The sequence below is a fragment of the Anastrepha ludens genome, chromosome 5 (genome assembly GCF_028408465.1).
Source record: "Anastrepha ludens isolate Willacy chromosome 5, idAnaLude1.1, whole genome shotgun sequence".
In the NCBI taxonomy this organism is placed as follows: Eukaryota; Metazoa; Arthropoda; class Insecta; order Diptera; family Tephritidae; genus Anastrepha; species Anastrepha ludens.
This window is the reverse complement of record NC_071501.1, coordinates 65,132,395-65,204,483: the sequence shown is the minus strand read 5'-3', so window position 1 is coordinate 65,204,483 and position 72,089 is coordinate 65,132,395. Positions and strand designations below refer to the sequence as shown.

The window sequence follows — 72,089 nt, the reverse complement described above, 5'->3', positions numbered from 1 at the left end:
TTGGTGTTCTTCTGCTTTCGGCAGTCAAATCTCTCTCTCTACTGCAGTGTTGCCTAGCTTTGGATATAAAAACGCACTAAAATGCCCATTTAAGGAAAATAAACACCAAATCTTTATTGAATTACTTAAAGAACTTTGTGTGCGTGACAAATTATTTTTAAAATGTGCGTTTTTTTTAAATAAATGTATTATGGTTATGTATAATTTAATTTATTAGTTTTTTTTTTTGTTAAGTGAAACTCTTTTGTTAAGGAAACGACTTTTTTGCTATCTTTGAGGTTATGTAACTAGATAAGGTAATATACTATTTTTATTATGGTTTTTTTAGCATTTTCTAGTATTTTTTTGCTTAATGCCCTATGTCCAACTAAGAATTGATGACCGGAAGAAACGATTACACCTCTATGGTTTTTAATTCGTTTTAAAATGTGTAAAAGGGTTTTCAATCTTAAGAAGAGTTGAGGGAAGAAGATTTAATATTCTTGCATAACCTTAAAAGGATCAAAAATTTAAATTCACAATTTCAAAATATCAAATTTTATAAGAACCAACAAATTTTCATTAGCACTAAAATCTTCTCGGAGTGGCCTTTTTTAACCTTCTTTTGTATAAAAATACATTTTTTTTAACCTAAAGTTTCGGTAGCTTTAAATAAAAAAGTCTTTAATTTCACTTACACGTGACCGACGTGTTCTCGAAAAGTGATAAGAGGAGTCAATAACAGTGGCAAGCTTGGAAAAAGTAATTTTGAAGCACTTTTTTATGTTGAGCGATAGACGATTATTGATGAACCAGTGGCTGAAATTATCTAAATTTATTTATATCAATTCTGAGTCGAGGGAGCTAGTAACCGTCCAATAAATCTTAACGTCTGCTGCATAAAGCAGGAATCTTGCTGACGAAAGGCAAGAGTAAATATCGTTGATAAACAGAACAAAGATAAGTGGGCTCAGAATACTACCTTGCGGAGCCCCAGAGTAAGGAAGAGACCTAACGTTGTCGACGACGACCAAACAATGGCGATTCTGCAAGTAAGATGAGATTCAACTTAAGAAGGCTGAGTGGAAGCCAATGCAGGATAATTTTTTGATTAGTATTATATGGGAATCCCGATCAAAGGCCTTAGAGAAGTCGGTATAAACGGTGTCAACCTGGTGCCCTGATTAGAAGGCAGCAATGCAACCATCCGAAAATACCTACAGCTAAATTAGACAATGAGCGGCCCGGAAAGAAGTCATGCTGCTCCGGGCGCACCATGTTCTTGTAAAAATTTGTCCAAACAGATGAATTTCTTATCATACTCTTTATACAAAGCAAAGAAATTTAAATTTTTACATTTTTTGAATTTACGGAGAATATTGTTTCTCTTATTTTGAAGTTCAATCAACGCAGCATTGTGCCAGGGTACTTTATAATTTTTTTTTTGTTACAGGAGGAATTACTTTTACAAACGTCAACCACTGTGGTTCCAAAAATCTCGAAACACTTAGAAACGTCAATATGTTGAAACAAGGAATCCCAGTTAATGTTCAGCTAAAGATTGTTCAGTTTCAAAAAATCGCATAGCTTAAAATTAAAGGAAAAATTAGAATTAAAATTTCTAGTTTTAACATAATCATAAAATTCAAGTGTAAGAACTAGTGGTACATGATGCATATCTGATTTAGTAATAGGTAGAGCACACTCAAGTATGGGAAAATGTACGCTTTTACTTAAAAATATCAAGTCTAAAGAACGACCAAGTTTGTTGGGAAAACGATTAACTTGCATTATATCAATACTTAAAAAACTACCAACTAAGCATTTTTCACCAGGACTACTAACATCGCAGGCAATAAGAGCAGATTTTGATAAAGTTTTTGACCAGTCGACACTGCAAAGATTAAAGTCGCCCAGCACACAAATATCATCGCCTACTTTATTCAAAGCCAAAGAAAGAATGTTGTCAACATGGGCTTTGTAGAGGTTGTGGCTACTGTTAGCCGGAATATACGAAGCACAAACAAAAATGGATTCAGAAATACCACGAATGTGTACACAAGTTTGGGGGAGCTGCGCATCTTTATTTTGAAAAATTAAGAAAAATTATCCCAGACCTATTTCCAAATGTTTTTAAAACATCCGGTTCTTTTGAAAATCGACGAATCCTCCCTCCAGCGAGATTGTGAATAATCTACCCAGATCGCTGAGCTAGTGCGCAAACGTGCAAAATCACGAGATACTTCTGTTCAGCTGTTCAGTGGTAGGTCGGGGGCAATTGAGAGAACTTCGGTAAGTATCCTTATCCGACATTGTCCGTTGGTTGTTCATGCGGTCAGACTTGGGAAGTCTTTTCTGCAGAAACTGTCTGTAGGATGAATTGGAATCGTCCTAGCTTCTTATTCTCAGCTGGCCTGCTCTCTTCGGGCAAAGATTTAGATATCTGGGCTCTCACTTTTTTTTTGCTACACCAGCGGAGATTACGAGCTTAAATACTACACACCTGGTGAATTTCATCAGTAGCTTGAAGCTGTTAATACGAACGTAATTAGCCGTAACTGCTGGTCGTCATCCTCTAACCCAAATCCCCTTCTTCCTTTTTCCATCTATTTGGTTTTATTCCCTTCTGTTTTTCTCCTGTAGGGTATCACAACGGTCGAATTTGTCCAAGCGGGCCCCTCGCATAGGCATTCATCCTATCCTATACCGTTACACAGTTCTGTTGAGCTCGATTTGAGATAGTAGTTGTCGACCGGTTCTCGTTATAGGTTCCAGAGGAAGTCGTTGGATTTAAACAGATCCAAGATGCGGAGGCATATACACAATTCAGCGTATTTGGACCAAGCGAATTTACTCAGGCGTTCTTTTCTTAAATATTTCCGAAGCGCTACTAGCTGGTAGTAGCTGAGGAATTTAAGGATCTCCCTTGAGCCGAGAATACAAAGAGGAAACGTACTTGACCTAGTAAAAAACTGGGCGGCTTTTTAATAACGATCACCACGCTGAGAAGGAGAAGTGATGCGAGTTTAAATTTATTTGTACACGCAATATTATTTCCTAATAAATACCGAAAATACTACTAGGGGCATCAATTCGAGGAGTCAATATGACCCTAATCAAACGTACAACTCAGTATTTTACAAATATTCGGCTCAATGTGCGTTGTAGTGGCACACACGCACTCACATACAACCTTGCCACTTCAACGGATGGCCAAAGTAATGAAAACAAATGCCGACGGAGCAACGTCTGCCTTCAGCTGCAGATAACAATCTGTGCAACTATAATTTTATGCCAAGAGCAGCAAATAAATTGGCGTGAATGTGTAAGCAGAAAACAAAAAAAGAAGAAGAAAATTGAATCAATGGCAACCAAACAATGGCCACTACTACACTAAGATTTCGGCAGTGATGGATATTTACAAAAATAATAAAAATAAATAGCAGAAACAAACAATTCCCTCATTCGTATGTTAGTTTGGCATAAGTCATTTACATTTCAGCGCTGCTAACTTCGATTTTTATTGCTGCTCGTTTGTCTGCTGATTCGAAAAAAACTCAAATGCAGTGAATTGATGTTTGGCGATGCTACGCACAGGCAGACATGTACCAACCACCGATCACTTGACCATTGAAATGGTGACGCCGTTTAAGTTGATGCTTCAAGCAGCAATAGCTAAGCGCACACATATGTACATACAAATATGCCTACATGGCGTATGAATAACATTTTTTTCGTTTTTGCGTCACTTCCCTTTGGGCAAAATTTCACGGCACGCACCGTATCTTTGTGTGCTTTTGTAAGTATGAGTGTTATGTAATATTTTTATTGTAATGTAGAAAAATATTTAAGTAAGCAATTTTGTGATAGGAGAGTTTCTTTCGAGTATCCTACGGGTATGCGTCGAACAGCCACTTATATCGGACGACCGGCTTCAGCGCTCAACTGGCATTTTTACCACATTTTATTTTATGTTCGTTTCTTTGTTTTGTTTTTTTTTCAATGACACTGAACAAATTGACAAATTTCTCGCTCGCTTTGGTGCGATTTCTAGTGGCTTCAAATGAAAACTTGATTTATGGAAAACATATTCGCATTCGGAAAAATGTATGGCATTGCACTTGTTTCGTCCAATAATTCCTTCCTTTGCCGCAAATGTGAAACCTTTTTTGAATTCTTTCTTTACATTTTTAATCTAACTGTTTAACGATTTTTCAAACACTTTTTTATTAATTTCTCTTAATTACTGGATATCCACATAATAATGCCAACTTCTGAAAAGGTATATGTATGTAGGTATACACTATAATTGAAGCATCTGAACAATAAAATAGCTTTCAGTGAAGACTCTTCAGTCTTCTAAGGAGTGAAATTTGCCATAACAATCTTGAGGTCTCGCAGCCATCGTGTTTGGATCGTAGTTCTTTTTCTATGGTAATTATTTAATTATAAATTTTCCTTTGGTCGAAAATGCTGATTGCATAAATGTAACAGCTTCGCTGTTAATATTTGCGTGTTCGGCCATATTTCCCTTCTACCAATGAAGGAAATTGAGGAGGCTTAGATTACTTTAGATCTTACTGATTTCAGTACAGCTTTTTTATTGAGGAGGCTCCAGATTACTTTAGATCTTACTGATTTCAGTACAGCTTTTTTATGTACGGAGTACAGTGCGATATTTAGACAATTTAGTTGGACAAAATTAGGTTTTTGGTCATTAAGTGGATTAATTATAAATAAAATACATAAAATTTGCTTTTTTTAATACATTAAAAAAAAATATTGTCATTCAGACAATTCAGATTAATTTTCGTAAGCTCAGGTTTTTCTGGATGTCGGTTTTAAAATACCCAGCTTACTTGGACCATGTACGTCCGTTGTGGTACCACTGTGTAACTCGGGAGCTTCAGTATTCATTCATTATGGTATCATTTAGACGCTTTTATGAAGCCTAGCATAGTTTTTATTCCAATAACGGATAGTTCCATAAGAGATTCGAAAGAGTATTTTCCTAACAACGTTGCTCTACTCCTAGCTAAGGCTGGACAAATACAGAGGAAGTGTTCTACTATTTCTTCCTCTTCCTCATCTCAACGGCTCCTGCAGTATTCATGAGCAAAAATACTCCTAGCCTAAAGGAGTGCGTACCTAACAGCCAATGACCGGTGACATAAGCATCGACCTTCGAGATTTTCTCTCCTGAAAAATTGAGTTCTCCTGATCTTTTCTCATCTATTTGCGGCCAAATTAGCATTTATTTTCTTCTCTTCATGACCTATTGGCCTCTTGAAGAATATTATTTTTATCCTTAATTTGCAATGCGTCAGTTTTCGAGAAGTGGAAAATTAGTATTCTTTCTGGCTAGCTCATCCGGCGTGCAATTACCCTCAATACCTCTATGACCTGGAACCCATATAAGACTGACCTTAAAGACAGTGCTAATATCATATGGGGCTGTCAGGCATTACCAAGGAAGATTTGATCTTATTATGATTTGATGGCCGCCTGGCTATCCGAGAAGACATTTATTGCACTTTTGTTACGGCGTGTGTGTTAAGGCACACATATACCTCCTTTATGGCTAAGACTTCTGTCTGGTAGACGCTACAGTAGTCCGGTAGTCAGACAGATAGTTATAATTATAATTCGTTTGAAAAGCTAGCTTGGATCCATCCATGGAAAAATTTATTTCCACTCTTCTCCATGGTCTTTGAGTGTGCTACTGTCTTCGAGCGCGAATAATTTCAAAGCGCGCAAACATGCTCCAGGTTATTCCATCGAACTGCATTTCAGACGAACAAAGTGGTTTGCCAAATTTACGTTTGAAGTTGAATGACGTTGAATACCTATACAGAATAAGCCTTTTCACAAAAAAAAAAAAATATTGTATGGAATGTCAAATACTGATTTATCAGAAGTTATTGATAATAAACATCGCTTCTTAAGGAACATTGTCAAGTGATTTGTTGATATTTGGTCAATAATTACAAGAATACAATTTGAATTTATCTAATTTAGCTAATTTATCAGCCATTCCATTTATGATTTTGTTTAGGGTTCATTTTCACGACAGTGGGTTTTTTTTCATATATGTACAAAAACAACACGAAGTCTAGACTAGGTTTAAACGGCAACTTCCATTAAAAGAGGCAAGCGACAAGAGGAGACTTAAGCGCAAACGACCAACTTTATTGGTCGAATCGTCGCATTTACTACCACTAATCTACCGGGTCACCTTCGTTGCTGTGCTTCCTATTGAACTGGAAATACTCATACTTGCGAGCCCTGGCCGAGCTCTTCCTCCTATTTGTGGTGTGGACCTTGATATTTTCTCACAAATTGAGGGATCTACAGTTTTAAGCCGACACCGAGCGGTATACGGTTTTTTATAAGGACCGTTTTCATGGCAGAAATACACTTGGAGGTTAACGCCCTATTAGAAAATACTTTTTCTATCATTCGATGTGTCATGCCTGGATACTTGAACCTGGGCACTTCCGAATGGTAGCACCCGCGCCTAATTGGTTTATAGATGCAATTTGAAATTTGAATAATTTTGCTTTATTTATAACAGAGGGATTAGCATTTGTTATTTTTATTTTTTTGTTGTTAAATTACTATTATGAAGCAGGTTTGCGTGGTTATTGACCGGCTTCGTTCATTTTTCATACCAAACTAGTTTGGACAAAGGGTGTACCGAGTTTCATTGAAATATATTCATTTGTGCTCGAATTATCATGCAGATATGGCTAAATCAACTCCTATCATCGTTCTCCTGCACATCGGTGTATACTCGTATATGCCTATATCAATATCGATTCCATTAAATAACATTAAAATATTCTAGAGCATAAGCACGCAGGTTTAAAAAAAGTGTTTTCTTAACTAGAAGCGCCATCTCTTCCACTGAATGTAAGTAAATAATATACTATACCACACATAAATGCATGAAAAATCGTACTGTAAGCAAAATCTACTAGATAAAATCATTGAAAAATTGTTGATTGATTATGTTACATAAAGAAAAAGCAAAAGACATTAAAGATAAGCAACAAAAATCAACAAAATAATGTAGGGTCAACATCAAAATATCGAATATAATAACTTTACACTTCACGCTGCCTCGCCTCTTATTCACTTTTCCTCCACTCACACACTTCTAAATTCGCTCTTATCAATTCTACGTATTATTTCGGGTATCTATTCGCATTATTCGCAATTTCTATACTACGCCTCTATACAACTTCGACATATCCAACTCTTGAGTGAACTTGACTTTTAACACTTTAGACTTCTGTTTGTTCACGTCTGTCCCCACTACCAAGTGCTATTCATAAAAATTAATCACTATAAAATGTTTTATCAGCTTATGCGTTTGTTTTGCGCTTTGCCTTTCGATTGCGTCATCACATGCGCGAATGGCAAATTACCCACAAAAGTATTCACACGTACTTGAGAGCCGCAGTGTAGGAACATACACACTTATACTCACATACATACGTAATCTTACTTAAACAGATATAAATTACCACTATAAGATTTTATTTATAAGGCAACTCCTATTAATTGATAAATTTGTGAAAAAAACCATTTATTCAAAAAAGTAATGAGTTCATATTGTAGATAATGGGAAATTTTTTAACACCTCTGCAGTCAAACATAAATATAAATTGATGAGTTCATGCTATGGCTAACTTAATCTTATGGAACCTATATGACCGTATTAAAATCAGAGTCACACTCCACACATAGGACATGCCATCCGTACCAAATAAATTTAATTTCGATTCACTTGCGAAAATAACTGAATTCCCGTACTTTGAAGCCTTCAAAACATGTCCGATGGAGCTAAATAAGAAAAAGTTGAGGCCGACGAAACATAGGAGTGACAGCGTCATTCTCTGGGTTTTTAAGTCAAATGCTGGTATCGGGAAGTTGGCATTTATTAAAACAACAATAAAAAAATTTAATTACTTACAGATTCTGAAGGATTATTCGTTGCAGAGTGCCCAGAATCCGGGCGTACAGTCGAATTTCCAATTTCATCAGACGCAATCCAAAACAAAAAAGGGGAATTTACCAAAAGTTTGAAAGAGATTACTCGTATTATACAATTTTTTCCTATTTGCCGGAAAAGTTTTTCTAGTAGTAGCTAATTTTTTTAAAAAAGAAATTGAAAGAATAATCACGTGAAAGGGAAACAAATCGAATACAATTTTGACCAAACATTACTTTTTATTCGTTTTCCAGAATTATAGTCGTCCCGTCTAATTTATTTTCTAATAAAAATAGGAAGATAAGTCACCAAAATTTTTACTAAATTTTCTTTCAATATTTTTTTACCAAAACTTGGAAAAGAAACCGTTAACTATTTTTTCCGGAACTGTCGGAATAGTTTTTCTAGCAGTAGTAAATTTTTTTAACAAATAAATGTTGAAAGTTCGAAAAAGATTTTACTTTTTTCAACATGTTTTACAAAAACTTGAAAACTTGAAGAAAAGGAAAAAAAACGGATCAAACTTTTTTTACAAAAACTGAGACAACAAATCATTATCTGCCTTGTTGTTGTAACAATAAAAAAACAGATGATTTAGATTTGAGGAACGCTTAGCTTTAAGCTAGAACTCTTTAGGCATGAGTTCACTGCACTATCAGTGTCTCAATATTGCGCATACGAAACTGACACGAAGTTGCAGCTAAAACTTGAGCTCAGTAGTCTGAGTTGAGTTCTCCCGCTTCAATTTCATATGCTTCAATATCTCATTAAACAGATTCTATGACATTATTAATTTCACAAAGTCATCAATTCAGATGATTTCAGGAGTAATGGCATTATGCCTGAATATATCTGATACTAAATAAGTCTGAACGTATGTATAACGCTGTCGTCGTATTCACTACTATTAGGATGCTTCCAAAAATTTTACCTCGGAACAGCGCTGAGTCATAACTGAATTAATTGTAAGAAATACATAAAAGCCTTCAGGATATTGAAAGATAGAAACAAAAGATTTTGCAGATCGCAATATGCATCCGTTCTTTGTACAACAGCTCTATACTCGTATTATCTTAGAAATTTATTGTATCACATTAATTAAATTAAAATAAATGAAATTCTAATGAACACTATACAAGTATATAAAATAATAAATTTAACTTTACCCGAATGTATATAAAGGGTGATTTTTTAGCTATTATCTTTTTATACAGTTTGTTTAAACAGCTGACGCACGTTTCGTGTGTTGTTTGACTGTCAAACATCTTCAGTTTAGTCTATAACTTAATCATGAATCGTCTTACAAACGAACAACGCTTGCAAATCATTGAATTTTATTACAAAAATGCGTGTTCTGTTAAGGAAGTTTATCGCGCGCTTCTTCCATTTTATGGTCAGTTTAATCGACCCACTGAAGCGGCTAATCGAGCTATTGTGACTAAATTTAGAACCAAATTTACATTATTGGACATCAAACCACCAACACGCTTACGTAGAATGCGAACTGAAGAAAATATAGCATCAATCAATATCAATTATCGATTCGTCGCCGTTCGCAGCAATTGGGCCTCTGTTACTCAAGAACGTGGAAAATTTTCCGAAAGGATTTAGGTGTGATTTAGGCCTTTCAAAATACAGCTGGTGCAAGAATTAAAGCCGAACGACCTACCGCAACGCAGAATTTTTGGTGAATGTTCTCTTGGAAAGTTGACCGAAGATCCACTTTTTTATCGAAAAATTGTGTTCAGCGATGAAGCTCATTTTTGGATCAATGGGTACGTAAATAAGCAGAATTGTCGATTTTCGAGTGAAGATCAGCCAGGAGAATTGCAAGAGCTACCAATGTGCCCAGAAAAGGTCAGAGTTTGATGCGGTTTATGGGCTGGAGGTATCATTGGACCGTACTTCTTCAAAGAAGCTGCGAATCGTAATGTAACTGTGAATGGTGAGCGCTACCGTGAAATGATATCCAACTTTTTTTGAACAAAATGCAAGAGCTTGACTTGGATGACATGTGGTTTCAGCAAGACGGTGCCACATGCCACACAGCACGCGTAACAATGGGCTTGTTGAGAGGCGAGTTCGGTCAACATTTTATTTCTCTTTCGGTACCCGTCAATTGGCCACGCAGATAGTGCGATATAACGCCTTTAGATTATTTTGGGTGGGGCTATGTTAAAGCTCATGTCTATTCAGACAAGCCTGCTTCAATTAACGCATTGGATGACAACATTAAAGCATTTATATGTGAGATACCGGCCGAAATATTGGAAAGAGTATGCCAAAATTTTGCTAAGCGGATGGACCATTTGAAGCGCAGCCGCGATCAACATTTGCATGAAATAATCTTCAAACATTAAATTATATGGGCTGTACTATCGATTCAAATAAAACTTGCATGTATTTTTCGGAATTTTACGTGTGTTTTTTTGAAAAACTTTCCTATAGCCCTTAAAAAATCACCCTTTACATTTAATCTATATATATATATATATATATGGGTGTTTGGCCGAGCTCCTCCTCGTATTTGTGGTGTGCGTCTTGATGTTGTTCCACAAATGGAGGGACCTACAGTTTCAAGCCGACTCCGAACGGCAATATTTTTATGAGGAGCTTTTCCATGGCAGAAATACACTCGGAGGTTTGCCATTGCCTGCCGAGGGGCGACCGCTATAGAAAAATGTTTTTCTTAATTTTGGTGTTTTCACCGAGATTCGAGCCGACGTTCTCTCTGTGAATTCCGAATGGTAGTCGCGCACCAACCCATTCGGCTAAGAAACGAATATCCTATTCTATAAATTTTTTTCAGGTTTCCCCGAAGAATGTCAACACAAATTCAAGATACGTAAAACTGACTTTGTATTTAGCTGTAATAAAAATCTGAGGGCTTATTAAGTACTAAAAATTCACACATCCTCTAACATTGATCCAAAGTACTCAGATCATAACAAGCGCCACTCTCTTGACACCACACCAAAAGTTTATAAGCAAAATCAAACGTAAGAGGGCACTAACAAAAGTACTTTGAGTTTATAGAATTTGTGAGGAATTTAAAAAAAAGTAATATGATTAGTACTTCATTGTGAAATTTCATTTTAACTTTCACTGCAAAGAGTCAAAGTAGCTGCAAACTCTTAAAGCAATGCTACTAAGTCGGTGTAAACTCCACTGACGTCACAGCAAGGTATTCGAATGGGCTTTTTTACGCATTTCGACGTTATCTGAAGCTTGCGCATATATTCAATGAATGTCAAATAAAAAGGTTTGTGCGGTTTTCTTTTTTTGCTTTATTTCAATGACGACATTAACATATTTAGATTTAGATAAATTTATTTCTTTCCTAATTTACCGTCTAATGGAATAAGCGCCCACTAGGAGTATTTGTCACCAATCCGGGTATTTTTAATTTCTTACAAAGCATAAGAAATGGAAGCAGAAAAATCGCCTTTCATAGCAAAAAAGGAACATTGAAACCCACTTTGTGGTAGGAATCAGCCGGGTTTTAGAGGTTTAGCTTCAATTCTTTAAATGAAATATTAACATAGTACGAGTATTTGTGTTGTATCAAATAATTTTAAAGCAATATGAGTGACGAACTATCTACTTGATAACATCACAGCTTTCTACTTAATCTAATATAGAAAAAAATGCACCATTGTTTGCGCTATCTAATTGGTTTTGAAGATTTCAGACCCGAATTTTTTTCTGGGGAGATTGATGACGTTTTCTCTGTAGCTCTGGTAAACTCGAAAATTCACTAAAATCAAAAATTTAACCACTAAATTGTTCATAATAACTGGGCTTGAATGTCATGATAAAAATTTACAAACATTGTTCCTGGGGAAGTATCTTTGAAAGTCTTATATTTATTGAAGTCTAATATTTATAAATTAATTGCAATTATGTGATATGATAAAAAAATTATAAACGATTTCAAGTTATGATATTAATCTTATTTTTGCTAATATCCTTGTAATCAGCTAAACGAACATTTGTTGGTCCTCTCGTGTGTATGCACTCGTTCATATGCAAATACATACATATGTACATACATAGATATATCACAAGATATTTCTCGTCTATTTCAATCTTTCCATATTTCTACATTTTATTACAACTTCAGCTGTCAACTTCGCACAAATGTCACATCGCAACTTAATTATGCCTTTACAGCATTTATTGTTATTGTTTTAGCAACACAGTTGCCGAGCAATTTCGCAGTTCAGTAACCTTTTCGCGCTCTACGCTGTGAGCGATTTAAAACTTAACAAGTTTCTAGCCACATGCCGAGTATAGTAGAGCAACGAGTAACGACCAAAGGGCAACTTGAGATCAGTGCGAAGAAAATACGCGAGGAGTAGAGAGTAGAACGGAACGGCGGGCAAAATCTCTACGAAATGCCGGTTCAGCTACATACATACATACATACATATGTCCGTATGCATGTCTAGTGTTGCTACGGCAGCAAAAGGCAATCATCTAGTTTGTTTTTTCTTCATTTTGTCTTCTTGCTGAGAATTGTGAAATTTGTCTTACTATTTCTGACGCTTTATGCAAATTGTGAATTTACCTCTGAACACAAGAAAGTGTGTTTCAGTCCAGTCCACCAACGCAGCGTTTTCATTTGCTGTGTAATTTCAAAATTATGTACATAAGTACATTTTGTTTGCATAACAAATTTTTTAACGCTGGCAACAGAAATTTTCACTGCATTCTAAACACTCAAAAATTCAGAAATTTTTTCTCTCAAATGAATTATGTACATACCTACATATGTGCGAATGTGTATTCGTGTGGCGGTTATTTTGGTTTCGTATTTTATATACAGTTAAACAAATTATCTCCAAGTAGCCACTCCCAGGAAAACAAATTTCGGCATCCGTTAATGTATATTTTTTTATTATTATTTGCTTGCTATGAAATTTTCGTTCCACGCTTTGTTCCAACTGATTGGTTACCAGCCCGGCCGGTTTATTGGTTGTTTGGTTTGGCTGATTGTTTTTCGGTTATGGTTTGATTCTTATTGGAAGTTATGCGACGTCAATGCCGTCAACATGCAATGCAGCCAACAGCAGGGGCTGGTAAAGATGCAAGCAGCGCACAGTGTTCCAGGAATTTTAAAATTTGTTGAGTTCGAAAATCAGAGTACTTAAATTTACTTCTTAAACAATAAAGCCCCGAAATAGATATGCACGCTAATAACCATGCCTAGAGTGCTCTGATTGATTCGATTTGTAGAAGAACATCAAGACGCACGTCACAAATAGGAGAAAAAGCTCGGCTAAACACCCAAAAACGGGTGTACGCGGCAATTATATTTATATATATAAAGGTTTTTTCAATTGGCGCGGGTCGATTTTGGCGCCCTGTGGCAGCCATTTTGTTTTGGTGACATCTGTCAAATCTTTTGTTTATTATTCAGTTGTTTATGCCAAATCATCATGGCAAGTTGCACGATTGAACAGCACGTTCAAATGATGAAACTTTATTATCAAAATGAGTGTTCATCAACGCAAACGTTGCGCGCATTGGGCGCATTTTTCGGTAGACGTGGTGGTCGACTCTTCAATGTTTGGTGGCCAAATTTGAGACGACCGGGTCAATAAACAATCAGCCAACACCCGTACGTTCAAGGAACGCAAGATCAGCCGAGAACATTGCCGCGGTCCCTGAAAGTCTACAGTAGAACCCGAGGCAGTCTATTCCTCGCCGAGCAAAAGAACTTGGCCTTTCGCAGACTTCAACTTGGCGAATTTTGCGTCGGGATTGGGCGTACACCCGTACAAGATCCAACTGACCCAGGAGCTCAAAGTTGATGACCATAGACAACGCCGTTTGTTCGCTGACTGGGCTTCGAATCGTTTGGAAGAGAACCCCAGTTTTGGCCGAAAAATCATCTTTAGTGACGAGGCGCATTTTTGGATGAATGGCTGTGTTAACAAACAAAATTTCCGTATATGGGACGACACCAATCCACACCAGGTTCACCAGGTTATAATGCATCCTCAAAAAGTTACCGTTTGGTGTGGATTTTGGGCCGGCGGCGCCATTGGTCCGTACTTTTTTGAAAACGACGTTGGTGAGGCGGTCACCGTCAATAGCGAGCGCTACACAACGATGATAATTTCTTATGGCCCATATTGAACCATATGGACCTAGACGACATGTGGTTCCAGCAGGACGGCGCTACGTGCCATTTATTTTATTCCATTTCAACATCTACCCGCCCCTATTGAAAAACCCTTTATATATTAGAAATTTGAAAACAAAAGGAACTTTTGTTGAAAAAATTGCTGTGCGATATTAACGCATACAAAAAATAGTCATAAAAAGAGGGACTTTTATACTAACTATTAAACAGTTTTGTCATATAATATTTTTAATACTCCTTTCAGTAACTCCTTTCATATAGAGTGGCGCAAAATTACCTAAAATCACTATATCGGAAGATTTATAATTCTTGCAAATGGCGTCGTACGTCCGTCATACTTGATACTTGTGCACTAGACAGCTCCAGTATAGAAACAGTGGAGCGGGTAGAGGCCAAAATAAAGATTTTCAACAATATTTTTTTTACTTAATAAAAAAGTTTCAAAAAAAAAAAAAGTTGGATGATTAGTTTTGGTCCACCTTGTATTTAGATCAGGCTTTTTGTACACATTTATGGTAAGCATTTATTGCAATACAACAAAAAAAATTTCCCATAAGTTCTTGTGCAATGTTGCTGAAAAAATTATATTTCAGCTTGAACTGGCCTCTCATCCGGTGTAATGCAGCTTCTCTTGCCAATTGGCAAAACGTCACACTGTACAAATGCCAGCCGATCGACCGTTCCATAGTTTATGGCTTTATTTTTCTATTCTTTTCCGCACTCATATCCGTAGTTTATTATTCTGCTCCATTTGTTTGCGGTACAATGCATGTTTTACCTACATAAATACATGCAATCATGCATACCTACCTACATACAAAACAAGTGCAAATACAAGGCATGCAAAATGTATGTAAAAAACAAACAAGCCCATGAAAACGATAGACCCATTTGAATGTTTGTATGTTTGTATGCATGTATGTATATACGTATGAAAATGTAACAAAAGGAACAAGTGGAAGAAGAGCTAGAAGAAAAAGAAGACAGCGTACACTAATTGCTATTTACCGTTTCAATTTTGCTTTTTCTTACTTTTACTCTTCACTATTTGTATAAATATATTCGTATGAGACGGCTTGAATGCCACACAGACCGACCGACAGAAGAGCGTTGAGTGGTCAGCGCGGAATATCGATAAAATGGTACGATAATATGGCAGGCGCTCTTGAGGGTGGGACGAAGTGAAAGATGCCACTGGCTAAGGCTGACGTTCGCAAAGTAGAGCAAACACATTTTATCAATCTGTTTTATCAGTTGCGATAATTGCTTTATCTACGTTTTTTTCCTCTTATTTACTGGTTCATTACTCATCCGTTTGGCTAAAATTAATCATCAGTTCTGCGTCGCGTATAGCAGCGCGTATAGCAGCGCGTAATTGAACAAATTCAAAACAATTCACTTTTAAAGTGATTGCCAACTGTTAAAATTTGCTGAAAAAATGCCAAGCGCTATTCTACATACATACACACACTCAACTTGTGGATATACAGTGAAACCTCTCCTAACGGGCATTTCTATTAGACGGACATCTCCCTTGGGTAGACATTTTTTCCTATACCAAGTTTTAAGTATAAATTTCGGATCAAATTACTCCTTCTTAAGCGGACACTCGCGTGGCCGAACGCAGACAGTTATTTTTCATAAAATTCAAACAAAAACCTCAATATAGCGGACCCCTTGACATTTCTTTTCGGACGCAGTTACTTACATACATATATACATTGAGTCTCTGTATGAAATTTTAAAAGAAATAAAAGAATAAAACGGAAAATTGTATTGGGTTCATCGTAAAAAATAAAGATATTATTCGGTCAAAAGGGATGTGTAGGGACGATGACTTTACTGTTTTCGAATTGTTAGAAAAAATGCGAAAACCATCTTTAAAATAGTTTCCTCTTGACAAAAACAAAAAATAAGTCAATCGATAATTACAAACTTTTCTAAGTAATGAATCTAATTATCTAGTTTTATGTAGTTTATTGACTGAAATGTAATATTCATTTTGGTTATTATCATACTTTAGATGCACTTCACATTAATGAAAAAAATATATACACATTTTGCTTTGAGCGATATAATATTAATATCTTTTATTCAAATAAGAAATAGTATTCAATTATTCCAAAAGTTCTGAAATAAACTACCCTCTCCTTGAGCGGGCAAAAGTTTACTGACGGTGAGGCTCCGACCAAAGGAGGTTTCACTTCGTGCGTAGGGCTATGTACATATGCTAGTATTTGAACTTGTGTAGACATTCATGTAAAGGGGTTTTCAAAAGGGGTACAACAATTTTGTATTCAAGTGAAATATTAAGAAAATATCACGCTGAAATTTATTCCAGGAGTAGTTGGTTGATTGGTAGTGCCGTCACCTTTCTACTAAAGGAAACTTTGCCATTTTGATGTTATATCTGCTTCTAGTTTACGCTCAACCTCAACTTCCTTAAATAAATCAAAAATTGGTATGTCCCTAATGAAACCCCCGCCATACACCATGGCTATACCACAGACATGCCGTACTAATTTGCGATTTTTTTTATTTTTTCTCACGATTTTTGCTATTTTTAGACTGTTTTAAGTACTTTTAATTTATTTATTTCTTTAGCGTAATTGGTTCTTATGCTAAAGGGCGCTTGTTAGAGATGTTCATATACAAAACACATGTATAGTATATGTATAGGGTGGGCCATGTAAAATTTGCTTTTTGAATCGGCTATAAAAAAAAAACTAATCAATATTTTTTCAACTTTTTTTTTTCTTTTTGCAGATTCAACATTGTCATTTATGAATGAAAAATAATATCGTTCAAATGACTGACACGACTGGCTTTACAGTAGGCCATTCGATCAACCCAATTTTTAAGCACATTTTCGATTGTTTGGGCTCCAATTTCATGAATGGCAACTTTGATTTCGTGTTTCAAAGCATCAATCGTCTCTGGATGGTTCGCATAGCATTTGTCCTTAACGGCTCCCCACAAAAAATAGTCCAACGGGCTTAAATCACAGCTCCGAGGCGGCCAATTAATATCGGAATTTCGGTTGATTATTCGGTTTTCAAAAACGGTAGCCAAAAGTTCGAGTGTAACTTTCGCAGTGAGACAAGTTGTCGTCCATGTCATCCTCTTCAATTTTTGGAAACAAAAACTCGTTTAGCATGTCACGGTAACGCTCGCCATTTACTGTAACCGCGGAAGAAGAAGAAGACTCACCACTTTGGAAATAGGTTTTCAATATTTCCCAATTTTGTTCAAGCGTATAGCCTCCCATTTCGTAAATGTCAAACCTTTAAGTAAATTATGAACACATTTGACACGTCATTTGTGTTACCATTCTCAAAAAAATAGGTGGTTTAAAAAGCAAACGCTATATGGCCCACCCTGTATTAAGATCCGTATTTTGAATAAAAATAGGAAAACCCGAAAGAATCTAATGATTAAATCTATATTTTTACATCTTTTATTTTAAATCCGCATCTAGGCGCGTCTTTTGAAAGACCCTTTACTTTAAATTATCGGATTTGCTCAGTGGAAGTTCTTAGCTCAACATGAAGAATTTGGATTAACATTACGTCCAAAAATCAAAAGTCCAAAAAATAATACCCAAACAATTTAGTTTTAAAAAATTGTTTGATGTTTAGAGTGTTTTCTATTGCTATTGCTTATTAATTTATAAATTTTTTTATTTTTTCTTATAAAGTAATGGTACATTTTTTTTAATATTTGTGAATGAAAGTTAAAAGAGGAGACTAAATAATATTGTACTAAAAACTTACGGAAAAATGCATTTTTCTCATGGGAATTCAATAATTTTTAAATATAGAAAAACAAAATAATGAAAAATGGGTGACACATTGTTTTGGTCATGGAAAAAATTTGTGGGGCAGCATAAGAAAACAAAAATAGTTTTTTGAGACAAGCTTTTGCAGTGTTATCCGTTTTTCTTCTTCTAACTTTAACAATAAAAAGTGCATACTTCCAGCAAGGAACCAAGATTTTTATTTTTTATTAATTTGCTTTTTTTATTTGAGTGATAGTACGTAATCGCAATTTGCGACAATTTATCTAATGAGTCGGTGCGTGATTCAGCTCACAAAATGCGGCGATAAACGACTTCCATACTCATTTTGCTATATAGTAAACTTCACAGTATATGTAATTTGTATATATGTATGCATGTATGTGTCTATTTATAATGTGCACTTTATTCATTTACATTTTCAAGATCAAGTTCATTAGGCTAATTTATTTGTGTATGTGAATGTGTTGTGTGCGCTGACTTTGCCAAAGCTTTAACAACAATTTTAAGGTGATTTGTTTTTAATTGTACCAGCCACCTAAAGTCCGGCTACCCTCCATAAGCTACTTGTTATTAGATAACTCATTCGCATTATATTTGTTGCTACTTGTTGAATTGAAAAAAGTAAAACTAATGCCACAAGGTTTATCACATAATGCGAAGGAGATGTAGAATAATAGGCGAAAAATGTAGAAAATCAAATAAAGCAATCAATCCAGGCACACAAACATTATTAGCTAGACATTAGACAAGTGGCAAAAATCAATCGACACACAGATCCCACAAACATGGCTCATTCGTTATTCGTTCGTGGAGTCAGTCAGTTAGGCAATCAGTAATCAATGGCGCACGTGTTGTATCGTAAACAACACCGAAAGGCCCTGCAAACTAACACCAGTCAATGCAATCAGTCGAAGGCACACATATGCATATACCCGTATGTATGTATCAATAGGTAAGCACCTAAGGTTGGTACAGAAAATAAAGAAATTATAATAATGGAAAAATTGCTAGCAAGCCAAACAGCATTTCAGCTGGTCTTTAAGGTCTCTAAAGTGGTCATTTATAATTAAAAATGAAAATAATTGTTCATGAAAACATTAAATAACAAGATAAATATGGCATTTTATCTGCAGATACACAGGGTCTCCCAACGAATATTCGACCTTTTTTTATATGCAAGGAAACACGCAACACTGACAGCAAGAATTGTTTTAAAAATCAACGCGATTTTTGAGATACTTGAAACTACTTTCATTTACTTATACGCAAAATCAGTGGGCTTTAAGCTGCATATACGAAAGTTTTCTAAAAATTCAGATAAAAAATTTGGAATTTTAGTGAAAATTTTGTTGAATTTTTCTTTTAAATTTGCACAAAGTTTGCTACTTGGAATTATATGGTTTTTGTAGGAGAATGAACAATATTTTCATAAAAAAATTGTGAAATTAAATAAGAAATAAATAATTTATTAAAATTGTCCCAGTGCCATAATTATTAGCCGCACTATATGTGCTGAGTTTGAGTGACTTGAATTTAAAACAGAAACTCGAGCTCGAAAGACCCTGTCAGTAAAAACTTATTAATGTTACAAATCCATGCCAGAGAGGTTGGTGTCGAAACCACAACCTTCAGTCTAACAACTAATATCAACTGGACGTAAGTCTGACATCAACTACTTATAGATATTCATTTTAGAGCAAATATTACTATTCAAAAGGATTAACAAGCACCCTATTTTTTCTATTTGGAAGCTGCTTTCAACAACATAAAGCTTCTGCACAAAAGGTACAGAATGGAGAGTTTTGGACAACATCAGATCGGTAGGTGACTCTCAGCGATTTTGAAAGAATCAGCTGATGTGCTAACGTAATTAAGGCGAATTGAAGACAGAAGATGGCGTCTTCATAGAACCGTTACTTTCTTTTTCGCTAAGTGTGGAAGCCCAGATTTGAATATTATTGAACATGTCTGGGAAATTTTAGATCGAAATATTAGAAAAAATCCGATTTCAAGTTTATAAAGATTAGAAAAGGCTTTCAAATAAAACTGTGTAAACACGTTTTTCAGTAAAGTTTTTGAACTTTCAATCCAGTGGAAATGGGGGGTGTATGTAGACTTTTGTCGGTCACTGTATTTTGCTATTGAAAACCCCTTTCCAATTTTTCTTTACTGCCCTTTACCCTTAACATTCGTACAGCGAACTGCTATAAAAATTGATGAACCGAAATTTGGCAGATGATAACGAATTTTCGAACGGATTATTATTACTCACACAATTCAAAATGCTTAAACAACAAATTCAGAAGTGTAATTTACTTCAAATAGCAACGTTTACTGCGTCAAAGGACTATGAAGCCCATGTACATACATGCAGTTATAAGTTAATGTCAATGCAGTTATATATTTACGCGCGCACATACTTACATACACGGTAGCAGTGGCAGTGCCTGTGTCTGCGGCACACGACAGGCGGCAACTGCAATGAAATGAGGGTCATTTCGGTTCATACAGATATAGATAGTTGTGTATGTATGTGTTTAAGTATGCTTGTTGACCATGGAAACGCATATTGGTAGTCAACAGTCATACAGATATGCGTGTACGCTCATATCTGTAATTCAAACACCCCTTTGCGCACCAGCTGTCGCTGGGCCAATTGCCATTAGTTCCATAGTTGAATTATCAAAACAACTGAAATGCTTTCGCAGTAACTTGGCTGTTTATAAAACGTTCATGAAAGTGCAGATGTTGTTTTTGTTGGAAATACGCTAGAGATATATGTGCATATATGCATATTAGGACGGGTCGATTTAAAAATCGCTCATTGCTCCGTGAAAATCGTATTCTAGGGATCAAAATAAGAAACTTTGCCGAAGGAACCATACCTCTAAAACGAATTCTGATGTCCCCCAATTTGGGTCGAACGAAAAATCCCACTTTGACCCATTTAGAGTGCTCTAATCGAGTCCAAATGTATGACCGACCCCCACTAACTTTGGACGGCCGATCCACACATGCCAGTGGCACACCCCCTGGAAATCCCCTGGGGCGTTCCCCATACAATCATTTCAAAATATCACCATTTTTGGCCTTTACATGAGAAAAGAAACTAAAAAGTTCCACCCAAATTGGGGGACATCAGAATTCGTTTTAGAGGTATGGTTCCTTCGGTAAAGTTTCTTATTTTGATCCCTAGAATATGATTTTCACAGAGCAATGGGCGATTTTTTTGCCTCCCCACAAAATACACTAAAAGTTCGACCCAAATTGGAGGACATCAGAATTCGTTTTAGAGGTATGGTTCCTTCGGCAAAGTTTCTTATTTTGATCCCTAGAATATGATTTCACAGAGCAATGGGCGATTTTTTCGCCTCCTCACAAAAGACACTAAAAGTTCGACCCAAATTGGAGGACATCAGAATTCGTTTTAGAGGTATGGTTCTTCGGCAAAGTTTCTTATTTTGATCCCAAGAATATGATTTTCACAGAGCAATGGGCGATTTTTTTGCCTCCACACAAATCGACCCGGCGTAATATATATATATATATAATTTGATTTTCGCATATCTGCTAAGTTAATGGAGATGACGGGCAGATTCCGTGGCAGCCGCTTCTACTTCCAGTAAACCAGCCCTGTCTAGTGTACCGTATCCCACCCCCAATCTCTCGTCACAGGAGCAATCCCTTGCAGCACGTTTGCTCCAAATACTTCTCTTCAGGGTTGGCGTTCAACGCAACCCTGGACCAGAGGTATTTTACTGCTGCATCTGCCACAAACAGCTCCACCCGAACTCCACCTCGGTTAGGTGCAATAAGTACAACGGGTGGTGCCACCTTAAGACCTGTTGAGGCCTTAAGACTCACAGGGAGTGGTCCACAAGGTATGTGGCCACGTATTGCCCCCGCCATCAGGCGGCGATACCGCCCTCAGTGCCGGCACGTCAAACTGCCGCCACCAACAATACCTTCACGGTAAGGAGCCCTCAGGCGCAACACAACTCTCCCCTTGACCCACAACCCTCCTGCTCCTATACCAGTGCGGGGACAAACCAGCAGCTCTTGGTCCCCCGCACCGTCTCCTCCGTGTGTCAGACAAGGGTCCCTCGGAACCTGACAACAGTCCAGTGCAATTCTTGCAATGGCTGGTGCCACTTTCGGAGGTGCTCTGGCCTGCGCACCACCCGTGAGTGAACACGCGACTGCGTTGCCCCCTACTGCACCCGCAACCGTCCCGTGCGACGCGGCCGTCCGTCAACGTCAGGCCGCAACAACTTTTGCGGATTGCACAGCAGGACCAACACCACGCGTTCCTCACCCCCCGAGTTACGATCACATTCTCGAGGAGTTTTAAACTCTTACAACTGAACTTGCAGTTACGGACTTACAAGTAAGATTGACGAGATAGTCGACTTCATGAGCCGACATGGTGTCAAGATAGCTGCGGTCCAAGAGACAAAACAGCTATTGGCAGAGCAGATAGACGATTCGACAATCAGCACTGTAAACAGCGACGCCTCCACTAGGGTTGTGGGCAATTGCAGCAGCTCGCCTGACATCACAATTGCTAGCGCAGGTCTGATAAATAGCATAACCTGGCGGCCTATGCTATCGCTTGCATCAGACCACTTGCCCATTATCATCTCGATCGAGAAACCTGCCGACTATGCTTCCGCGGATCACCGGTCATACATAAACTTCAACAAAGCTGATTGGACCAGATTCACGGAATTTGCTGAAGACATCGTCGCCGCTCTCCCATTGGTTAATCCACGGGATTTATGCGTAATTTTAAGGTTTTGACTTTATTTTGCTATTAAATACGTCATAAGGATTTACAAAAAGTCATCATGGGAAAAAGAAAAACACGACTAACAGACAAATCGCCACTAAATTGAATTTCTCGACCTCAACAATTGGTAATATCGTAAAACTTTACGGAAAACTACCAAAAGCTATCTCTGCGACTAACATTCGCTATTATTCAGGCTGTTCTGGAAAATAATGTAATCGTTTCTAAGACTAACCTTGTTATAATTTGCAAAAATTTTAAGCACTTTTCTTTCGAGAGCTTTAGCAATAGCATTTGTTATTTTTCGTTGAGGCAGACCATCGACTTTGTCCTTCTCCTTAAATAATTTTCCCAATTTTTAAGAAATCAGTCAATCAAAATCTTCAACATTAGGACAATTTTTTCTACAACTGGTCACATTATTATAACCCCTGTTTATGAGAAACAAAAAACGCGTTTACCAGTTTTACCGCTACTGATGGTGAATAATCATTGAGCTAAAGCTGTAACAGGTTTTCCTGGTAAATCCTCAACGAAAGGCGTTACTGACGCATAGCAGATGGGTTTGTTATCTTTGAGAGTCATTGAGCTTATTGTCGAATGCCGCCCTATTGCTGCAGATGCTTTTCAATAAAAAAGCATTTTTATAAACGAATTGCATTAGAAAATTTGGGATTGTTAGCCGAGCCGCGATCCTTATAAAAGAATATTTTACTATCTGGTTTTGAACCTAGGACATCTGCTTCAGTACTGTGAAAAAAAAAATTTTGGACTTATCAGTAGGTAGTTTCGATAAAACCTAATTTAAGTTAACTCTAAATAAAATATATTTACACGTAAAATAAACGTTCATCTTTCTCTCTTATCTCCCACTTATCGCTCCAGGTCTATGCGCTTCTAATTATTATATATTTTTGATTTTTGCACAACAATTTCCAATTCCAACTTCTGTTGTTCTTTTCAACTGTTCAACTGTTGATTTGATTTTTTTATATTTTTTATTAGTTTTGGGAGTTTTGTTTGCCGAGAAATTTTTTGAAACTATGCCAATTTTTGTGCTTATTTTTACATTCGCATTTGTTTTGTTTTTTGGTTTTTGCCTTTTTTGCGTACGTGTTTCTGGCTGCTATTTAACAATTATTTTATTTCCCAATCTGTAATTTTGTGTTTTATGTTTTTGTGGCATTCCAACACTTGCCGCAGCATTGCAATCGCATTTGGAATCTCAGAAAGTGCCAGCAATCGACTTTGTCGCACAGACCGCGAAATGGCACTCCAGTTGTTTTACTTAGTAGTTTTTTTTTGTGGTTTATTGTCTGGCAGTAAATTCTAACAAACTATATATTTTAATTTTTTGTTTAAATTATTGTTGATGGTTTGGTATTTTTGCATTTCGATGGCGCTGCTCGTTTTTGCACAAAAATTCATTTGCTGGTACAGGGGCAGAGAAGCCATTAATTGGAGGAGCAGCCTTTGTTTGATGCAATATTTATTAGTAGTTAAACAAATAACAAGTTCTCCATTTAAACGCAATACAAAATTACAATATTATTAAAAAATCAAACATGGGTGTTCTGCTTTGGTAACTGAAATCTACCCAAATCACCGAAAAACCACCTGCAAAGTGTCGTCTGGTAGAAAAACACTCGGGGCCCTTCAAGTAATGCTGACACGTTTGTGTGACTCCGTCAATGCGGCGTTCATTAAGACTTACTCGAATAGAAAACAATAAAATAAAACAACTTTATATAACTCAACAAAACTCAACAAAACATAATGTACATACCAACTAAATATGAAATAAAATAAGATTACATAAGATAACATAAAAAACACAATGTATGTAACGAAACTAAAAGAAAAGTAAGCACAATAAAATTAAATCACAACATAAAACGAAACAAACTCGAATAAAATTTAAAAAATTAACACTACGTAAGACAACATAAGAAAACTGAATGTATGTTATGTAACGGAAATAAAACAAAAGAAAAGTAAGGAAAATAAAAAAAAAATAGCCTAAATTAACTAATATTATACAACATAACATTACGTAACACAAATTAATAAAGCATTATATATTATACATACCGAAAATCAAATATAAAATAAAATAAAAGCAAACCAAATAAAATAAAAACATAACATAAAATGAACTAACATTATAAACATAACATTACATAATGCAACAAAGTACATAAAGTACATAACGAAAATAAAATATCATAAATATTATGTAACATTACATAAGACAAATAAGAAAAAATATTTTAATATATGTAAGGAAAAAAACGAAAAACGAAGAAGCGAAAAAAGATAGAAAAATTAAACAAAATGAAATGAAATAATATATGATTTTAGCATACAACATAACGTAAAATAACATTATACGACATAAAATTACATTAAAAAACATAAAAGGCATAACGAAAATAAAATAAAATAAAAATAAAAAAACATAAACATAAAATAACATTATACGACATAAAATTACATTAAAAAACATAAAGTGCATAACGAAAATAAAATAAAATAAAAAATAAAAAAATGACATTATATAATATAACGTTACGTAAGATTATATAACGAAACATAACATATATAACGAAAATAGCATGAAAGAAAATAACCATCACACAAGTGTGGATGCATAGAAGTACATACCAAGCCATTTCATGCCACATAGCACTTGCTGTTTGACGGCTGCGAAATTGCGGCATATTTTACCTTAATTACAGTGATCGGCAAATATGCAGCAGCCTACTATGAATAAGTGCCAAAGATGTGTGCATTTTAAGCGGCCCGCAAAGAGACTAAAATCATTCATGCGAATTCATTAAATTGAAAAAAGACTCCCACATAAATTTTTGCAACAGATAACGAAAAGCTTCAGAGGACAAGGTTTCACAGCTTGTTGTGGTACTGAGGCGTTAAAGATCTGCTGGTTGTTTGGATTTCTTTTTCTGTTTTGTTGCTTCCATTGCAATTAATCAGCGCTAGGGCATCAGGTACAGGCTGGTAGAAAATCAAATACGTATGTATGTATGTAAAATCGCTATCAAAGTACGCAAATCTAATACAGAAGCAACGGCAGCCATGCAACTGTAGTTGGTTGTAATCTAATCCTAGAAAGCAACGCCCCGGCTATTGTCTTATTGAGTTTCAAACTTGAGATACATAATTGCAGTGTTGCATTGTTACCGGCAAGCGCAACAATAACACACATAACACATTACACATCACAGCCAATCCAGCGTTGCACAGCATAGCAAAGCGCAGCACATCATATTGAATCACACCATGAGTCGTCGCTTTCGGTCGTTGGTATCCAATACGTAGCGGCACAAACATGTGTTCGCCAACAGCGACTGTGGCATCACAATAAAAGCATATATACACACACAAGTACATGCATGTATGCGTTTGACATGCAATAGCAATGTTGCCATAACAGCTTTGCAACACAACAGGCCAAAAGATGCAGAAGACTTGAAAGACGCTGGCAGCGTGGAAAAATGAGCGCAAAGGGTTTGACGAGGTAAAAAGGAGGTGAAATGTCAGGAATTCATTTAGCTGCATGGCAAGCTGCGCGGGTCTCGAATATTGCCCATAAAAGCAGACCTCGAAGAGATCAAGTGATGTTGAGTTGGAGCGCCAAGAAACCCGAATTGAAGATAAAGATGATGAGAATGGGAATGGTATATGAGAATAGGGAGGACGACGCAACCGATACAGCAAGAGCCTGCTCAACAGTGACAATAATCGCTCAAGTAGTGCTGAAAGACGGCATTCCATGAATATTTGAAAGTTACTGCAACAAAACTACTTGTACACACAATCAAAAGTCAGCAAGTGCAAGAGTGAAAAGGCGTAAGATTTTAGTGCCATAACAAGCAAGCGAGCAAAAGAATGCTTCAGCTGACGATATAAAAGAAAGTTCTAAGACACGCTGCAGACGGCGTCGTCAGGGGACAGAGGCCGACACAGGAAAAAATGCATACATACTTGGAAATTGGTGGCGTTGAGTTGCGGCCATTGAGTAATCTTATTTCTGGTGTATATGCACATACATATGTATGTATGTTGCAGGCGAGAGGATGTTGTGGTGTCTCCATTGTACTGCTGCCACCGCTGCACTTGCTGTCTCCAGCTCTGCTGTACAAGTGTTTTTGTGGCCAATTGCTGGTAATGCTTGAGCACTTTAACCGAAGTAAGCATAAATTGTAAACACGTTGTTGGCACAAGCGCAAAAGGCTTTGAATTTGAAGGAGGAATGCACGCAGTCACTTTTCATAGTCCATCATGTCAACTGAGCTATTGCACGTACTGTCTGGCTCAATGTGCTCTTTTTCTTTTCTTCATCTTTTTCTAAACATGTGGTGGTGACTGGCGGCTATTACTTTTTTGTTTTTGGTCGGTGAGGACAGTGACATATGCACTTTATCTATACCGCCTGCCGAGTGAGAAGGCAGGTGAGCACAAAGAAGTTTTATTGCTTCTTAAACTAGAAGATCTTTTATTTTTTGTTAATAAGAAAATTGCTGCGAAGTTGAAGATCAGTTTTTTGCTCACAATTCCCGCCACACAATGTAAGTTTCAGCATAAAAGCTCGTCCGCTCTGATATGGCTCCAGTAGAAATATTTGCATTGGTTATTTTCAGTTTCGGCATAATAATGAATAGAAGAAATATGAGCACTTCTTCAGAAATTCCAGAAATAGGTAAAGAAAACGACCACGTCTGCCGGCTCAGTGTAGAGTTATACTTTCCCTACCTGGAACTTTAATCTCTCCTGCTAAATGTTAGATATTTCCCGTATAACTATTTACTTCAAAAGATATACAGAATGTCTTGTCTGCGAAAAAACTAGTTTTCCACGAAATCCACGTCGATAATTAATGATCTACTGCAATCTGACTCAACAACAAAATTCAGTGGTTAGAAAGAAACTTTGACTTCTAAGTCAAAGTCAGAGTCAGTACCCAAAGTCAGACTGGACACTTTTCTGAGGAAGATAAACAAACAAGGGAAACAAACACCATTTGAAAACTCCATTACTAAATGGCATAAATGTAAGGCTATCGACATTTTTTCAGGCATTTTCAACTGTAGACTTCTCAGAATGAGTAACATACATAGAAACGCGGAGAAGAAATGGTTAAAGCATTGCAGTCTAATATAAGAGCATGTGGAAAGAATTGAGGACTACTACTGCAAACGGACTAAAGAAGGAGCCTGAGAAGGATGGAGAGCGATTCAAATCATATTTTATACAAAATTACAGCTCTCATGGGGGCATGTTTTAAAGCAACGGATCTCGCTTCTTATTTATGAAAATTAAGAACGGAAAAAAGTGTATTGTGAACTGGCTGGGGATTACGAGGGATAAGATATTTAGACTTTTTGAATGCATAATATCTCAAGGATATTGTGTCAAAATTTCATTTGTGTAAATCGGAAATTATTAGTTAAGTTAATTGAAGTTATTAAGGAGTTATGGTTATTTGAGCGTCCCAGACCGGGTTTTTATCCTTCCTCGTCTTCAAAGCGTTTTCCCAAAACTTGTTAATTTTGAATTCCGGTACTCCTTCACATAATTCCCCAGATACTCCTAGGAGCTTCTATTTCTGTTTCTTTTTTTGTTAATCTTACAATAACAAATAGGCCTATTGTTTTAGCGAAAATTAATTTTTTGGCCTCGAAGTGCTACAAAAAATTTTAAAATTTTTTAAACAAATACTTTCAGATATAGCTCGAGAAAAATCTCTGTTAACAAATGTATTTTGAGTTTTTTGTTTCAGATAATTATATCGCGATTTATAATGTATATCGCAAAACTACTTCTTTTTGAGGCACCAACGGAGACTAACTTTCACTCGCTTCATTTCAAAGACTTTGGCCACACCCGGTTGGCCAATTATCTTATAACGAAGAGAAAAAGTACTGGCTAATAGTGGTCAATACGAGGGTCCTTTTAAAAGTCCATGCAAAGTCAGAGCGATGACGCTACTGGCGTGTAGAAAGGTTATGTTTAGTTAGTTACATCTCTTGGAAGAATACAGACCAAATTTCAGCCAGATCGGTATATTTCTTTGTGTTTGACATTCGTTTGAATCGAAGAAGTCCAGTGATTTCCCTTTCCCATCAGGAGAATGCACCACTTCACGTCTCAGCGGTTTTGGTCGCTAAAGTAATGGAAATGGGGTTTCAACTGGTTTCACTTATTTTCTAGACTAGACTAGGATCCCTCGGACTGGAGGGGGAAAGATTTAATTCAAAGGAGGAAGTGATTGCAGAAACGAAAGGCTATTCTTCAGACTTGAACAAACCCTATTATTCGGAAGAGATGAACGAACTAGAACAGGGTTTGACGAAGTGTATAAGTGTAAAAGGGGTTTATGTCGAAAAATGAAAAAGTTTAACCCTAAACAATTAAGGAGTTTTTACTTCTGCACGGACTTTTCAACTGAAGTCAACGTACGCTTCTTTCAAAATAAATTTGTTTATGCGTGGTTGAAAAACTAAGGGAACTTATTCGTACACCTATACAATTAAATTAAATAACACAAAAAAAAAAAAAAAATAAAAGAAGAAACAATAAACTAAAAATATTAAGTAAAACAAATTAAATTAAAGTAAAATACATATATTAATATTATAATAAAAAATTTAGTCCCATTAAAATAAATATATAGAATAAATAAACTAAAATAAAATAATAAAAAATAGTGAGTAAAAGAAATTAGAAAACAAAAAAAAAAAAAACGAAAATAAAAATAGAGTAAAACGAAAAGAAAAAAAATAATAAATGATAAAAACTATAAAACAAGGCGATACCAAAATTTTAATCCAATAATTTAAATCGCTTCCACAAAGCAAAGAACAATTAAACTTACACACAAATGATCATGGATATTTATATACATATGTATGCGCATTAGGGTGGCCATAATTTTTAGCAGCAAAAAACATATTATTTTATTTTCTCTCGAGACGGCCTCTGGAAATGTAAAGTTACCAAAAAAACTATGAAATTTGAAATTTTAAACTGATCGCAAAACCTCTATACCGGTTTCGACTAGAGCTTCAAGTCTAAAAAATGCTTTTTCGAAAAACGAAATTTTTTTGAATATTTTTGAAAAGCAACCCTCTCAGATTTGTTTCTTATTCTTTCTATTTATAGCTGACACAATGCGCAATAATTCCTGCAAATTCGATAACGAAAATTCCATAACATTTGGATTTATATTCTTTAGACCTAAGTATGCCTAAACTCACTACTTGCTCAAAGCTTTAGGAAGAGGTGGCGAAAGGTACTATAAAACGTGATTCTTTGTGAAAGAAATAATTTATCAGCATCCAAATGGATTTATCTGTGGGCGTTCTACAGTTACCAACCTGGTTGAATTCAGTCAAATTTCATCATATAAAACTGCTCATCAAGTAGACGTTGTCGGCACAGATTTTGCTACTATAAAGCTCTCGATGTTGTTTCGCATAGTATATTGTTTTCGAAGCTTGAAAAAATGTACTAATACTGTTTACTCCCAAAGAATCGAAAGAGTTCAACGCAGCCACGGAGTTTTAACGAGCCACGCAGTTTTAACGAGCCACGGCCGTCTTGTTTGTTAATAAATTACATTTTTCTGAAGGCGTACACTATGAGAGCATTGTATTTATCTATGACATTGTCTGTGGTACGAGTATCACTGATTGTCTAAATCTACTGGAGCTGATAAGCTGCAATATTCTTCAAAGGGGTTTGCCTTTTCACTTTCTGTTGCATGTTAGAAGTTTTAAATAAAATTCCTTAAATTATGCATCTATTACTAGGTCTCTTACTGAAATTAATAGAATTTTTCGATTTCGCATTTCTTAGACATATTTTTTCTCTAAGGTGAAATCAATTTACTTTTAAATCATATTTTTAATTCATTCTGTAGCTCTAGTCTAGTCTGTAAGGTCTCGTAACCATAGACTTAATAAATCAAATGAAACGAAAGTACGCATAACAAATAATCTCACGATTCTTACCATCAAAGAGTTTTACAAATGTAAGGATTTACTATATCTGACGCATTGACGTAACATAACTTCAAAGTTATGTCATACATATTTCAAAGTATTTAAATATCTACATATTTCTGAAACGTGGAGCAGAACAGGGAAGAGAATATTCTCAATAATTTCAGAAATAGCGGTCACCCCAATGTGTATGCATGCATCTGCCCAGCGCCAAAGACAGCAACCACAAAAGCGATTTCAATTGCAAAGTGGACAAAAGAACGATGTGGTATAGGTGGAGCAAAGCTGTTGACAGTCAGTCATGCATACATAGAGTCCAATGCGTCGTTGACATTGAACGTGGAACAGATATACACAGATATGCAACTGCAGTTCGGCAGAAGGCAACAACAGCGGGGACAGAAGCAAAAGTAATCTGTGTCGTAGCTGACGCACATTCCAATGAAACCATCAAACATAAAGCAGAATAAACAGAAAAAAAAAACAAACAAAAAAGTTTTGAAATTGCAGAGAAACACACATAAACTGACCGACAGCAGCTGGAAGGAGGAATAATATTGCTAGTGCGGAAAAAATAGCTATTTAGATGATTTTATACAAATGTACAGATAGACATATGTTTGTAGATAAACGATAAACGGCTGCTCACAGATAAACAGATACGAAACGGCAGAATTGGAGAAGAAATGTACGAAATCGTATAACCGAAACGACCAAAGGCAAGAAAACTCACATCAGAAATTGTGGCTAAGCATAAGCGTTGTACTTGTCAGACACAGCCACTTGAGTCAAGAGAGTCAGGTTGGTGATCTTGCGATTGCGGTGTAAAGAAAGGTGAATCCGAACACAAAGCGACTTGCTGAGTGCACAGGTAGTTGGAATTGTGAGCACGTAAACGGCAAAGAGTTTGCCAAGAGTGCCAAGGGCACTACGCTGGTTATTTGTTGTGAGCGGCGCTAAATAATAATAAAATAATGGTGAGCGATTAAGATGAAGAGCGATCGACAGAATGTGCACGCTGCTCTCTACCTTTAATACCTTCCATACAAATAAGAATAACAGCTACTGCGGCACCAGAATTTTTTAATGCTGACTAAATTCACCTGCTATTTTTTCCAAGCAATTTTGTTTGGCTTATTTATTTGTGTTTTAACTTCGTACTTCTTGTAAATTTTTCACAAAAGAAGAGCATGAAAAATTACAAATAAGAACATACAAATAATATAGTGCTAGAAAATAAACAAAGCTGCAGTAATAAACGAAGTTAGAGTGGAAGTGGAAGAAAGTAAGTAAGATGGGAGGATTGGTACTGTGCTCATCATGCCATTCTGTTGTTTACCTGCCTTTTATTTGTACTTTTTAATGCTTTATGATTCTTAAATTTTTTCTTTCTATGCTGCGGCAGGCAATAAGATGATTAAGTAGGGAAATGTCGAAATAAAAAAATAAAAGGAGAAACAGACAACGAAGCGAATTAATTTAAAAATCACTGATTCATCGTTTTTTCGATTGCTTTTTTAATATTCGTATGTATGTATGTATGTATGTAGAACAGTGAGTTCAGAAGAAGAAGTTTGAAAAAAGGTGGATGACCATGCAAAAAAATATAGTACAGTGAGTAAGAAAACAATTTTTCAAAACGGGATGTTATGTAATATATTGAGTAGTCTAAAAGGTTCTATAACAAAGTTAAGCAAAATTATTAAAAACATTACTTATTGATCTTCATCGAATTTTATTAATGATGATGATATTTCGGGTAGAGTCCTTATTTCATCAGTATAGAATATGTAAGTTTTCAAAGTGAAAAACAAGTCTGTTTTGAAGATCTCTTTTGAAATTCAACTCTATTCTTCTACTTTTTTTTAATATAGGCTATTAATTTAACGAACGATTTTTGTAGACTATATTAAAAGATTAGAAATATGTTAGTAATTCCGCTGGAACAACTTTGGAAAATATTGCAAATTTGCTTCCAAAATTAATGTTGTGTAGCCTATACAGTGGGTTTATTGAAAAGTCAAAATCAATTTTATGAAAGCATATTTTATCTCGGCCGCCAAGTTAACAATCAAAATGACTATATCTGGAAATCAGAAATACCGCCCGGGATCGTCGAGAAGTCAATGCATCTTTAGAGAGTGACAGTTTGGTAATAGTTTTGGAGTGGTTCCGGCCCATTTTTCTTTGCGAATCATGCGAAAAACGGAATTTCGATCAGCAGTGGGCGCTACAGAGGTATGATAAACGATTGTGTGGCCGGAAATTTAAGACATAGACGATCTGATGTTTCAACAGAGTGGCGCGCCATGCTTCATTAATCATTATAATTTTTCTATAATTCTAATACTAATTCAAAGAAAAATTCGTTAAAGCGCTTATAAACTATGGTCAGCCATTAAAATATTTAATGTCGAAAGAATTTTCGCCTGATTATTGAAGACAATAGATTTGCAAAATACTGTAAGTATAGACAAGTGACTGAAGCCTGAATAAAAAATATTAAATAGCTAGCAAAACAAATTTAAAAAATGAATATAATAGAAGATAAGTCGAATTTGATTTTACCGTCATTTTGCCAGCTTTGTTCAAAAGGGTTCTAACGGGTTCTAAGCGGCCGAAAATTTACTCACAGTGGTGTGAGAAGTTGCTTCAGATCTCTAACTCTTTCACCTGCACTGGTTACCGAAACTAGGTATTGTAAAGGGTTCTACTCTACAAAGGGATTAAAGTGGTAAAAAGGCTGCTTTAGGTAAGAAAATAGGATGCATTTAAGAAATAAGCTGACTTTACGCTAACAATTTTTTACTATTTATTTATTTATTTTTTAAGTTAAAATTTTTTATTTTATAAGAATCGCATCAATTTCAGAGATTTTTTTGCTGTCGGTCTTGTGCATTTTATCAATTCAACGTTTTGTTATACTAAGATTTCATGAGTTGTAAAACTGTGTACCCGGATTTTATCCAAAGATTGTGAGTGAAAAGCATGTCAAATTTGACAAATTTTTATAAATTTTGTACAAAGTTTGAAACCTTGCGTTATTTAGCTTTTGTTGTAGTATGAAATATATATTTATAAAAAAATAATTTAAATTAAAAAATAAGTTAATAAATAGTCAGAACTTGTGATATATACTCTTTTGACGCTGACAGTAGATATATTTAATATTAAGATCAAATTTACTTATACTAGGATCGCCCTTGCGTCGAAATTTCGACGTTATTCGAGCAAAATTTAGTCATACCTTTTTTTATTATTTATTGTCATAGAAAAAATTTAAACATAATATATATAAATGGATAGCTTATGTTGAAACTTTTTACATTATATATGTGAATAGATGTAGTAAAATTAAATGTGAAAAACATCCCATTTTACCTGTATTAAGCGATCCTATATTTGTGCATTTCGAATATCATAATTTTTTTTTTATTCATGAATTGGAAACATTTAATTTCATGTATTACGGGAAAAAAATTTATTATTTTTTGAAAAACTATAATAAAAAACAAATATTAGCTAATCCATGACCATCATTATTTCTGAATCACATTTATAATAGTATGTATTCACAATAATATTATTTATTTTTAATATAATACATACTTTTTTTTTATTCATGAATTGGAAACATGGAAAACATTTAATTTCTTGTATTACGGAAAATAAATTAATTTTGTATGAAAAAGCATAATAAAAACAATCATTTATTAATCCATGACCATCATAATTTCTGAATCAAATTTAGTATAGTATTGATTCACAATATATAAGTTTCCAGTTGTTTCATCAACTTGATACATATATGTATATAATATCATGCTACATATTATAGCATGATATATCATAATACAGGTAAAATAGTGTGATTCATTTTACCTGCACCTATTCACTTATGTATCTATTTTAATACATTGTGCAAAATGTCTCCACATATGCTATCGATTGGTATATGTTTCAACTTTTTTCTATGACTATAAATATGCTACTAAAAAAAGGTACGACAAAATTTTGCTCTCCGTATTAATACATACATATGTATATAGATATTCCCGGAAGAAATTATAACGGATTGGACGCAAACACTTTCTGGGAAATACGAGCTTTAATTTCCTTTAAAGGTTAGAAGTAATTTGAAACTTCATTTGAAAAAGATTCTATATAAAATTTGAAATTGTAATAATGTGAAAAACGTTGTCGACTGAATTTTTTATAGACTGCCAAGCCGGCTAACGTGTTAAACCCTGCTAAATGCCTCTTCGATGGGAATAGATAAGTTTCTTCTTCCATGTCAGTCATTATTTTAACGCTGTGGACTTCTAGTGTAAGCGAATGTTGTTGATGAAGTATCTAATATTGGCTAGAAAGAGCAACCTTACCAACACAAATAGCATTGGGTAGCTAAATTAGTCGAAAGCTTATTGATCTGTACGATGAAGACCCGGCCAGTCTGGAAAGTAATGCAGTGTAAATATAGCGTCTAATATTTACCTTGTATCGAGGAGCTTGATTGTTAATTCCATACAATACTTAAGAGCCTTAACATCACTAATTCTTATCGTGTTAATATTTAAGTGGTTCACAAGGTGTTGAAAATAGACGCACATGTACATCATATCATGTGCATGCATACATACATATGTACTTATTGTATGTACATAGTTTTACAATGTTGTTGTTACTAAACATGCAAAATGGAACTACGGATAATAAAATCTTGCCAGGTATATTTATGTTGTGTACTTTTTTGCCAGTTAATTTAGAAATTACAACGGAGTGGCACCTTGTAAACTCCCTAATCCAGATTGTCGTATGAATGAATGAATATGAATAAATTCGACTTCCACGAGAAGTTTTTTATAACAGAAAATTATAACAGAGTGGCGACCACTTTTCGAAAACTGTGCCTGCCACAATAGTGCATTAGAAATTAGGATCTCTGCTAAATCCATTGATTATTTAGTACCCAAGTCATAAAATAGCCACTTGAAAGGCATAAATCTGAAAGCACTATTCCATCAACTCAGTGGGTTTTCGTTTGGCGCAGCATTAATGTAGCTTTCGTCCTCCAAAGCATATTCGCAGCGGGTATTAATATGGATGTATGGATGTATGTATGTATGTGCATATGCATGTGTTTGGCAACCCTCCAAGCGCAAAAATAATGGGGAAATGATGAAAAAGTGAGTGTGAATCTGTATACAAGAAGAGCACTAGCAAAAGAAGAGAAACGCAAAAATAAGCAAAACAAAAACCTCCCCAAAGGATAAATCTCATGAGCGATATGAAAACAAAGCATAGGAATTTGAATCCAAAGTGGTTGTTGCGTATCCCGGCGACTGCGACAGTTACAGATTGCAGCAGATGTTGGCGCTTGTTGTCATGGCAACGGCTGCTAGCTGCAGACTGCTGCTTGCTGCTCGACAGTTTCCTCGTTTTCTGTATACACTTCATTGATAATTGTGCGCAGCGCAGCTATGGCGAGTCGAGATGAAGGTTTGCAAACAGTGTAAATTTATGCCTTGGCTGTCTGCAAATGCTGTTCTAGTATATTTGTTTTTCAATTATGGAGCAAATGCATTCCGATGCAGGTGGCCTACAGCTGCTTGTTGGATATGAGTATCTATTGGGGTTGCAAGGGATCGGAGCATAATAGCCTTGCTCGTTTGGCATTGCAAACATCAAAAGGTAAGTGGCATAGACACGAAAACATTTTTATTGGCAATGATAACTATTTTATTTTGTTGCACAAACGCTGGTAACGACTGAGACGCTACTTGTTTTGGGCAGAACGCATATGAACACTTTTGTCTTGCAATTATTTAGTGAGTTAACATTTCACTTACCTATTAGTGATCATTTATTGTTGTTGTTGCTAATGGAATGCTTGACTTCTTTGTAGGTAGTGCGTATTCTGTGCTGGCTTTGTGTTCACTCTGTTAAATAAATACTTTCCGCAGTTAAATATATTTAGTAAGCATTTTTTATACTTTTTACTCATCTTTTACTTCTTCACCAAATATTTATCCTAAGATACTTTACTACACTTTCTCACATTTTACAATTTCGAGATATGTTTAAGCATTATTTTTCATTATCTAATACTTTCAAGTAATTTTTTTCTCTTTTTATATATACACATGTAATATAGACACGCTTTTAATTTTCACGCACTTTATTAAATTTTCTTTTACCTTCATGTGCTTTGCGCTCTTATAATTCCTGAATACATCATTTCTTCGTGTTTGTTGATTTTTTATACACTATTTTCGATATATTTAACTCCAACTCTTTTTGATACCAACATATTTTTCCCCCTCACGCGCTAGCATAAAAAAGTGCAACAAATTGCCGACGTCGCGCTTTTTGGTAGCCACAAATATTTTTTCCCACCGTTTCAAATGGCCTTTGGAGTAAAAGCGACGGCAGCGCAGCTAGACAGTGTTTGCAAAAATACAGAAAGCGCCGCAGAATGTTACGAGTGGCTGCAACAGCGCAAACGGTGACGGCGTCGACGGCAGTGACAGCGCAGCTTCGCACACTTTTAACGACGTTCACGCTTTAGAAACACTTTTTTCGACTCTTACACTTTTTGCTCTGCTTCGTCGTTGTAAACGTCTTTTACATTCTTCAACACACGCACACATACACTCACGTCACATAGACGACACAGCAAATACCCCTTCCTTTTTGATTCGTTTTTCCTTTTGATGGGCACGTTTCGCCCGCTGCCTAGCCTTCCTCTACCAGTATCAAAACGAACTTCTTGCTTGCTTTTTTGCTACTTTTTTGCAGCAGAATAACACTAAAAAATTTTACTCTGGTTTGCACTTTTTCAAAATCAATTTTTCTCATTTACTTTTATTGCTATAAGCAACTTGCAAACACATTTATCTGTCACATTTAGCACAATATTTGCATTTGTTTTCACATTTACAAGTTATTAAGATAAGAGGATACAAATTAAAAGGACCCAATTCACGTATACGAGACACGCACGGAAAATTTGACTACTAATTGAAGCGACGGTTAAAAATTTACTGCGCGAAAGCGAACATCGAAAAGCGGCGCATTGCCAAACAGCGGCCAACATGTCCAATGGGCCACGAATGGCGTGTCAAAACAAAAAGTCAAAAGTCAATTCAATGCAAAAGTGTGTGTTGGCTGCACTGCTGGTGTTGACGTGGTTGTTGTCTTCAATACGAGAATTGCTCTGTTTGGCACAGGGTGGTACCAGAAAACAACGCTTCTTTTGTTGTTTCTTTGGCATAAACGTACATATTTAGGGAATAATCATCATTCTCATTATTATTATTTGCAAGCAGCATTATTTTTTCTTAAATTTTTGTTTGAACTTTTGTGAAGAAGTACGTGAATATTGTTAAATATCATTTATTTGTAAATAATAACGTAAACTGATGACGGCGTATGCCTACCATAGATGACTAGATGCGAAACTCTTTTTCTCGTGAGAGCGCTGAAAAATGTGCATTTTTTATAAAATTCGTCAGTAATGCCACACCGCAAGAAAGATTGAATGGGTATTTTTTAAACAAAAATTGGGAATTTTTGGTTTCCACACGGCCATTGAGGTTAGTGTATAATGCGCGGTTGCCCAGTAGTCTTATATCACCCGTATATACCTATGTACATATGATAAAAGTAAGCACAAAATACATAAATAAGCTAAAAAATCAAAAATATTTAATTGATATAAAAATGCTATATAATAATAATAAGGTAATGAATTCAAAAATGTATAAATAAAAGATTACAATTTTTTAATATAAGAATAAAGCTAAAACAAATAACCTTTAAGTTTTTATTACCTAACAATAGTTCAGTATGATTGCAAAATATTTCAAACACAAATTCCATTCCCTTACCTACCCTTTTTAACCATATAATACTTAGATATATACAAATTTGCAGACATAAACCAACAAATAGTTTTCAATGAAATTACATGTATGCAAAATGTATTCAGATATGTACACAAGACGAATTAAAAGTCGAAAGCCGAAAAGCCGAAAATGACATAAAAAGCTTTGGAAAATTCTAAAAACTCTCTTCAAATTAAATTATTAAGTTTCAGTTAAATTAATTTTAAGACAAATAATGATATACATTTCAATTGCGTAATTTTTTCATTAAGCAAAAACGAACTGTTTTCGTTAGTTATTTTTGGCGCGTTTTCTCTGTCAGCCCGCCATTTCGCCTATCAGCTGTTCAAAATCCTATAATGTGTAAGTGCCGCCAAGTTTTGAAACGAGCTCAGGGGCGCGCTCTCTCCCAAAATGAAAGAGTTTGGCATCTTAATACTTATGATGTCTATTCCATGGCATTTCAACTGTTTAATGGCGAAATACTTTCTGGCACTACCAACTTCTCCGGGCAATTACGTCCCGTTTTACACACAGAGGCATCTGGAAAGGAGACACTGGAAATTCTCTTTTGATGTTTTATTAGCGGTCAGGTAAAATTGTTTTCGGCAATATTCGTTGCCTTTGACGTTTACTTCTTTAAGTTTGGCATTGCGAATAAGAAGCACAAAGCGTGTTGTCAGTACGGGAAACAAAAACACCTCTTTCTTCCCCGTCCGTCCTTCTCCCACAAGCAAAATGTTTCTCTGTGCAAATCGGAACTAATATGCCACAGCCATCAGACAGAATTTCCAATAAATGTAAAAAACTATTTATCAATTTCAGGGTGCATTTCAGCATAAACGATACATCTCTTGTATCAGTCAATTTAAATGTATTTGTTAAAGCGTTTTAGACAATAAGCTCTCGTCCATAGTGTTTTGAATCCTTGGTTGGATCTTTTGCCTTTGTAGAATGCGAGAATAACTCCGAACGGGCTTCTAACGGCTTGCAAAAAAAAAAATAAAAAAAACGAATTTTTTTGTAAAGGGTGTTTTTTTAGAGGTTAGGTTTTCAAGATGAAATAAAACGTATATAATTTAATGTTATGGCCAAGAACTTAGCTTTAATATAAGGATAAGAGTTTGCCATTATGTTTTAAAAATGATTTCGGCAAGTGGCCGCCGCGGCTGGCTCGAATAAATTCCAGCCGAAAGGCCCAATTTTCGACCACTTTTTGCAGCAATTGGGGCCGTATGTCAGCAATAACGCGCCGAATATTCTCTTCCAAGACGTCAATCGTCTCGGTCTTATCTGCGTAGACAAGCGACTTCACATAGCCCCACAAGAAATAGTCCAGCGGTGTTATATCGCATGATCTTGGAGGCCACGCCACAGGTCCACGGCGCGAGATAATGCGCTCACCAAAAGTTTCCTTCAATAAATCGATTGTTGCGTTGGCTGTATGGCATGTAGCTCCGTCTTGTTGGAACCAAAGGTCGTCCACATCAACACCGTCCATTTCAGGCACGAAAAAGTCATTAATCATGGCTCTATAGCGCTCTCCATTGACTGTAACATTATGGCCGGCTTCATTTTTAAAGAAATATGGACCAATGATTCCCTCTGCTCATAGAGCACACCAAACAGTGACTTTTTGAGGATGTAACGGCGTCTCAGCAATGGCTTGTGGATTATGTTCACTCCAAATGCGACAGTTTTGCTTATTGGCATACCCATTCAACCAAAAGTGAGCTTCATCGCTGAACAAAATTTTCTTGTGAAAATCGGGATCGGTGGCCATCTCGTTTTGGGCCCATTCACCGAACGTGCGACGCGCTTGATCAGGTGTAAGTCTATTCATTATGAAATGGCAAACCAAACTGAGAATAAATCAAGTGACAGCTGTCAAAAGGACCATCTACGAAAAAAGTAGTGCCAACTTGAAAACCTAACCTCTAAAAAAACACCCTCTATATGCCTCTTTTAGAAAATAGGCATACACTTCAAAATAGGCAGTGCCAAATCTTTCGTTCTGCTCTTATTACTTCACCTGAATAATTCCGTGGTGAAAACCATCAACATTTTCAAAGCTTTTTAAAATAACAACATTTTAAAAGAAATATAATTTAAACACTCACTAATGACAGAATTTTTTGAAATGAAACTTCTTAACCGGGAATTTTCGTTCCGCGAGAGAGAATAAAGATATAACGTAGAGGAAACGGAAAGAGAGAGCTATACCTTATATATATCTTAGACTTTAGGCTATTTTTCCTGAGTTTTTCCTTGTGGTTGTAAATTTCTAGTGAGAAATAACACTGCCTATTTTTTCTCGTGTTGATTTGTCAACAAAAGATCTGAATTTTCATCATTTATTATTTTGTTCTCTTCAAAATGTTCAATTCGGTTCGTTTTTGGTCGAACATTGGAAAAATTGGCCTAAGTTTGTTTCGGTTCGGTTTCGATTTATGGAAGTGATGTTCGGTCGTTCACCATTTATAACATTCAATACATTCTCCGATTCAATTACCCCACCAAATTTTTAGTGTTGGCTGTATTTTTATTTATCTGAATCTCTCTTTACCGCAACTTACTTATGCTATCGTCGTGGTTTTTATTGCATACTTTACGGCTGTAAAATTAAGTTTATATACCATAGATTTGACAGCCTGATTGCTTGCTATGCGAGCACGGCACCTGAAAGTGAATTCTCAGGCAATACAACTGCATGATTTTAGTGCAAAATATTAAATAGAAAATAAAACAAAGGAGTGGTTTGCCGCTTAACAGAAAATATAAATTGCAATTACCGAAAAAATGTTTAAATGTTTGTAGTTATAAAGCCTCATTATAATTAAAAAAATTTAGTTTTTCACGTGATAACGTCTTATAATTCGATGTTGAACCATTTCTCTGTTGAGAATAGGAAATGAAAGGGAGTGTTTCGAGTATAATGTGTCTTGAAAAAGTCAAATCGATGATGGTGCCTCTTAGTGTTGTTGACTTATTAAAGTCTGATGCACAATCGAAATTGAACATATCTTTCATGAATTTGATAAATGTTTCGTAATTTTTCACGTTTGTGTAAATGTAACTTGACCTATTCCATTGCGATTCTATTTACCTCCTCCTCTATATCCATACAAAATATCTATCAAACAAATAAAATTTAAAATTTCTTTTGAAAAATGCAACCATTCCATCAGTATTTTCTTATGACGTTGTCACGTTAAAGTATCGTCAGTAAACCGACCTCTTTTTATGGTTTACTTAGTTTTTTGTTTATCTTACAATACAATTTAATATTCGAAATTATTTCCATTTTATTTAACATTTTTTTCATTGCCTTATTTTTTATTTACAATACAAATTAGAGTTTAGTTTTTTATAGAAAATATTTACAATAGTTTTCATTCCCTATGAATTTCATGTATTTACACATACTCCACACAAACAAACACAAACTGAGCTAAAATCGTCGTTTACAAATGTATTACTCGCCCTCCTCAAGACTCACATTCATCAATTCCTTTGTAATTTCACTCTTCGATTTCTTCTCACCTTGCAGCTCAGATATTATTTGCAATGCCAATTCCTCAGGCGGACGTGGGGTAAAGCCTGTTGGGCCACCCAAGTTCAATGGCACACCTTTAATTGGGGCAATCGGTGCAGGCAGCCTCTGAAACTGTGGCACCGTTGTGATAATCGTCATTGGCGACTCAGTGCCTGAATTGGCATCCATTGGTGTTCCTGTTGTTGTACTGGTAGTGGTAGTGGTGGCCATTTGGTAGAGCATATGCAGCTGCATCATTGACTTATTTACCGTGGCCAATGTTGGACTCAACTTATCCGATTGCTGCTGCTGCTTTTTGCTTACACTCTGTGTGAATTTTGGGGTCGATTTTTTTTTATTCACTGCAATGTCCGTGCCGGTATCCTCTTTGTGGCTATTCATGTTTGTGTTCATAGCTTTTGACCAATTTTCCAACCAACTACCGCCTGTAGCTTCACTTGTTGTAATTGTAGCCGTGGTGCTACTGGTGAGCTGCTTGAGCGCTTCTTGTGCTTGCTTGCGTAGCAGATAGTCGCGATGCGCTTTGCTCACTTGTCGTTTGTTGAAGGTATTCTCCGAATCAGCATTCTCGCCAATTGGGCGTGTGTTCTTCTGCGGTCCTAGCTCGAGTAGGACCTGGAAGTCCGCGTGGTTGCCGAGACGAAAGCCGAAACCAAGGCGAGAGTCGGTACCTATTTAAGGTGAGATGATCGTATTAGTGTCTTCGAATAATGGCAGAGGAAGGAAAAGATGGCTTGAAAATTTGGGGTTGATTTTTACTTACCTTTTTTAATGGGTGGAATATTGGAGTAGATTAATGATAGAATGGAGGGCAGCTCCTGTGGCACAACAAGTGGCTCGGCGCTGGGTACTAAAAGAAAATAGTTAAATTTCTATTTAAATAAAAGTAAGAAAATAATATGAAATAGGAAATGAAAGATTAAGTTTTGATTATTATGGATGAAAGTGGTTAAAAAAATCAATAATAATAATAATAGTTGCCGTTCGGCGGGGGTGCAAAGCTATAGTTCTAATGGAAATGAAATCTTCTAATTCTTTCTTATTAGCGTTGAAGCTGTATCATTTTTAATTTCTCTTGCTAGCTTTGACTCCAGTTTGAAGCAACAAGTGAGACAAAATGCGGCTTTTTGGCGCTTAGCTTTTCAAATGTGAAGGAGACCGGGGAGGCGTCCCTAAGATGAAGGTTCCTTTTCCTAGCGCTCCTAATGGACCTCGTGATCGTATATCATCATAGTCCATGATAGCTCGGAAGGAGCAATATAAATGGATTTATAGAGTGTAGTTTATTAAGGGGTTATACGCAGTTATGAAGCAAATAAAAGACGGGTTGTCAAGGATTTATCCTGAAGAAACTTCAGAATATTTTAATTTGAAAATTTTTGGCGGTTATAAAAGCATCCTTCAAGAACGTAACAAAATTTTTTATTTATGAAAATGTTGATTATAGAGCGCGCTGCAGGCGATTTCTGGAACCTCCTTTAAAAAAAGACGATTTACGGTGTACATCGTAACTCAGGATTGTATTATCTGAAATCAAAAAACCAAACAAATTTTGTTAATATATTAGATTATCTAGTAATTAATCGTTCGGCTAATCAAAATAGGGAATTTTCACAAAATGGCAGCTTTTAAAAGAAATGATTTCGATTTTTACGTTAAAATTTGGCCGTAAATTGATTATAAAATGGAAAATAAGTATCAGATTTACAAAAGGAACGATTAATTACTAGAAAATGTATCTTTAAAGAATGAGTTAAAACGGTTGACCGATCAAACAAGCCGTTTTCGAGATATCGTGTACACCGACTTGAAAAATGCCGTTTTGAAAAAAACACGTTTAAAGTTTCAATACCTACCTTAAGGGGGAAGTCTACTGTGACAAGGGAAAAAACAGGCTTATTTTCCGGATTTTATTTCTAACAAAATATTGCTCGTACATAAAATCTATTTAAACTCTTATCTTTATTATATATTTAAGTTTTTGAAAAAAAAAAATTTAAGTCAAAATATTCAAAATGGCTGCTGTGGCACTTCTGCAAGCGCAGGTCCGCTTTTCTTAGGTGCCTAAACGGTGTACATGAAATCTTACGTTTCGGTGATCTAAAACAAAAAAACAAAATATTGTTATCATATACATAGTATTGACTCTCGTCTGACGTAGGATTATGTCGATAAAAAATTTTGGCGCTGAAAAAAAAATTCTTGACATTTTTTTCTTTTTTTTTGCCTAAAATTGATGTTACTATTGTTTATAACAATTTAACAAATAACGATATCAAAAAAATCCTATGTCAGACGAGAGACACTATTACAGGGAATATATAATTAAATTTTTAAGCTGATTCATTTATCAGAACTCGAGATATCGTGTACACCGTATACAAAAACTTAGTTTCGAGAAAAATGCGTTTAAAGTTTCAGTTTTGAGCGTTTAAAGCTTTGGAGCGCTTCGGGAAAAGGTCGAAATTTCAACGAAGAAAAATTTAGCCAGCTGTAACACATATTGTACCTTATTTAAGAGGGTTCAAAGTATTTTTTAAGCTAATAAAAAAAAAATCGATTTTTTGAAAAATTCACAGTAGACTTCCCCCTTAAAACGTGCCGAGGCATCTCTACATATTTAGGTATAACTCCGAAAGTATTGCTTAGATCTACTTCAAATTTCGTGCGTATACTTTTGAATATATGTACATTACAAAAATGCAATAAAAAAATAGATTTTTTTGAAAGTCAAAACTGCGTATAACCCCTTAAGGTAAGAAGGAGCTGGCACATTTGTTTGCTCAAAGCAATTGAAATTCTAACACGATACAAGCAATAAGATGATGTAAGATGTCTTATTTATGTCGGCCATCTGGAGCTACTTGATAAATCCATGATGCCCTCTTGGAAAAGCTATTTTTTATTTCAGAGCAAATTCTAAATAAAAAGTTCTTAAGAGCATAGAAATGAAAACTTTCGCTAAACACGTTAGCAGACAATACTGTCTTTACTATGCCGCAAAACGTGGGCAAAAGAGGGCGTTAAGTTTGTTCATGTATCAAAGGACACACTAAAAAGAAAAGATTGGGTAAAATTTTGCGACACTTCAATGAGACCAAGCGAAAAGTTTGCGTGTATTACTTTTCGGCAACAGATTTCTAAATCAGAAGAGGATGAAGTTGTCTGATGCCTATCGAGATTTCGCTCTGTTGGAACGAGCCCGAGACGGTCCAAGTGTAGTTTTATTTAACCGAATTTTGATTTAGATCATATACTGATTGTCGTTTGTTTCACTTGGGAAAAGGACTTGACCATTTTAAGGAGTGACTTATGAAGCGGACTAAATTCAAATCCAACGTCAGTCAACTACTTTTTTTTTGTTTTTTTAATATTTCCATTTTTAAATTACAATCTGTTAACTTTAAACAATAAGTCATTAGGACGAATTTTTTGTTCTCTAACCAATATTAGATAAACATTAAATTTTGCTTCATTTTATGCTACATTATATTATTTTCTAAGTGTTATAATTACTATTATTTTTTTTTTCTTTCTTTTTTTGTTATATTGTGAGTTTTGATGAAGTTAAACGTTTTATATTCGTTTTCCCACTTTCTCCGATTGTGGTAGTTTGCGCATTTGTTCATTTTGATGATTTGTTAGTCCTTGTATATGCTTGATGCTGCATTTTCTAATTGTGTCATCTATTGTATCGATATTGAGGTCGCTGTCATTTGGTATATACCACCCTGCTCGAAGTTTTTTAGATTGGGTCCTTTAAATTATTTTGATATTGGTTTTTTTTTTCTGTGCCCCAGATTTCTATGCCATATTTCCAAATGGGTGAGATTATAGATTTATATATTAGTACTTTGTTGTTAAGGCTTAGTTTTGAATTTTTAGCCAACAGGCAGTATAGTTGTCTGGCGGCCGCCGTAGCCGAATGGGTTGGTGCGTGACTACCATTCAGAATTCACAGAGAGAACGTAGGTTCGAATCTCGGCGAAACATCAAAATTAAGAAAAACATTTTTCTGATAGCGGTCGCCCCTCGGCAGGCAATGGCAAACCTCCGAGTGCATTTCTGCTATGAAAAATCTCCTCATCAAAATATCTGCCGTTCGGAATCGGCTTGAAACTGTAGGCCCCTCCATTTGTGGAGTAACATCAAGACGCACGCCACAAATTGGAGGAGGATCTCGGTCAAACACCCAAGAAGGGTGTACGCGCCAATTATATAGGTATAATATACAATATATTGAGTACCATTCATAAATTTTTTTTTATTGCTTCCCAAAAATATTACACCTGCCTATATTAACAATAAGTAATTTGTTTTAAATATATTATATTTGGATAGTTAAGTGATACTGTAAGGCCATTGCACTTCAGGATCATTTAGAAATACATATGTAGTATATTACATTTGTAAAACATTTACTATAATAATTAGGTAATTACATAAACATTATTATTATATTACAGAGGTCTGTTGGGGTTTTTCGTTTTAGTTTCTTCTTACTGAATTTTTCTTTAGCAGGAAGCTTCCTCATCGTCGGATTTGTGTGCGTCAGAAGTCTGCTTATGTGTCTGCTGCTCGCAATTTGTATTGCTTCGTCAATTGTGTAGATGTTTAAGTCGCGGTGAGTGTCAGCGTTTGGTATTTTCGACTGGGCACGTTGCAGTATTGTCAAATTGGATTTAGAAGCTGTGCCCCAAACTTCTATACCATACTTCCAAATTGGTGCAATTGTCGTTCTGTAAATTAAGGTTTTGTTTTGCAGTGAGAGCTTTGACTGAGGTCCTAGCAGCCAGTACAGTTGTCGAAAACGATTTTTAATTTCCTTTCATTTCTTTATTATATGGTTCTTTCAGCTTAGTTTAGAGTCAATTGTAATGCCTAAGTATTTAGCTTTCGTATCAGTAATCGCGTCAGGGTTTCCAATCTTTAATGAGTCTATGGTTACCTTTCTGTTCGTGTAATTGACTTGTTTTGTCGCCATTAATTTTTATATTCCATTTTTTTAACCAGTCCAGTGTTTTGCTGAAGTCGTTTTTTAAATTTGTTTGTGCTATTTTCGGGTCTCTATGAGATGCCATTAGTACACTATCATCTGCAAACGTCGGAATCTTACTATTCCCTGTAGTCGGTTCCGGTAAATCCTGCGTTCATAGGCTCAATGTATAAAAATGCGTCGTTATATTTAATATAAAATTTTCTATCTCGGATGTAACTTTTTAGCATTAGAAAGTAGTCATATGGCAACCAAGATTGGAGTTTGTGCAGTAAACTAGAATGACATACTTTGTTAAAGGCTTTAGCTACGTCGAGATATACATCCACGCATACTTGTTTATTGTTGAAGTCTTTATTAATTTTGTGAGTGACTCTGTGCACTTGTTGGATTGTCGACTATTTTCGCCTAACTCCGAACTGATGTTGGGGAATTAAATTTATTTTTGTTATAATGGGCTCTATGCAATCAAAGAGTAGCTTCTGAAATATTTTTGATATTGTCGGCAGTAGACTTATTTGTCGGTACGACGATGCAAACGTCGCGTCTTTATTGAGTTTTGGGATCAGCAATTTTCCATGTCTTTGGGAAGAATTTGAAATATTGAAATTTGGGAGCTGTATTGTAGCTCCAACCATCTTTTTTGTCGCCTCCCACAATGAATAGTTTGTAGATTTTGTTGCGTCAATATTTTTAAGGTAATTGTTTAGTTTTTTGTCTTTTTTGTGTTTCAATAGTTCTTTAATTAACATAAATAACATAAAATCATTATATGGCTTACATCGACTTTTGAAAATTTCAGAATGTTTATTAGAAAGCCTTTCTTTGTTAAGGAACTTTATTAAGAAATGTCTACCGTCCTATCCCGGCCGCTTTTCTTTGAGAGCTCGATTCAAAGGCATTAGCTGCTGTCGGCAACGACCGCTAGTGATGGTTTAATAAGTTCATAATAGATGAGACCCTTCTGATTCCACGGGATGCATAACATAACCTTTGAAGCATGAATCTTTTTTTTCGCTGTCGATGGACCTGGTTCCCCTGGCAGGCTCCAACTTTATCGACGCTTAGGGTTATCATAATAGATCAATTTTTCATCGCCAGTGAAACCTTTTCTTTTCTGCCGTTCAAGAAGCATCTCACACGTCGCCAAACGTCTCTCGATATCACTCTCCTTCGATTGATGTGACACCCAGTTACCTGCTTTCTGTACCATTCCCATCCCGTGCAAACGTTTACCGACAGTTGATTTGTCAACATCCAACTCTTTAGACATATCACCAAGGATTCGACATGCGTCTTCATCCAATAATTGTTGTAGTTGAGTATCTTCGATTTTTTTCGGTGCCCCTTCGCGATCTTTATCACTGGATTGTCAGTTTGGAAGCGTCGAAACCACTTTTTACAAGTTGTATTTGATGGAGCGTTTACCGTAAATATTGATAAAAAAGGATCTTTACGCTTCAAACGAATGCCAACTACAGCGATCGAAACCTCACATACATATACACCTTCAAATCACCAGTATATTACTAGAACGAATACAAAAATACAATAGTATCAGCAGCGACACCTCCACTCTATGGGCTCTCCATGCTCGTAGAAGGACCCCCCGCAAAAACATAACGCAATTATGTATTCTTAGCAAAGGTGTGGCGCTTACATTTGCTCGCTAGACTTATGTATGTCGAACACTTTACGTACAACAAAATGATTTAATTTAATTATACGGAGTTTGCCGCGAGGACTTAATTTAAGCACTTGCCTTAATGTGAAATATGTATATCGTCGTTTCCTTTGATTTTGCACAATTTATCTTTATATACTCTATGATTTTAAAACGCGCAACAACATTTTTGAATACTGTTGCTTAACATCAACAAACAAAGGCTTTCTTTTAAATATTGTGACAATTTCATCTTTGTGTAAATACTTTTGACTATGGGTGTATATAGCTCTGGCTACAATTTATTTCATTACAAATATTGTTTTTGTCATTTTTGGAACTGGCATGAAGTTCTGAAGCCAAGTGAAACTTTTTGAAGTCTACAACACCCGCAAAGGTTGGGCGAATTGAACCATACTTTGCTCCAAAACTGCGCAGACCATTAAAAGAGGCGGAACAAAAAATTAAATTAAATGATGAAAATTCACCATCTAATCGAACATCTGATAAAATGGGGAATATCGCGCGGACTGACATGTTGGTCACTAAGCAAGGCAGTTAACCAGCTGTGACCAGATGTGACACGACGCTAATAGACGGAATCCAACCAAGTAGTAGCCGGTGTTATTTTGGCTAAACTTCGCTGTTTGGTTTGAGTAACCATCACAGAAGCTATGGACACCGGACCATTCGCCATATGAAAAGTTTTGAAGATTTGAAGAAGCCATGGAATATCTGTGTTCATGGGCACGGAGATTTGACGATGGTAAATTAAATACCGTTAGAATCACCGTTGGAGAAGTTGCTGAGGACATAGACATATCGCTTGGCTCGTGCCATTTGATTTTTTTTTCAATGATTTGGGCATGAAACAGGTCGTCGCAAAATTCGTAACAAAACTGCTCTATTTCGACCAAAAGCAGCATCGCATGAACATTGCTAATGAGATGTTGGACTCTGTCCGCGACAACCTAAATTTGCTCCAGAGAGTCATAACTGGTGACGAATCGTGAGTTTATGGTTATGACGTGGAAACCAAAGCTAAATCATCTCAATGGAAGCTGCCGCAAGAACCAAGACCGAAAAAAACGCGCTAAGTTCGGTTGAATGTAAAAGTTGTGCTTACCGTTTTCTTCGATTACAGGGGTGCGTTGTGCATCATGAGTTTTTGCCACAGGGTAAAACGGTCAATAAGGAATATTACCTGCAAGTTATGAGCAATTTGCGCAAAGCAATCCGCCAGAAACGCCCGGATTTGTGGAAGTACAAAAATTGGCTCTTGCATCACGATAACGTCCCTGCTCACACATCGTTGCTTGTGCACGACTTTTTGGCCAAAAACAACACACTAATGATGCCACAGGCACCGAATTCCCCAGATCTGGCCGCTTGTGACTTTTTCTTGTTCCCGAAGCTGAAGAGCCCCATGAAAGGACGATGCTACGCTACGATTGACGAGATAAAGATGGCATCGAAGGAGGAGCTGAACAAGATAAAAAAAATGATTTTTTGAAGTGCTTCGAAGATTGGAAAAAACCTTGGCACATGTGCATAATATCTCATGGGGATTACTTTGAAGGGGGCAAAATAGATATTAATGAATAAATAATTAATTTTGAAAAAACACAAAATTTCGCGATACTTTTTGAACACACCTCGTATATGGCTCACTAAAGACATATAGCGGAAAACATTGAGAATTTTTTTCATCATTAACACTACGGTTGTTGTCTATGTGAGATCTATTCAGATCAGCCAGATATACCTAACCTAACATTTATCACTAAGAAAAGATGGCATGCCGCAAATTTCGGCTAGTTAACAACTCTTTTGTGTGGATAGGTCCCGAAGTTTAATACACTCCTGCCTTTAATAATTTGGGGTTAAAACCTTACATTATCCGTATGGTCCTCATGTCGGTTGGGTGAGAGAGGTGATTTTATTTTTACAAAAAAGGCATGACAGAAAATGGTTTTAGGATACTAAGAGTTAGCTAATGAATTCGGAGTAAGCCACTGAATATAGCCCCCTTCTCCTCTCTCTCCCGTTCATAGCCATAATGATTGTGCTAACACCATGAACGCCTTATCTCTATGAAGGCCTATAACTGCACTGGCTGTCTGATACTCGCAAAACCAATCAACTGAACCTCAACTAAACTAATTTATGCCTCATACTATATGTACTAAATTACGTTTACGCTCTGCTTAATTGTTAAAGCAGAAATTGACAAAAATAAAAATACATTAAAACGAGGGAACTACAAACACGGAATACCAGCATTCCAGCAAAATATTTATAGTTCCTTATCTACTGCAGCACACCTTTAGCCTCATTAAAAAATGACTTCATTGTGAGAAAAGGTAGCGAGATTTCAAATCTAAAGTTATGTAATAGACTCGTAGCGTACGTTGGGCTTGGCTTAATAGCCAGTTAGCGCGGATCATAAAACAAAAACCAACAGCAAAAAAAGTAAAAAATTTAAAGTGCATATGCGTTTGTTTGATGCTTTTCATTTTTTTTTAGCTCAGTTTTTTTTACATTTTTATTTATTTGTTTTTTCGTGTCTTTCTCTAATGCAAGCTGTTTGCTGCAAGCGGTTGCGGTTAGGCATTTAAAATTGGCACCTTGAGCTCAACTGGCGACATATTTTTGTGACTAGCTTACAGCTTTACAGTCTACAGGCTTTTGTGTTTTGTTTCACCGTAAATAAGCTTTTAACAGTTGATTTAAAACAGCAAATATTTTTATGATTTATTTGTTCATTATAAATATTTTGTATTGATTTTTTAGTACCTACAAATATTTTTAGTAATTGACCAACAAAATCTGCAGCAAACTGCTCTAAGATTTCCTAAGCAGTAATGGCACAAGCAATTTTGGATATTTCCTGGACTGTCGAATGGAGATGAATAGATTTTGAAACGTCAGAAAGCCAAAACCTACTTCGTGCGATGGAGCATTTATCGATAACAAGCTCAAAAATTTGCAGATGTGGAATCAGAGATCACTATGGAAATTGAAATTAATCAACAAATGACGAAATATATGATTTTAAAGGAAGCTGAGAACAGAAGACGATCAACACCACCAAAGATAAAAAGATATAAATTTGAAGGCGTTGAAACACATGGGTACCTGGGAACGACTTTGTGTATTGGCAATGCAGGCAGCCAAAAGAGTAAGCACGGTTCGACGAAACTGCTGAAGTCAAAACAATTTAACAAGCAAATTCGATGTATTTATCAATGTCAAGGCCTGGATTTTGCTGCGGAGCGGAAACCTGGGACATAACGAAAATGAAGAAGATGACGCAAAACGTCTCAATGAATGAATAACTAACAAACAATGCATGTACCAATAAAGAAGAATAGCGAATGGGGGGAACAAATAACGACGACAGTGCGCAATTGATACGGGGAGAGGACGCACAGTGTGACGTCCCCATATAAGCGGCGGCTAAAAATTTTAAACAAGTAAATTTATTGAAATTTTGAGTATGGCCTACTTCCACATAGGAAAGACGAAATATGGTCAAGATTGACCTGCTGTCATGCCTTCCACTCTTGTGAGCGGAGGCTTTCAAAGTTATCCGATTTTGATCAAATTTGGTTTGCATGCGTGTTTCCCATATAGAATCACAAGTCTAAAATGTAGCGAAGATTGATGCAAAAAAAGTAAAATGTGAGCTGATTTTGATGAAATGATCGAGCATGTGCAATTTTCTATGCCCTCATTGTTTCGGGGTATTATTATATTTCGGTATTACTTCGCATACAAATATATTAGTTTCAATTATAACTCTGAACATATAATTCGTTTGTCGAAAACAAGGATATTACTGTTAAAATTTAGCATATTTCAAGTCACTTCATCTGATAAATTTTATGTTTTGCCACAAGTTTTCGGAGACTTACACGAATGATTTCTTTTTCAAAAAGCATCAAAAATATTTCCTAAAAAAAAAGGTTTTTTAGAGTTTTGGGTTTGGGGAAGCATAATCACCCTGCAAGCCTCATGCAACTATGATTTTTGCAAATACCGTCGTACGAAAATTATACTAGATATCTGGCGGTAGGCGGCTGCCGTAGCCGAATGGGTTGGTGCGTGATTACCATTCGGAATTCACAGAGAGAACGTAGGTTGGAATCTCGGTGAAACACCAAAATTAAGAAAAAGTTGCCCCTCGGCAGGCAATGGCAAACCACCGAGTGTATTACTGCCATGAAAAAGCTTCTCATAAAATATCTGCCGTTCGGAGTCGGCTTGAAACTGTAGGTCCCTCCATTTGTGGAACAACATCAAGACGCACACCACAAATAGGAGAGGAGCTCGGCCAAACACCCAAAAAGGGTGTACGCGCCAATTATATATATATATATCTGCAGTATACAAACATATAAGCAATGGAGCGGGTAAAGGACCAAAGATTTCCGAAATAAAGATATCCAGTACCTGAAATAATTTTTTTAAATCATTTTTCGTAAAAGTCCTTTAGGGCGGATTTCTGAATTCAAGCTGCCAAAAATATTTGTAATATTTCATTCATTTTTTTGTAAATTTAAAAAAAGGTGGCAACTCTATATTAATTTCTGCATAAATAAGCAAGAATTGATTGTTCAAAGGATTAAAATTGGTTTAATGTTTAGAGGAAATAAAAGATGGCTCTTTAAATTATTTCATTTTGATGGCCTTAGATTCTCATTCGCATGGGCTCGCCAGAAACAGAAGGTAATGTTATTTTTATGTTGCTAATGTATGAAAAGTCAAAGATGCATGCGAATTGGACAAGACCAGGCAATCGATAATAAAAAATGAGCTATTCGAATACTTCACCACATGCCCTATAGCTCAGAGTTAACAATACCAAATTTTTTTTAAATCCAAAAATTTAAAGCGAGAATGAATTTAAGTCGATTATTTCTATTTATTTTGAAGGTCTAGGCTTAAAAGACGTATATCGGAAACTAATAATAATTTCGTACACCTCTTCATTTCGAAAATTTTGTGAGTTCATCCGGAATCCTAAACAATAACGCGAAATTAATCAGCCAATTTTCTTTTTGAATAGCTTTTTTACTAAATAACAAAATAAAAACGATTTTGAGTGATAGAAATCTTTATTTTGACCTTTACGCGCTCTATAGCTTCACGGTTTGCATATTGCAGCTGCTAATGTCATTTGGTAAAATTATACATTTTTCGACAGGGTAATTAATTTTGTGCCCCTTGTATTAGTCATACGTGTATTGAATGACTATTCATATATTGATATTGCTATTGTTGTTATAATCATGCATATGTGTGTCATATTTGTGCAGCAAACTGTAGTATTAGAATCACCGCACATCTGCTAAGAATTGACAGCACTAACGCCATTCAAGGCAAACTTTATATTCAAGGCATTTTAGCTTCGTTTATATTGTTATATTACTAGCATCGCACTGCAGGTATATTTTCAGAAGATCAGAAGACTTAGCTGGCTTGACCACACATCTATCCAAACATCAAACGTTGTAGAGTTTGCCGGAGACGCTTGATTTTACAAAAAACGCAAAAAAAAAAAACAAAGTATGAAGAAATTAACGCAAGGCTGTGAAAGGTTTTATATTCATTTTGTAAAATTAAATTAAAAATTGTATTAATCAGTTTCTTGTAAATTGACATTTAGTACTTCATGTCATCCAACAATGACTAGGCCATACTTTATTTTTTAAGCTCAACTCAACAGACGAGTTTATTGACTTAACAGCCGAAATCATTTGACTCTCCAATTATGCTAATATACTCACGCATATGGAATCAGCACGCAGGTGCTTAAAAGACGCTTCATCAGCTGAAGAGCAGTAGAGTCACTTAGTTGCTTATTAGATGGCAATTACGTATGTAGCATCAAATACAAGAAAACAAAAGCCGAACTAAACGACCTTGACACAATGACGACACAGCACAGAGAGCACAGCACAGCACTTTGAACGGCCAAACGCCTAAGAGCCATAAAAGTAAGAAATCGCAAGAGGCCGACAGGTATGAAATGGTGAAGAGGTATAAACAACTATGAATCCGCTGCTTCGAAACCGGTTTCAAATTTACTCAATAGCTGTCAACTACGCGATACGAAATATTTGTATTTATAAATTTTTGGAGTTTGAAGCAATAGGGCAGACTTCAAAGAGCGGCTCTACTAAAAAACACGCAAAACTTGTGAACCAAAGAGCGTGAGAGCATGAATGTGAAATAGAGATAGTGCATGCAATACTTAAATCCATATACAAACACATGCATGAGTATTGTATTTGTTAATTGAATGGTGCAATACTTACAAAAACAACAGCATATTAGCAAAATACTAAAAGCAGCGGAAAATGTAGCGCTTTTGGTGTGGTACAGCATTTTCAGTGGGGCATTCATCTGGGTCTGCGGGTCGAATGACTGTTTTGGGTAGCTGCAGCGGCATTTATGGCAATTTTCAGCGTTTTTGCTGGTGATGGCTGGTGGCGCTGGTCGACGACCACTTCATTCAGCAAGAAATCAAAGTTATGTTGCAAGCTGCAAGTCTTTCTTTATTTCGTTGATGCTGATTGCTTGCTAAAAGATTTGATGTTGAAATTTTATTGCAATAGAAAAAAAAATAAATGAATCAAAATCACATCGAAGTACTGGTCGATTAATATTGTTGTAAAAAAAGTACGCGAGTTGCAAATCTGTTAGCGAACTGTTGTTATATCAATATAAATTCGTTTAATAGTTTCTGTGCTACTTTTATTGTTATATTAAAATTTTTGTTCTTTATTAAGTTTTTCAAAATTTATCTTAAATAAATTACTCTGTGAGGTTCAAAATTTGGGCTATGGTTTTGGTAAGTAGCCTTACTTCATTGAGGTTTTCTTAAATTAATGGTGTCCTCCGTTTTACCAGATTGGCTCCAGTTTGCAAGATAAATGTGTATAGAATTATCCCTAAGGGCCGCGGAAAGCTCAGAATCGGTCTAAGGTGGCTGCCTTAGGGTCTAGGGAGCTACCGAAAATACCTCAAAGACGTTAGTAGTACAAATTTTTATAAATTAGAATTAAGTGACATAGAGTAACTGGGGGTATTGGTATACAGGCACGTTTTCTCGAAATCTAAGAGTATTGAAATAACAGCACAAAGATAAACAGTCGTGCTATGCTCCTTTGTGAGTAGTGCATTTAAAGCGGTGTTCGATGATGCAGCCCTAGTAATATCTCCCATACTCGCTAGAAATACTTGCAATGGAAGCTGCCCAAATAAAAGGAACACAGAGGCCTAAAAGCTCGTCTGCTCGTGCGTAGTTACGAAAAACTGCTTCGTTGAGTGACAAATAATAAATGTTATAGAAAATGTTCTCTACATATTCTTCACACGCTCGCGCTTCGGTTTTGCAAAAGAAAAACTTCACAGAGTCTTTGGAAAATCGGAAATATTCGTGCAACATATGCTGAGCTCGACGGAAAAGTGGAATGCAGCATGCAACTTAGTGGTTGTGACTGTGAAAGAGATGAGGCGTTTTGAAAAACTGAAGCACGGCAGCGGAGGCTAATCGCCATCCCTCTCCTCAATATGATACTTGACGGTAGTCCCGCGGCGAGAGGTGATGGAACTAAACAGGCTTAGCCTGCTTTCAGAAGGCTGCGTGAGAGTAGCTCGCTACCGCCTATATAAAAAAAAAACTTTTCCGCAGTACTTGCGAAGAAGCAAAAATGAACCATTGCAGAGTTTTTCTTAACGAAACTTGGTCTAGCTCTAACTTAAGCTGGAGCGATTAAAAATGATTAAGTACTATATTTACTGGAAATTGAGTATACTGGATATTCACTGTGAATGACATAAGTAGAACATGCTGTGCCACAAGGGTTTGTTATGTGCTTTCTTTCAATATCTCGCTTTTTTAATATCTCTAAAAAAAAATAGTACTTGTAGAATGTGAGATCGATTGGATTTGATTCGAGTAAAAGTTCAGGCTCGACTTAAATATCTCAGTATTGTAGGCCGACAACGAATTGGCATACCAAAATACCCGCACTAACTCTACTTTGTGGAATGTTTGACTGGCATGAATATATACATAAGTATGATATCCAAGTGAAATATTTTATGGGAATAGCAAAAGGGAAAGGACAATAGCATAACTTACGTTTCGAGTTTACAAAATCATAAATTGATTTATGGTCGCAAATGATATTATTTCTCATATTACATATACGAGTTGTGTTCAAAAAGTATCGCGAATTTTGTGTTTTTTCAAAAATTATTTATTTATTCATTAATATCTATTCTGTCCCCTTCAAAGTAGTCCCCGTGAGATATTATGCACTTGTGCTAAGGTTTTTTCCAATCTTCGAAGCAATTCAAAAAATCATTTTTTTATCTTGTTCAGCTCCTCCTTCGATGCAGTCTTTATTTATCTCGTCAATCGTAGCGTAGCATTGTCCTTTCATGGGCATCTTCAGCTTCGGGAACAAGAAAAAGTCACAGGCGGCCAGATCTGGGGAATACGGTGCCTGTGGCATCATTAGTGTGTGGTTTTTGGCCAAAACGTCGCGCACAAGCAACGATGTGTGAGCAGGGACGTTATCGTGATGCAAGAGCCAATTTTTGTACTTCCACAAATCCGGGCGTTTCTGGCGGATTGCTTTGCGCAAATTGCTCATAACTTGCAGGTAATATTCCTTATTGACCGTTTTACTCTGTGGCAAAAACTAATGATGCACAACGCCCTTGCAATCGAAGAAAACGGTAAGCAAAACTTTTACATTCAACCGAACTTGGCGCGCTTTTTTCGGTCTTGGTTCGTGCGGCAGCTTCCATTGAGATGATTGAGCCTTGATTTCCACGTCATAACCATAAACTCACAATTTGTCACCAGTTATGACCCTCTGGAGCAAATTTAGGTCGTCGCGGATAGAGTCCAACATCTCATAAGCGATGTTCATGCGATGCTGCTTTTGGTCGAAATAGAGCAGTTTTGTTACGAATTTTGCGGCGACCCGTTTCATGCCCAAATCATTGAAAAAAAAATCAAATGGCACGAGCCAAGCGATATGTCTATGTCCTCAGCAACTTCTCTAACGGTGATTCCACGATTGGCCAATACCATTCTCTTCACTTCATCAATTTTTTCATCTGTTGTTGAAGTGGTCGGGCGTTCGGCACGCTTTGCGTCGTTCACATCTTCTCGGCCTTCTGAGAACATTTTGTACCACTGATAAACGTTGATTTGGTCCAAAGTAGCTTCTCCGTATGACACAGTCAACATTCGGAATGCATCCGCGCACTTAATTTCGTTTTTCACACAAAATTTGATACATTTTCTTTGATCCATCTTTTTGAATAGGTAAAAATCGAAGACGAGCCGAAACACGTGCAAGCAAACCAGCTGTCAACAATTAACTCAACATTCAAAATGGCCGAACTCGTCGGCATGAGTGAGAGACATGAGTACCAACATATCGCCACAAAAAATTGAAATTCGAATATACGTAACCTGCGAAAATTCAAAATTCGCGATACTTTTTGAACATACCTCCTATGCTGCAATACATAACTAAATATATATATATATAATTGGCGCGTACACCCTTTTTGGGTGTTTTGCCGAGCTCCTCCTCGTATTTGTGGTTTGCGCCTTGATGTTGTTCCACAAATGGAGGGACCTACAGTTTCAAGCCGACTCCGAACGGCATATATTTTTTTTATGAGGAGCTTTTTCATGACAGAAATACACTCGGAGGTTTGCCATTGCCTGCCGAGGGGTAACCGCTATTAGAAAAATGTTTTTCTTAATTTTGGTGTTTTCACCGAGATTCGAACCGACAATCTCTCTGTGAATTCCGAATGGTAGTCGCGCACCAACCCATTCGGCTACGGCTAGCACAAGGAATTATGGACAAATTTTGACATTTTATTTATTGATTATTTATTTAATTTTTTTTTTTTAATTATTGACTCTATTTCCACACCACTATAAAGTTTTTAGTTGTACATTTGCAACACCTCACTGAATTTTACTATATAAACACGCACGCATACATATACACACGCAATCACAAGGCCATCGCTGTGAATGAAAAATGCAAACAAACAAAAACTGTTTAAGGCGGACAGCACATTTGGTAAACACTCTCACTTTTCTTTACGATTTTTATTGTTATTCGTTGATTGGTTTTTGTTTTTGTTTTTGCATCGATTTTTAAACAAATTTTTCAAGTCTTATTAATACACTGCTGTTAATTTTGTGCATAAGTTACTGGGAGTTGTGAAAACAATATCAATGAATTATTTTTATAATAAAAGAAGTTTTTGAAGCTAAATACTACTTTTTTTAACTATTAGCGCATTTTCGTTTACTATTTTTCACTCATTTGTTGAGAGCATCTCCCACATTTCTCATTTCTCTCTTCCACTCTGACGCTCACTTTTTATGCTTTATTTGGACATGCAGTACTTATAAGAAAAAAAAAATTAATGTACGCACATGTACATTAAAATTCCAATGGGCTTGCAAAAAAATGCAAACAAAAAAATATTGGCTGTCCAATCAAGTCAACGGAATGGAGGCCAATGCGACGCAAAAACTGCGCCAAAAGCGCAAAAAAAATCGAAAAACGAAAGTCCAATGAAAGTGTACACATTTCAATACTGAAATCGTTTTTGTTTATTTGTAAATTGTTTTTCTAACATATTTTTGTTAATTCAAATATTCTCACACATTTCGATGGCATTGACAACGGTTGTGGTCGTACTTATACGCGTATACGCAACTTCTTAGTAAAATTTGTTATATAGTTTTCTTTTTTGCAATAATTTCTATGCATTTTGAATCAATGCCATTTTCTTAATACACTCGTGGCTTGCATTTGTTGTTTTTGTTTTTACATATACTTTTTTAATAACTCCAAATCAAAAAATAATAATTTTTTACACCCTCTACGCTCTACAACACTTACAACTTTTTCGGTTCGCGTTCGCACGTTGACTGAAATCGAAATTTTTAAATGCACGCCGTTCAACCAAAAAAACCCAATTGGTAGCAACATTAACAACAACAATTATGAGCGTGAGTTTTTACTGCAACATCAAAAAGTCGTTGTTTCGTTGTTTTGTCGGTGCCCAGTTTATAGCAGTAGCAGCGTCGCCAATTTCCCTCGGTAAGTAACTTGAGCCACTCGGCCAACTCCAACGAATCGTGGTATATCACGTAATGCTGTTGCGCATGCGCATACCGAACAGTGTGCTAATTGAGTTTGTAGGCATACAAAATGTTTTTTGTTTTTGTCAGCAAGCACGCATTGGTGCTTGCAAGTAGATCCACAAAAGTGTCGATAGTATTATATTTATATCAGTGGTTTGATTTCGAGGGCTAGCATCGCGCCAAATATAACTAGTTAAAGCACTGCCTTTGTCAAAAAAAAAAGAAGGAGAGAGAAAGTGGCGCCTGCAAATTGGGGAGGAGAAAAATTTGATAAATAATAAAAAGTAATGAATAAAATAGATTAGTACCTGTAAGTATAATTCTTAAATCATCGGTGGTAGCGAGGACACCAGCAATGGTTTTGCACTAACGTGCTAATGGAGCTCACATCAACATTCAATAAAATAACTTATTACAAAGTGCCGTACCTCTCTGCTCTTACGGCACGCGCCTCTATTGGTTTTTTAAAGGAATATCTGCATTTAAAGAAACAAGATAGGGGGTAGGGTAGGTTAGTACAAACCGTGGAAGAGAAAGCGGCACGCGTCCTGAAGTAGCTAAAAGGACTACTTCGAGAAGTGGAGGATTTCCATGGAGCATTGGGGGAATAAACATATACAAGTAAACGTATACATGCACATACATATATAAAACTAAAATAAAATCTTTTACTGGTCAACTTGTGAGTGAATGCCCAAGTTGTAACTTTACCACACTCAAAAAATTTCTATTTTGAGTTTAATACATTTTAAAGATAGCTGCTTGCTGTATATATCTAGATGTACTGGAAATATTCTTTCAATATCAAATCGTATATTCACCAAGAATAACGTAGACACCAAAATGTCGTATTCATTACTGCATTCATAGTGCAGATTTCGAGGAACTTTTCTGCAGCCTTCAACCGCTCTGCTAAAAGAATTGTTATATCTATCACGGAAGAAGTCGATGGACTGTTTCTTGGTATACTACCATTTAGAAAGATAAATATTTATTTCGGTAACCAAACCGCAACCAACCCTTGGGTTAATTGGTAGTGTAATTGAAATTAGTCGAAGAACTCTTGATATCGCTCTCAGTTGCATACGAATACACTTAGCTGGAGGTCATCTTGCAGGAAACTGCATGACCGATGGAAAGACAAGGCAGAGTTGACAAGGCCTTATAGCATGTTGATCGGATGCGTTCGAGGTATATTTTGGGGCTATTTAAGCCACATTTATCGTAAATGGTGGCAGGACAGTCCCCAATGGAAATTCATATTGCCAAACTTGACTTATAAACTCAGCATACAACAGTCAACTACCTATTCGAAATTTGTATGGCGAATGAAAAGGAGGATCACCTCAACATCTACTCCTGAGTTGTTTGCTGTCACAAGACGTAGATTAGGATTTTTCGCCTTCACTAAAAAGCTTTATAGTTTGTATATCAGCATATAATTTCCTCTTTAACACTCAGTGTTTTCCTTTCCGCAACTCCTATCTTTAGTGTATTTCTAACGTTATAACACATGCTTCAACCATTAGTTCATTTTTCATTCCAGATTAGTAATTCAATTTTGTATGGATTCTTATTCTTTCATATTTTTTTAGATAATTCTGTTTTTAAGCATTCTGGTGGGCAGTTTACATACGGTTACCTTATTAATCTAATGTTAATTTATCATATTATTATTGGCAAAATCGAATATTACAATGCGCATCGTAATTAAAAACTTAGTCTACCTATAAAAGATTTCCATAAATCACGGTTTCTAGCTACATAGTTTAGTTCGTTGAATGATCATTTATTAGCCTCATACATCTTCTTCAAGTCAATTTTGGCCGACACCTATTTCTAGCGCATTTTGGATTCCACTGAAAAATACTGCAGTATTCTTGCCGATTTTTGTTTTAAATTCCACGTTTTGCTCCATAAAGTATAACTGATTTCATACAAGTATCCAAAATCTTTATTTTTATGACTCTTTTAATCGCTTTGTAAGATTACACTCGAGATAGCCTATCAATCATACTTGTCACTTTGGATATCCTTTGCTGAATGTCAGATGCTGTACTACCGTCGAGGACCAAGATTCTGCTCACATCCAAAGTTAGTGACTTCGTTACCTTTCAGGGTTGATACAGTCTACTTTTTCTAAGGCCTATAATATCCAATTTTTGGCGTTGAAAAACATTTTTTCACTTACATATACTGATTCATAAGTGTTCACTGCACTTGGGTTTCAAAAATAATAGTTTAAATATTAAGCAAAATTAAGTTTTTTCTTAAACGTTGAATACAATTTTTTTCTTTCAATTCGTGTTGTGTGGAGTATCCAAAAGTTTTTGGTCGCCTGCGAGCGATTTTTACTCGAAGTCATTTTTTTATAATTTTGTTGTTCTTTTGATAGAGGTGTTAAGGGGGTCTTCTGGTCTCGAGGCCCTGAAATTAAGGGTTTTTTTGGGGATTGATTGTGACAAATCCTGTGAATATTTAAAAAAAATTTTTTTTTTATTTTAAAGGTACATGTCTTGGCTTTTAAAAAATGGTTTTGACTTTGAAAAAAATTAACACCCGCGACCTTGAAATGGCGCTGAAGACGTCCACCTCCAAACGAAACAGGTCTCCATTTTGGTCACGGTTTTTCCACCTGGGTAATCAGAAAGCAAAAATTAGATATGCGTTGTCTTCAGAGTTGCCCTGGTTAAGTTTTCCCGTGACAGATTTTTTTTTTTAAATTTTTTTCAAAAGTTATGCAACAATTTGCAAAAAAAATTTTTTTTTGCTCATTTTTTGAACTTTAAAAGGTTATAAAAATGGAATGAAAAAAAATTTCAAAAATCGTACACGGGGAAACTTAGCGGTAAGTTTTCCGAACCTTTTAAGACCAAAACCATTGAAATCGGAGTATAACTACTATGAAAAGTGTGACCAAAATGCTTAAAAAACACGATTTTCGGGGAAACGCGTTTAAAGATAAAGTTTATGATAAAACGGCCGGAGGAGGGTACACTTCGGTGCCTAGAAAAATGTGAAAAAATGCGATTTTCAAAAAATCCTTTCTGTGGCGTATTCTCGCATACACATACAACAAAATTATGCAAAAAAAAAAAATCGATTTTTTTTTCGCTGGAGACCAGAAGACCCCCTTAAGACTTATACTACCAAAATCGGCCTATTAACCGATAAGCTACCCATTAGCACACTCACATATATAAAAATGGAATAAAAAATTATTAATTGGAAATTAGAAACTTCCCACTGTGCACTGCACAGTTATTGTGCCGGCACGAAGTGCGGCCGCAAATATATAGCAAAACATTTGCGTTCACTTCACTCTCAGTTACATATTTCTGCCGCCACTTTTTCAGCTAATAAATCACCGTATACGCTTTGCAAGTTTTTATTGCTTTTTTTTATTATTTTATTTGTCCACTTTGCGCGCGCTCTTTAATGACTGTTGCAACATCGCCAACAACAACAATGGTCTACTTGGATCTCTCCTCTATTCTTTACATCTCTCTTGATGCGAGGTTTTATTTCAATGCATTAATCATACTTTGCCTTACTTTAGATGGATTTATAAAAGTGTTTAAATTTTTAATTTTTTAATTATATATTTGTGTACTTTTAACATTGGTCTTAATTATTACATATGTATGCAGACCTGGTCTTTACTTTTAACCTCCACCAAACTTACATTCCATTACGTCTCTATTAGCTGCTCAGTAGCTGAGGTGAGCCACTAAATAAACTCATTTGTTTTTACTTTGCTAATTTTTTCATTTGTTGTAACAACTCATTTTCTGCAATTTCTTTTTGTGTTGTATTAAGTCATCGTTATGCTATCTTTGTTGTCATTGATGTTGTTGTTGGAGTTGCTACCTTTTCATTTATTTTTAACTTTAGTTGTGTGTCTAATTTTCTCTTCAAGCTTCTCATTTGATTTTACACACATCCATAGATTTATTTCGATATGCATATGGATTAGGGCGGTAATTTTTCTTCCAAGAAATTGCATGGCATATTATTAGGTTGGGTTAGGTTAGCCAGGTTGTTTGCCTAAGACAATACATTCGGTGGCCCTAAGGCCCTATGTGATACCTGCATTTGATTTCCATCGGCTGACTAAGTTGTTTAGCCACTTAGATCTTTTTACAAAGGAAACTAGGCCCTTCCAAAATACAATGGGCTCTTTAGCCTGAGAGTTTTAGGAGCCACCAAATCTCCTGGTGCTCCTTGGCTCGACCTTTTCAGGTCCTTCCAGTAAGACATTTTGCAAATTTCCCAGGCCTTCCAAGAAATAATCGCAATCAACTTCTTCTTCTTCTTCTTTGCATTTACAAAATTTGGTTTATTTATTAACATTTAAGAAAAAACTTTACAAAATTTTAGAAAATAGAAATTCACGTATACAGCGTCTCATACCAAATTTTTTTTAGGTTCAAGACGAATGATTATTTTTCTACTTTCACCAGTCGCCGCCATAATGCCTTCCATGTTTGTTTTAGCAACACGCCGTGAAACACTAGTTAAAAGCTATACACTAGGCATATGACGTCTAAGCTCTTTTGGGGGAAAAAGCATAGCATCATGCAATATAGCACTCGTTGGCACAAGAGATTCTACGTTGGATTTCAAGGCAGATATTATTGTCTTTCTTTAACTCCTATTGGAGTGTGTCAAATCGGTATTAACCCATATTTCCAAAATAAACGAAGTTTATTACTACTTCAAAACCATAACTGGCAGCAGTGACGTAGATGCTGATACGCGAGTGCGCCGATACGCTTAGTCTTGCCCTCGCTCGTCACCTGCACCATCACCATCTGGAATTTATGAAGCTTTTATGAGGTCAGCAGAGTGTTGGAACAAATTTTCTAGGAGGAACCAAAAATCAAATGCTGGTGTCTTCATTTTGAAGGAAAATGGAATTTTAAGTAATGATTCACAAAAATGAAAGAGGAAAGTAAAGTTGGCTGTCCTGCTAATCGGAAATGGAAAAGCATCAACTATCAATATGGAATGAAAAATATTTTGCATAAATTTTACTTTTTTAAATCCATAAAAAATATAGTTTCGGATACAACAAGCACTGGGAAACGAAGTGGTGTTGCTTTCCTACTTCAGAGTTCTTTTAGTCATGTTCTTTACCTAATTTAAGGAACGTAATGTGTACGCGTACACCCTTATTGGGTATTTGGCCGAGCTCCTCCTACTATTTGTAGTGTGCGTCTTGATGTTGTTCCACAAATGGAGGGACCTACAGTTTCAAGCCGACTCCGAACGGCAGATATTTTTATGAGGAGCTTTTTCATGGCAGAAATACACTCGGAGGTTTGCCATTGGCTGCCCAGTGGCGACCGCTATTGGAAAAAACTCTTTCTTCATTTGTTGTTTCACCGAGATTCGAACCGATGTTCTCTCTCTGAATTCCGAATGGTAGTCACGCCCCAATCCATTCGGCTACGGCGACCGCCTATTGTATACCTTCTGGGAAATAAGAAAATATTGTGCTGTATGTAGACTTTAGTCCCTCACCGTATATATTTTTCTCAAGTAGTGTTCGCTGCGGGAGGTTTTCGTGACTGTATTATACGGGGCGTCAGGAGTAAGCGGGGACTCAGATACAATTCAGGGCTACAAAATACGCTTCCACAGCTGTTATGGCCTCATCATTTAATGAAAAACGCTTTCCACATATGCCTTTTTTAGGTCTAGAAGCAGATGGATGTCAATAGGGGCCAAATCTCATGGATACGGTGGAAGCAATATATTTCTTCAAGCTCTGCTATGAACTTAAACAAATTGGAATTAGTTCACATGAACTGTAAATTACACGTACATTTACAATAATTTACGAACAATTTCGATGCAGTTTTCGGTGATACTGAATTCAAATGTTTCGGTAAACATTTTCCCGATTTTAAAACAAAATTTGATATTAGCTCTTTGTTCAAAACCTATTTTGGTACCGATGACACAAACATAGTGACACTTTAGACGCAATAACTTTGCCTCCACTGAAGGGAATGTCACCAAGCTTTCACTGGAAGTCAGTTAGAGATGTAACTTCTAACGCACTACGTCACTAAAAAGATGGCGCCATCAAAAATATTTTTATGACGCCAGTCTTTTTTATTTTGGACTTCACCTAGTCTATATATGTACATATACATAAATAAATTAATTGACCTGTTGCCCTGGTATAAAGTGCTTTAACAATCACTTTTAGATTATATTTTCAGCAACAAATTACTTTAGCGTAGTGGTTCTAGGTGAATGTCTCAAGTGAGTTGTTGCATAAATAGACAAACTATGTATTTGTATTTGGTTCAGAGCTCTCATTCAAGGTAAGCGCACGACTAATTTATTCAAATAAATGATTGAAATTAAGATTAAGTGTTGGATAAAATATTTTTGTTCAGTTTTTCACATATGCTTTATTATAGGTACAAGTGCATCTACATATTTGATTATGTGAAATAACTTCACATCTCATAGTTTCTGCATTTCTGTGATAGAAGGAGGTAATTGAAATTAACTGATCTCAGCTGCAACCATGTTTCGAAAATTATTGGTTATTCGCGCTACGCAATAATTATTGCATTATTGAATTTCCAGGAGTCCCCGAAAATGCATCACAATTAGCAGTACGTGCACCATTTCTAACGTTGCAGACTTGACATAGAATTCAGCTGATAAAAATGTTGACATTTTGCTTATATTCCGATTGCATTTTAGAATAAAATGAAAATGTTGCTGAATTTTATAATTAACGGTATACTAGTAGTATGTATTTGTTGTAAGAAAACAGACCGACGGAAAGATTCTGAGGAATATTTTTGGACCTTTGCACGTTGGCGATGGCGAATATCGCAGGCGATGGAACGTTGAGCTGTATAAGCATTACGACGATAGTAGCATAGCGCAGCGAATAAAGATCCGGCTATGTTGGCTGGGTCATGTCGTCCGAATGGACATAAACGCTCCGGTTCTGAAAGTATTCGATGCGGTACGAGCTGATAGTAGCAAACAAAGAGAAAGGTCTTCTATGGGTTGGAAAGATCTGGTGCATAAAGACTTGGACGTACCCGTGCAAATTTATGGATAAAACGCTCTATTTCTTTCAAATATCCTAATAAAAAGAAAAATTACGAGAAATACATAAATAATTTTTCGGAAGAATAACAAAGTCACATCTCAATGATTTCTCATGGCAGTTTTGGCATAACATTTGAAGAAACGCTATATGTGGTTTTTAGCGAGATAGGTTTTTAAATGTAGCCTCTAAAAATGATTTTCAAAAATTATTATGCATTTTTATTATTTTATATTGTATGCCACTTATCATTATTATTATTTCATTTAGTTCCAGGGTGGAACAAAGGCCCACTTTCAGGTGTGAAAAACTTTCTTTGTGCCAAATTTCTGTCAATTTTTATATCTTTGTACTTGCTGCACTCTTTTGCAACCGATCTGAAAAAATAACACTAGAAATCGTTACAATTTGACATTTACTTACAGTTGCTTACTTTGCTTTTGTTTTATTTGTGTATCTAACAGCTGGGCGTTTCGTTTTATTCAAGGCGAATCCAAACAAGGTGATATAAAAACTGAAGGAGGAAGTTCGTGACGAATATAGGTTATTTGGAGTTGTAGAGATAAGATCTGGGGGAATAAATTTTCATTTTGTTCTGTACCTTAAAACCTGATAAAAAGTAACACTACCGGAGTTATCAAAGCTTGAGTTTGGCCTTCTCATTATTTTCACAGTTGAGGGCTTTTAAATTGATTGAGTCTTAATGCTCGGGCGACTCTTGGAAAGTTGCTCTTATGGCAAGAAGTTGTTGATGCAATATACCATAATAATAGATTTTGGAAATGAGCTTTCAAAGGTATTATAAAAATGTACTGGGTTAAATCACTATAGCCTAAGGACTTATTGACTAATTTTGACAAATTATTTGGTTCCAATTTAATTTTAATAATTTTTTTCTGAAAATATTGCACATTCTCCTACAACAATTATAAAAAACTGAAGTTTCAGGCCTTGTGCAAATTTAACGAAAATTCAAAAAATTTTCGTCAAAATTTCAAACAGGGTGGTCAATAGTGTTTTTGTTATTTTCACAGTGACAGATTTAACCCGCATGCAATCTTCTTCCAAGATTATTCCAGTATTATGTCAACCTTGGGAAATATTGCTAATTTGTTTCCAGAGTGAATGATGTGTAGCCCAAACAGTGCGTTTACTGTAAAAAAGTCAAAATTCACTTTTCTGGCGAAGGGCATTTCCATCTCGGCGGCAATGTAGCATGCAAAACTGTCGCATCGGGGGATCGAAAATTCTGCGCGTGATCATAGAGGGGCTAATGCATCCTCAAAGATTGATAGTTTAATGCGATGGTTTAGATTTTGGAGCGCTGGCTTCATTGGCCCATTTTTCTTTGAAAATGCAGCTGTAAATGCCATTTCGGTCAACGGTGAGCACTACAGAGGCATGATAAATGATTTTTTGTGACCACGAATTAAAGAAATGTACTTGGACGATCTTTGGCGCTCAATGCCATACAGCTCATGCCACAATCGATCGATTTTGCGCTCGAAAAGTAACCGTTTATCAGACATCCCAGCGATGTCAATAGGCCAACACGGAGTTGCAACTGGAAGTCGTGAAGGACCGATGTTATACGAATAACCCAATAACAATTTAGGCCCTCAAGTCTTTTAATACCGGGCTAACAGGATGCGCTACTGCGAACCCAGCCGAGGAAGACATATGAATCGTAAGTCATAAATAAAAGGAATATTTTTGACTTTGGAAATAAGTGAAAATTAAAAAGTTGTACAGGAATTCATGGAGCACAAAAGTTTCAAGGCTTTGTATATCACGAATTTCAACCACCTCTTATACATTTCGACTAAAATAATTATGCATGTACATAGTCGTCTCGTACGTATATCTATAAATTTTATAATATTAATTTCAACACGCTTGGATAACTCCATTTCTGGAACTTTTCTTTATTTACTATTTCTATTTCATTGTTTAAACTCATAATTGTAATTGCGTAATTTTTTTTGGCAGTTATATTGACAACATCAAAGTATTACTGCTGTTACTCACCGTGTAGCCATTTGTTTCAAATTGTCGTCCCACACATCTACTTTTGTGTTTACCATAGCAGGTAGTCAAGCATAACTGCCCCCCAACTATCAACGGTTGCCAGATATACTTATGTGTACATACACGGTGGGCCATATAGCGTTTGCTTTTTGAACCACCTATATTTTTGAGAATGTTAACACAAATGACATGTCAAAGGTGTTCATAATTTAGTTAAAGGTTTGACATTTACGAAATGGGACGCTATACGCTTGAAAAAAATTGGGGAAATATTGAAAACCTATTTCCAAAGTGGTGAGTCTTCTTCTTCTTTTCTGATTTTCACATCGGTGGCTACGTCAATAAGCAAAATTGTTGGATTTGGGGCTCAGAAAATCCACACGTTACTGTAGAGAAGCAAATGCATCCACAACGAGTCACTGTTTGGTCACCGATAACGACACTAGGGGATCGGAAGCCTAGGAAGGTGGTAAGAGATTCCCGATGAATTTCGTTTAATTTATGACTGCTCATTTCACTAGTTGCAGTCGTGTTTGGTCCTGGATCTCGTTGGTGTAGTAGGTCGTTATATGCAATTACGGTCGTTTCACCTTCTATAGCTATTTTGGACTCGTCAAAACCAAAGCACATTAAACATTATCAATTGCATTCTTGCTGCTGATACTTCTTTAATGTATCGTGATGAAACTTAATGTGCCTTCCACCTCTTGTCCGAAGCTGAAGAGCCGACAGACCAATGTCCGCGAACTGTATCAGCTTGCGCTACTCTGTAACCTCGTGGTAGTGTTCATGAAAAGCAGACTGTATTGATATCATCTCCAACTCTATAGAACGAATATTTACGGAATCCAGTCACATACTCAATAAAATCAATACGCTCAGTCAACACCGCCTAATTTCAAGAAATAAAGCGAATCTGCGGTGATAAAATCATTTGAATGATTATTAAAATCTTGGCGTAATCCCTGACTCAACGAAGATTCCGAATTTCGTTAAGTACAAAATGATTTGAAATCAATCCGTTCTTAAATGTAACCTTAAACACAACTTCCCTTATTTTCTTGCGTCTGTGAAAAGTAAATAGGTGGGTAAGTTATTAAGTTCCTGGAGTTTTTTATAAGGTAATATATTTTTAATGATATCTAATGCAAGTTCTTCAAATTAAACATTAAAACTGTTCCCGAACTGATTCAAGTCTGTCTTTATTTACCGAGATAAGAGTTGGTCTATCGAATGGTGTAAATTATTTTGACCACCGTTTCATGAATCATCAAAATGAGTAATTTGTTCGAGCTGATGGTCGCAAATTCTTTTGGGTAAATTTTGAAAAGCTGCTCTTGTAAAATTTGGACTTTGGATAAAGTCTGACCCAAGACCATTTTCCCATATGTTCGAAATTTGTTTTCTGTTCGGCAAATATAAAGACAACCATCGAATAAAGTTGTGGAGAACCCTAATCTTGACAACTTTATTTAGGAGCGAAGAGTGCGGAATCTTATAAGAAGACTGTAGAGCTCAATTATTCGATGCTTTCTTGGATGCTATTTGAAGTTGAGAGAAAGATATAGCACTTTGGCGAAACTTACGTGGAGCAGTGGTAGGTTTTGTTGTACTTTAGATGAACTTCTTTTTCACCTATAACCTACATATCTAAACAAAACGTTTGCACATCAACATTTTCATCAGTTTTAACTATTTTTTCTTTCGTTTTTTATTGTTCATTGGTTTCTTTATTTTTTCTTATAAAATTATAACTTATTGCCCCGCAAAAACCATTTAAATACAATTTTCAAATTTCACCCAAAAAATTGGAAAGATTTCACAAAGTATTCATAGATTAGAATTATTTATAAAAATAAATCGTCATAAAATTATTATAAAAGTCCACGGTTTTAATTTGAATTTCGAGAAAGATTTTTAGTATGCAGTTCTATGTTTGTTAAGTTTTAGTATAATGAAATGCTTAAAATTTAGGAAAAAGTTGCTAAAAAATCCCCCGATTTATTATATTTTTTTATCTTAACGGGGTTACGCATCTCCATATAACGAGTGCTTAAAACATAACAAAATGCTTCTGTAATGATCCTTAGAAGTCTAAATCGGTCAAGATTCGGTTGAGCTATGTAAAGTTTCCTTAAACCTAAAAAATCGAAAATAGCATGAAAAATGTCATTCTTTTTATTATATTACATATACGAGTATGCATAAATATGAGGGTTGTCTTTGGAACACTGGAAATACTTAGCTCGTAAAATTATTTCGTGAGGTGGTTCACTAGGATTATCGACACAGAAGTTACTTTGACTTTTGCCGTTGAAGCACCTGACTTAGGCACTGTGAAACGCTGGTACAACGAGTTCCAACATGGCCGCCGATCCTTGGCGGGTGAAATTCGTGATAATCGTCCAAAGCGGATATTGTGCGAGAAACAATAGATGTTATGCTTCAATTGATATTGCGACCATCTTGATGTATAGGGAGATAGAGGTCCTCTTGTTTGTGCTCGTTGAATATCGCAAAGGATACCCAAAAAAGCACCCGTGTCGATTGTTGTATATATTCTGCGGCGGTGGTTCAAAGCACGTCTTTGACATTGTAACAGATCACGAATCTTGGACCTATGCAATAGCGATCGACAGGATGGGTTTTCCAAGACGAGCTTATTCCAACAAAATTTGTTCGCGGAAAAACACCTCAAATCAAATGTCGCTTGTTTTTCGGAAAATTTGGTCATTTCCCAACTGTACCACTAGAGAAAACTAAAACAGTCAATTCCGAGTGGTATAAAACCATTTCTTTGCTAGGAGTTTTCATAGAACTGAAAAAATCGCCGATGACGAATCATCCTTCACCAAGGCAAAAAGAGAGCTTTTGAGCATTCGAGCAAGATCGAATTAATAGGGCAGCCGTCTTTCAGTCATGA

At 35.9% G+C, this 72,089-nt stretch overlaps 1 protein-coding gene and 1 long non-coding RNA gene across 6 annotated transcripts; both read right to left on the bottom strand.

The window, feature by feature from the left end:
* Nucleotides 1-11,247: 11,247 nt before the first annotated feature.
* Nucleotides 11,248-12,993, bottom strand: LOC128865368 (uncharacterized). Its single transcript, XR_008454790.1, has 3 exons — nucleotides 12,747-12,993; nucleotides 12,546-12,689; nucleotides 11,248-12,486 (listed from the first exon to the last, which is right to left on the bottom strand). It is a non-coding gene; the product is annotated as an uncharacterized LOC128865368 (long non-coding RNA).
* Nucleotides 12,994-41,927: 28,934 nt separating this feature from the next.
* Nucleotides 41,928-59,924, bottom strand: LOC128864460 (uncharacterized). 5 transcript variants are annotated; one of them, XM_054104125.1, is made up of 4 exons: nucleotides 59,807-59,924; nucleotides 55,163-55,427; nucleotides 42,944-43,030; nucleotides 41,928-42,851 (listed from the first exon to the last, which is right to left on the bottom strand). In XM_054104125.1, exons 2-4 carry the CDS (start codon nucleotides 55,248-55,250, stop codon nucleotides 42,100-42,102), a joined length of 927 nt encoding a protein of 308 aa, XP_053960100.1. In that variant the 5' UTR covers nucleotides 55,251-55,427; nucleotides 59,807-59,924; the 3' UTR covers nucleotides 41,928-42,099. The 5 variants fall into 5 exon arrangements, with proteins under 5 accessions (XP_053960100.1, XP_053960103.1, XP_053960102.1 ...); XM_054104128.1 differs by lacking the exon at nucleotides 59,807-59,924 and adding an exon at nucleotides 59,567-59,741; XM_054104127.1 differs by lacking the exon at nucleotides 59,807-59,924 and adding an exon at nucleotides 59,539-59,557.
* Between the last annotated feature and the right edge of the window lie 12,165 nt (nucleotides 59,925-72,089).

Coding starts and splice junctions, on each gene's coding strand:
- LOC128864460 (XM_054104125.1), bottom strand. CDS start 55,250: ATGAATGCCCCACTGAAAATGCTGTACCACACCAAAAGCGCTACATTT. Junction 43,031..55,162: donor GCTAATATGCTGTTGTTTTT/GTAAGTATTGCA, acceptor ATTTTCTTTTAG/TACCCAGCGCCGAGCCACTT. Junction 42,852..42,943: donor TATTCCACCCATTAAAAAAG/GTAAGTAAAAAT, acceptor CACCTTAAATAG/GTACCGACTCTCGCCTTGGT.